Genomic DNA, 72089 nt, shown 5'->3' on the forward strand with positions numbered 1-72089 from the left:
CTCTACCTCTCACATAATTTTTGTTTGCTCTCCTTTTTACAACTTTAATAATCCAGTTATTAGTATACAACTTGGAAGAAAGGAAGGAAAGAATAGGGCCCCAAATCTTACCTTAAAGGACAGATTATTCCAGTTTTAAATTGGAATAATCCAAGGGGAAAAAAAGACTCGAGAAAATGAGTTACCAACAGATAGCGACAAGATACTACTACGAGGGGGCTGCAGTGTTGGTTCAGTGGTTAAGAGCTCTGGCTACCTTTCCAGATGACCTAGGTTCGGTTCCTAGTACCCACATGGTTGCTCATAACCATGTATATATGATTCCAGTTCTAGGAGATCCTATACCCTCTTCTAGCCTTTGGACAAGAGACACCCAGGTAGGCAAACACACTCATGCACATAAAAACCTTAATGATAATAAACAACAAAAGCCGACTGGTAGTGGCACATGCCTTTAATCACAGCACTTGGGAAGCAGAGGCAGGTGGATCTCTGAGTTCGAGGCCAACCTGGTCTACAGAGCGAGTTTCAGGTGGGATGGGGGAATAATTCCATGAGAAGTAATAAGAGTAGTTAATAATGTTTGAGTAGTTATTTTGCATGAAGTACTCTTACATTGCTTCGCATACATTCACATTTAATGAAGCTGCTATTATTTGTGGTCATATTCTGTAAGTGACCAGGTTAAGCAATCTGGCCAGGGTGACCCAGCTGCCAGATGGCTTGTTGATATGTGAACACAGGGAGTCTAGCTTGAGAGAGAGTCTTTGCTCCTAACCAGATAGCTCATCTGTGGATGGAAGAGTCACAGACACCTTGAAGGAGCAGCAGGCTTTGGAAGTCACCCTTGTTGGAATAGTTAGGAGCCGGGGGTTGGAAATGGGGGCCATTTCCGAGAGCGTTTTGTGTGTGTGTGTGTGTGTGCCAGGACTGCTTATTTCTTCTGTAGGACTTGCTGTGGCTGCATGGAAAGGGGGAAAAAAACTCGGTAAAATGGGTACCTTCCGCAGGCCCTGCTGTAGTGTGCCCCTAAGGGAACAGTCCAGGCACAGTAGAGGTAGTGGCAGAGATTGCGGGATGGGGGAGTGGAGGAGGGGGAGAGGCAGACAGACAAACAGGCAGACAACAGACAGGAAGCAAGAGAACTGTGATCGATGGGCACTTTCAAGGAGTGAACACATCGCATAGCTGATGTGGAAAGTCACCTGGTGGCACGTGATGATGTCACTGCCGGGTGGCTGAGGCAGGTTGGCTGCTGGGGCAAAAACTTACGGTATGTTGGAAGTGAGCTCCATCTAACAAAGACTAAATACCAGGAATAAGAGAAGAGTATTTTTCTTTGTCATACATAATTGGTTTCCTAGCCCACCCTCCCTCCTTCCCTTCCCCCTCTCCTCCTTCCCCTCCCCCTCCTCCACCTTTCTTACTCTCCCCCTTCCTGGTGCTCAGCGGCAAGATGTTCCTGCCTGGGATGATCTGAGGAAAAGGCAAGAGAGAACAGTGCATTCTGGGAAGGAAGGCGTTGCTGCTTTGGACGGGCTTCCAGCGGAAATCCCCACGCAGATGGTATCTTCCACATGTCTGCTGGAACACCAAGATAAATGTCTCGGGACAGAAGCGAAGGAGCGACTTCTAAAACACCGAAGATGCATGAAAGTAGAGAATCTTGTAGAGTCCAGCGAAGACTTTCATCTCTCCGATTCATTTCTCTAGGGAGTGTTAGCCGCCCCAGATTTAATATCACCCTTCAGTGCCTGCGATGCAGCAACTGGCAAAACTATTTTCACTGTTTGGAAAGGGTCCCCAGAGCGCCAGGAGGCCATCGCCTCAAGAGAAGACCCACAAGTGGCTGTCACAAGCTGCAGGATCACAAGGAAGGAGTGTGCACATGGGCCTGGAAACACGACATGCCGGGATCACAGGTGTGCTTTACAAGCATTTAGCTGATTCCTCGCGAGGGCAAAGTCTAATTGCGGCTCAGATATCAAAGTTGTGCTGCACGCAGGGCAATGGAGCCCTTAAAAAATTTATGTTGTGTTTACCAGGGCCCGCAGGTTCAGAGCCACGGTCACTGGCTGCCTAATTACTCTTGCGTGGTTCCCTTGCCTCACCCTTCCATTTGCTGCAGACAAGAATTATGATCATTCCAGGCTGTTTCTTGAACGTAACTGGAAATATTACACAGCGTGGCCTCCTCCCTTCTGGGGCTGGAATATGAGCTATTGTGTAAGCTTGTCTTACATCCTTCAAAGCCCATGGGGGTGGGGACTTTTTCCCGACAATTCCCACACCCTGTCCTCTTCTGAATACGCCATCCCTTCTTCCAAGTCTGAAGTCTCTTCTCCCACTCGGCTTGATAAAGAACGGAAATGCGGACCCAGTAGGGGCATCTGAGGAGGGAAGAACCTAAGTTCAAGGTTAGCCCTAGCTCTCTAGTAAGAATCCGTCATAAAAAAAATAATAAAAAAAAAAGTGGAAAGGCAAGAGAAAAGAAAACCTGGCCTTCTCCTGAGCAGTCCTCTTTTGCAGAATCTCTTACATTTTAAAAGATATATTCACATAGGCACAGACATGACTGGTCCCCAGACCATTGCTTTATACCAATACTGCGTGGTAGAAATGTATCTACACACTGACCAATAGTAAAACCCTGAGTTCTCACAAGGTAATTCTCTTGCAAAGCACAGTGTGGCCTAGAGTAGCAGGCCTGGCTAACGTTGCTGCTCCAGTAGCCAGGAACAAGTGTCCAGGTGTATAAGTCCTGTAGATCTGCCTCAGAGCAGCTCACTGGAGTCTCCACACAGTTTTCAAAGCTTTGCAGGACATCTCCCCGGCCGAACGCCAGGAAGCTGTCAGGCACATCCATTTACCCAGGCACAAGGCCTCGCCTCACACTCTGCTCCTTTATCTTTTCAAGAGGTTTGCATCCTGGAGGGCAAAAGGAGCAAGCCAGGCCCAGGCTCACCTTTAGCACCTGCCAAACGGTGACTTCAGCTCCTGAGGAACCACCACTCCAGCCAGGGAAGAGGTCAAGAGACACTTTGGCTTCCTCCAAAATAGTTTGCATTTTTCCTCTTTCTTTTGCGGGTGAACAGTGGCGGGAGACAAACCCTCCCTCCCGACTGTTACTTCACGTGCTGGCGCTCCAGAAAAGTCTGGATTAAGGAGTTTGGTCCTTACCACCTCTGTAGGTTTTTCTCTGCCACAACCAGCTCATTATAGAATTTAGCCATCTTGTCTTTGTATTTCAAATTGTCTTTTGTATTACAAAAATTTCATGTATTTGTAAATGTGCCTTATGCAAGCATCCTACAAGCACCAAGGCAACTCTATGGGGGAGGCATGGCCGCGGCCCAGGAGACTAAGCTGTCTTCAGGTATGACAGTGTAGTCAGCATCACAGGCATACACAACTTTCCCAGCCATAAATAAATAAATAAATAAATAAGCAAATAAATAAATAAGCAAATAAAATTATCGCAGAAATTGACGTAAGCATCTGCCGTGAAAAGAATCTTTTCACATGTCGCCACACAGAATTCATACCCTCCTTTACACTCTGTCTATCCAGTCCGTGGGGGTACATGTAATTGGTTAGCCTAATTTCCTCCCCTTGATCAGCGCCACCTACTCGCAGCTTCTCCCTCTTCTTTAGCGGCATCCACTCACCGACTCACTCCCTTCCGAGGCACTCCTCTCTGCTTTGTGTTTTGGACACAGAGGTGGATGTCTTCCTGTCTAGAGTGTCTTCCACGGTCTGAGTGCTGGGGGCCTCCACTGGGAACCTTCTCCCAGGTGTCTGGGGCCGTAGGGGAGAGAAAAGGGTGGAGGAGGGGGGCACAGGCCTTTATAGGGAAGTGGAGAAAACCCACTGCACAGCTAATTAGAAAGTGCCGTGAAGCAAGTCCGAACTTTATGGTTTTCCTAGACCTGATGATGGCTTCTAACCAGGCCTGCCTGCTCCCATGCAGGTGTGTGCAGCCTCTGGGCCCATATGGTTTGGGGCTGCACGGGGCCTCATTCTTTGTTAAGCCTGGGATCCTGTAACTGAATATCGTTTAATAACTTTTTGTAATAATGTAGCCAGGATCAGCTTCTAGGTCCAGCCAAGCTCTGTTTCCTCCAGGCTCCTGCCGTCCTCCCGGCGCACCTGTGGGGCCACAGCCCTCTGGTTGCCTCCCAGGGCAACAGCCACATCCTCGGCTGAAAAAGAGCCAGCCGTGGGTTCAATGAGGGAGGAGGCCAGGGCAGCACACTTTTTCTCCAGCAGTAATTTGATTCGCTTGGGATCTTCCAGGGGGCCAGGGGGTCTGGGGTCCTGTGACTTAAGGGAAAAATTAAAAAGGAGGCCAGAGTGCCAGAGTTTTTTGCTCAAAAATATTTTATGGTGATGCATAACACACAAGCAACCCTGACTGGTGCGAAATGATTTATAGGCACCCCTGAGAGGCCCAGGTCACTTGGGAGCCTGAGAATGGCTGGGCCAGCCTTGTTACCAAAGAAATTCTCTCCTCTCTCAGTTAACTGTGGTATACGCTAGGCTCTGCTCCCCTTCTGGTCCCCTCCCCCACAAGCCCTTTGTCATAGCTTTCCTAGGTGCCTCTCTCCTTGGTGGCAATGACTGGGAAAGAATGGGAGTTCCTTGTGACTGAGCTTCAGACTCAGCTGGGTGTCTGTTCTTACTCCTGCAGTGGGTGAGCCTGGGGCAAGCCTGTGGCAAGCCTGGGGCTCCAGAGAGCAGTTGCTCATTTGATTCTCATGGGTCTGTCTGAGCCTCAGAAGGTCCAACAGGCATTGCAAAGACCCCCATGCCTTTCTTCTCTGCATGAGACAGAAGTGTTCCGGTGAGCCTCAGAGTGCCCTTGGTTGGACAAATGACTCTCCTCAAGGTCAAAGCCATGGTCACCTGGTGGGCATTGGTGTCCTTCGCTCTGCAGTTTTCAGTGGGGAGGGGAGTGAGGAGAAGGACTTGCTTGGGCTGAGACAGAAGGAAAGCGTGAATCTGCATTTGGGTACTCACCTAGGACTCTAGGAATACACATCGTAGAGTCAAGAGAGAGGTAAACGCCTGTGTCTTGGCCCTGAAACCCTGAACAGGAAGCAAGGAGTCTGATGTACCAGCAAATGTTCTGGGAAGCCCTTCTTCATAAAAAGATCCTGGCCCTCAGCTGGACCCATGCAGGCGCTATGACCCCCGCACTCAAGGCCTGGAGGCAGCCGGAGAAGAGCAGAACAAGAAAAGGGGTTTAGACTTTCTTGTGTTCACTCCCGCTAGGTCTTAATTTCTAACACTGATTGTGCCCAGTCAGTACCTGCAGAATAGTGGCATTTATCTGCACACAAGGACCCAGGAACCATGCCAGATGTCACTGAATCTCCAGCCTATGCTAATTAATGGACACATATGTTCTCCTTTGAGGTGTAAGGCTGAGATGTCTGGAGGTCATTTGCTTCACCCAAGAACCCACTGCTGGAAAACGGAGGCGTGGCTTCAAACTCAGCTGAAGCCCTCTTGACTCTATAGTCCTGCATTTGCTTAGCATGCTCCATGATTTTGCTCCAGGATCCCAAGCCTGGAAAACAGCAGGGATCCTATTGGCACTTGGGAGTGTCCTCAGAGCTCCGGTGCCTGCTGCTTTCCCCATGGAAATATCTTTATCTTTCCAAATCTTGGGGAAGCCCAGACAGAGGGGGAAGGTGAAGCCAATCTGGGGTTCTCAGCACTTCTGCACTATACCCCATTAGATGCTATTTCCAAAAGATAAAGTCCAAAGGAGGTTTCAACTGAATTTTGCGCTGATACTTGGGACATTTACTCTCCCATTCTGCCTCCTCCCACTCCTTGACATAGGTGTAGGGGCAACTGAGCCATCAGTTGATTGTGAATAAGACAAGGGCATGATGGGACACAGGGCAGTAGAGACTGCCCCCTGCAGGACACAGGGCAGTGGAGACTGCCCCCTGCAGGCTCCATCCTCTCAGTTATTTACCTAACCCCAATTCTGGGCCTGAATTTTCTCCAACTGGCTTCTTAGATCCCTCTCACCGACACAGCCACCTTGTGGGCCTACAGTACAGACTTGAAGAACACATCTGTCCTCCTTGATTCTATGGGCATGAGAAGAGCTTCCAGGCAGATGTCACAACAGAACAAAGCCCACTTTGCCACTTCCAGCTGTGGGTCCGATGTGTTCACCTGCCTCTGTCTCCGGGGAGCCAGAGAGAGAGAGGGAGAGCAACAGCTTGGAGAAACTGCTAACAAAGCCAGACTGGATGCAAGCTGCCTGGACAGACACATTATCTGGGAGTAAAGGCTGAGCTTTCAGAAAGATTTACAGCAGGATGTGAGGGGGAGTGGATCAGAAAGTGTGTGTGGCGTGGGGAGTAGCCGAAGGCGAAGGCGCTGAGCCGCCCGCCCTGCCGCTGGAGAGTGAAAGGGAGCGAAGCCTTTTGTTTCCTTGGCAACACTGCTGAGGCAACACTGACCTGCTAGCAGCAGTTTGCCCCTTACTCACTGAAGACTCTTTCTTCATTCTATTTAGCTACTATGAGTGCCTAGTACGTGGTCCCAGAATCTATTAGCCTAAAAATGTTGCGAGAGTCATTGCCATAGCACCGCCCTTGCTTTCTACCCATTGACTGGGCACCGGAGTGAGGCAGAGGCTCTCTGGTCCTGCTGGGTTTGTTAGGTCAGCTGTGATTTGTCCTAGGAAAGGTGGGGCAAAGCAAGGGGTGAGGGCTGGGAGACTCTCTCCCACTCCGTCCCTGTTGGCAGTGCCCAGCTTCCTCCGTCCAGCCCTTAGGCAAGCTCTGGCAGACTGCACCTCTCCAGGTTTTTTTTTTTTGTTTTGATGTCAGTCTCTCAAGCCTTCAATTTCCCTCCAATTCCAACATTTTCCCAGAATTGAATTCGCTTTGCCATATAGTCCAGAAGAGAAAAACTTTTTTTTGGTTACTTATTTTGTATAACCAGCCACATATCAAGTTACCTCGTTTGTTCTAATCATTTGTCAGATGATTAGAACTCTCTTTCAGTGTGTGATTTAGTGGTATAGGAAGCTGTGATAATCCAAATTATTTCTGTCTTGAATGTAACTGTATATGCCAAAAATGTATGTGGGTTTTTCTGATCTTTGAATTCAAAGTATATCTGCGTGTTGATCTGTTTTTCCTAACAGTATGCACAGAGGATCCAAGTCTTTCTTGAAGGGCATGCTATTCTCTTCTGAAAAAGGAAGCATGTCTCACTGGGTTTGTCCCCTGTGCATTGTAGGCTGGCTCACCGTGCAGTTTCTCTAGCCTTTCTTGGTAGAGTGGACAGATATCTTGTCTTGCAATTTTCATCTATTAGCTTAGCATCTGGCATGTTGGGTTTTTTTTTTTTGCCTCTATTGCCTACAGTAAACCGTTATTTTGCTAACTTTTTCAAATCTGAAAGCAGTCCCTAAAAACCTCAGATTGTCTCGTCTCAGATTTCTGAAACCCACAGTTTAAAATTTTCTGTATTTTCTGTTGCTTGGAGTAGGAGTCAGATTTGATCTGAATCATTAAAACAGTTCTCCGGACTTCAAGTAAGATTGACCTCAGACCATAAGACACTTTCTGATCCAAACCTTTTTTTTTTTTTTTTTTTACTACTAGAGCTCTTGAGAACCCATACTGAAAACATCTCAGTCACAAAGGTCATTGTGAAGCATCCTGGATTTGTTCAAGTGTCCCGAAATTCCAGCTGGCAGGCAGCCTGTAGGATTGCTTCAGTGACCATGGAGTCTGAATCTATGACATTTTGTTTTCTGTGTCGTGGGTGTCAAGTGGCCTCTGACATGAATGAATGTTGTTTGTGTGGGACAACGGTGGCAATGATGACTGTCTACTGAACCCGACATGGCATTCCTGGGTCTGTTTGTGATGACTACATGGCCATTCACTGTCCTGTTTGCTCACAGTACCAAATCAAGAGCGACATCAACAGGAGAGCCAGGAATGTTTTCTATGGAGCCTTATGCTGAGAGCTCTGGCTGAAGCATCTAAGTTCAGCAAACACCTCTCCAGTCTAAGTATCCCTCTGTCTTTTACAATTAAAATAAGATAGATGTGTTGAATTACAAGATGCTGGCATTTTAAAAAATAAAAGTTTTGATTTATTTTAAATGCATGTTGTTCTTTGGCTTAACGTTTCCTCGTTCCCATATTATCAAATATTCTGCCTTATACACTATACATTTTTGCTTTGCTTTGTTTTTTGAGATAGGCTCTCTCTGTGGAACAGTCCTGGCTATCATAGCACGCACTCTGTAGACCAGGCTGGTCTCCGAACTCACAGAGATTTGTCTGCCTCTGCCTCCTGAGGATTAAATGTGTGCACTACCACTGCCCAGCTACATTATGCATTTTTACATTTAAAATATAACCAAATGAAATGCTGTGCTAACAAGAACAGCAAAACCAACCACCACCACCAAACCAGTTCCTTGTTCCGACAACTTGTACATTTATGTGCACACAACGAGCCGTTTAAAATGAAATAAACTGATCTCCTGTCCCACTAGGACAAACTCCGTGAATGTTGTTAATGTATCACGACAACGAAACACAGACTAACCAGAGCACAGCCCTGTTTATTTTTTGCTACTGTGACAGAATACCAGAGAAAATCACCTTAGGGGAAAGGAACAACATCGCTCCTGGTTTTAGAAGTTTTGGTTCAAGGCTATTTGGTTTCAGTCCTTTGGGACCTTTAGTGATGAAAATCATCATGGACGAAGTGCATAATAGAGGAAGGCTCCCGACCTCACACAGCAATCAAGAAGAATGAGAGAAAGAGAGAGAGGAGAGAGAGAGAGAGAGAGAGAGAGAGAGAGAGAGAGAGAGAGAGAGAGAGAAAGGGCACATGAACCATGTGGGACAAGATTACTCTTTAAATCTATATCCCAACTGGCCTTCCTCATCCATCCAAGCTGTACCTCCTCTGACCCATTCTTTTTGTCCATATTAATCCATCAGTGAAGTGAGAGTCCTTGTGATCCAACCATCTTCCAACGTCCTTCAGCACATGGGCCTTTCGGGTGCCTCGTCACATTTAAACTAGAACAAGAAGGTAGTCTAAGGCAGGATTACAGTGATACTTTCCTAATTTCACACAGAATTGGGAATTTCAAAAGAACTGAAAACAGAATGGCAGAACCCTAAAAGATTAAAATTCCTTTAAAAAAGTTACATTTTTGTTGAGTGGGATCACATCATTGATCGTCTTCCATCTGGCTTGACAACCGACTTTGTTTAAAATATTCGTGAACATGTAGCACATTGGCAAGTGGCTTGCACTGCCGTCAATTTGAGACATTGAGCTTGAAACATTCTTTGCTTGGTTCTGATTGGTACTTCTTTCTCGTGTTCCCCTTTAATGAGAACAGGGGAAGAGGATCTAGACCTTTTCAATCTTGGAGGAAGTATGTTAGGTGCAGCCCAGAAGTACGTGGAAGATGGGGAAGGCAGACTTTTGGATAGGCTCAGGGCTGAAGCTTGGTACTGCCACATCCTGGCTTATGATCTTGGCTATGTCACCTCCTTGGAGTGTGAGTCTCTTTATTGGAAAAATGAGTGTCATCACATGTCTTAGTCAGCGAGGGCTGCTGTAACAAAGCACCACAGATGGAGTGGCTTAAGCAATATAATTCCTTTCCTCACTTTCCTGGAGGCTGGGGGTCAAGGTGTTGGCGAAATTGGTTTCTTCTGAGGCCTCTCTCTCCTAGGCTAATAGACACTCCATGTTTCTGCACATGGACTCCCCTCTGCGTGTGTGGTCCCAATCTCCTTCTATAACACTGGTCATACCGGATTAGGGGCTGGTTTAGTTACCTTTCTGTTTCTTTAGTAAACTAACCATGACCAAAGGTAACTTAGAGATGAATGAGCTTATTCCACCTTAGAGTTCTAGGGAAGTACAGTTACGGCAGCAGAGATGTGAGACAGGCTTGGCCTTCAGGAAGCAGACCGTATTTCCTGGGCATACAGGAAGCAGAGAGAACAGGAAGTGGGACTGGGCTACAGAAATCTCAAAATCCACCCCTAGTGATGTATTTCCTCTAATAAGGCTTCACCTCTTAAGGGTTCCATAACATGGAACCATGTTACCAGATAGCATTGCCAACTAGGAAACAGGTACTCAACTCTGATGTTTCTCATTCAATCCATAACTGCGGCTACTTAGTGACCTATGTTTAAATATAAAAGTCCTTTCTTCAAATCCATTCATATTCTGAAGTATGGGGTGGGAAAAAGGATTTCAACAAGACAGTGGCAGGGACATGGTTCATCCCACCCTATAGTGTTTGAGATGTAGGAGTTGAAGTGTCCAGGACACAGTAAAGAGGCCAACAGTGCTGGCATTCTTCTTCCTGCTCTCAAGTTCAGATTCCTTTATCCCTGGCACTAGGCTGGAACGCATCTCTTTTTACCATCAATCTGATCCCCCGCTTTTTCCTTTCCAAGAAATGATTTATCAGAAATCACGGGAAGATGATCAACTGTGTTTCCCCTTTCACGAGTCTCAACTAGAATTCCAACAATTTCCCTCTCTTCTGGAACATGAATATGCTTACCAGAATCACAACAGCTGCCCTCAGACCAGGAAACAACTCTGAAGTTGGAACCCTCATATAAGGTGGAGGGGGAGAGAAGATTAGAAGGAACCCAGGACATAGACGGTGGCATGTAAGTACCTGTCCTCTCTGGATGATAGGCTTCAGGTCTTGCTATGTAAGAGGAAAATTGCTATTATTTATGTCATTGTCATTTTAGCCAACAGATAATTCCTAACTAATGGAGTACATGAGTGCAGCTGCCAAAATTAAGATGCATTTAGTAAACTCATTCAATGTGTTTAAAAATTAATGATTTCTTGTCCTTTGAAGCTTAAATCCAGTCTCTTACGGTTGACTGCACCGAATACAATATGGCATGGGTGTATAAGTCTGTGTTCCAAAGAGCAAGGATCACAACATGAAGAAGTAGGATGAGCGTGCAGGTGGCAGGCATCAGAACACAAGGCAGGAGAGGAGCATGCGTGTCCTGGCAGCCACTGCGAGGCTTTCCACACTATCCTAATTCAAGTTGTCAGTCATCACCTTATTTGAAAATTTGAAATCCTGGTATGGACGAAAGAAAAGACTGTAGGGGCGAGAACAATTGCAGCAATAGTTAGGGATGCAGTTTGGGAAGCCACCCAGTAAGGCAGGAGGAGCTGGAAGCTAAGACCAAGGTGGTGGCAGAGGTAGTGCAGAGAGAGGAAAGTCAAAGATAAGGTATGGTTTGAAGGTAGCAACTGCTATTTGCCGATTGGTTCTAGAGAAGTTTGAAGAACCAAGGAGAATGACCAATGATGTTGTTCAAATCACTGAGCAGGTGGTTGGTTGTAATGAAGGAAATGGGGAGAATAGAAGCGATTTAAGTGTGTTGGAGAGGAGATGGAGTCAAGATGTCTGTCTGTCTGTCTGTCTGTCTGTCTGACTGACTTTGTAGTACAGGTTAGTAGAGAGCTAACAATCAATCCCCCTGCTTAACCTCCTGAATGTTCGTGTTTCCGGCATGGGCTACCAAGAAGCGTTGGGGATGTCTGAAGCCCACAAATGTCACGAGGAACAGGCAGCTGGCTATATTCCTTGAGTCTGGCTTCAGGGAAGGTTCAAGACAGGGACATAATATCATGTTAAAGCCATCAGAAGACATGGGCTTGGATGAGATCCCAGGAGGAAATAACTCTATTGAACTGAACCAACCCCCCATACTTTCTACTTCCAAACGTGATGGGAAAAGAAGATTCAAGAGACCAGTGAAGAGCAGACATTGATGAAAGTGGGCAAACAGGAGTGAGGTGTACGGGAAACCAAAGAAGGAGCAGACTGGGGTGTTGAGGCATGCACAAAAGCAAGGGGCAAGGGCAGTACCACAGGGTAATCAAGGACGTGGCCGTGTGGAGATGGCCTTGCCTATTATAAGAGAGGAACAATCAGTGAATAGGAAGGGTTGGGACAAAGGAAACTTAGTGGAGGAAGCTAGAATCTCCTTGTCCAGAAGAGCAGAGGGCTAGAATAGTGTGGGCTCACAAAATAAAACAACAATAAAAAAGTGAAGTTGGGGGTAGGGGAGAAACTGGAGGGAGTATAGGGGGTGGGTTGGATCAAATACATTATATACATGTGTGAAATTATAAGGCAATTTTTAAAAGGTGCTAAGTGTTTTAGAAATGTAAACATATTCGTGCCTAGTAGATGAAGAGAGATTGAAGACACATACAATAGAAGAAAGGAATGAATGAAATTCTAAGGGACCCAGTAAGCGTGAGATCCCAAACACAGCTACCTGGGGGAGGACAAACATGGCTTACGTGATTTTGATGCTGAGGACTAAACCTGGGGGCTCTCATATGAGCTGTATCTCCTCCCCAGGTTTGCTTCTAAAACTCTATCCCAGATAATGCTACAAAGCTCAGATCTTTATGTCAACATATTTTGACAGTTTGACACTTCTAAGACATCTCAGGAAAAAATTGTAAAAGTTCAGGTCATGACATTTTTTTTATCCTCTTAACATTTTCTGCATAGCTAATTCTAGAAAGGTCATACAAATTAACATGATCTCACATTCTTTTGAATATTCAAAAATAGTTTCCTCACTGCCATTTTTCTTTTGTTAGTGATTTCCCATTGTTCTTTTCTATCATTTTAAAATAAAACACTGATTTTTTATGTGTGTACATGTTAATTTGAGTGTTTGTACAGAGGTTATTACATACGTGTGTGTGTGTGTGTGTGTGTCTGTGTGTGTGTGTGTGTGTTTGTGTGTGTAAACATGCAGAAGCCAAAAGTTGAATGTTTTCCTCAGTCACTGCTTCCCGACCCAATCAAGTTAAGCTGGCTCCCGATGAGCGAGTGTGGAGACCCGGCTGCCTCAGCCTCTCTAGCCCTTGCTGTCATGCATGCTGCCATAGCTGTCCTTTCTGTGAGCACCGGGGATGTGAGCACAGGTCCTCAGGCTTGGACACTTTCTTTACTGTTGGTATCTTCTCCCCAGTCCTCTTAATATGGCTGCATCTGCCATATTTGTAACATACCTAGCTGCATCCGCCATGTTTGTAACATACCTAGCCGCATCCGCTGCATTTGTAACATACCTGGCTGCATCCACCATATTCATAGCATACTTAGCTGTACCTACCATGTTTATAACATACCTGGCTTCATCTGCCATGTTTATAACATACCTGGCTTCATCTGCCATGTTTATAACATACCTGGCTTCATCTGCCATGTTTATAACATACCTGGCTTCATCTGCCATGTTTATAACATACCTGGCTTCATCTGCCATGTTTATAACATACCTGGCTTCATCTGCCATGTTTATAACATACCTGGCTTCATCTGCCATGTTTGTAACATACCTAGCTGCATCTGCCATGTTTGTAACATGCCTAGCTGCATCCGCCATATTTGTAACATACCTAGTTCCCAGCTGACTTTTATTTATATTTCTCACGGTGTTTTTCAAAAATTTCCCACTATGATTCACTCTGTTGATTTTATCCTAGAAAGTTATTTTTTTTTCCTCTCCAAAAACTAATAGCTGAAGGAACAATTTTGAAAGGCTGGAATGCTTCTCTGGATGGCCTTGGACCTCTGTCCCACAAGCAAAATGCTCAGCAGGGAGCAGCTTACCTAACCTCATTGCATTTCCAGAGAAAACGCAGCGTATTCTCTGTTGACTAAACAGTAAACAACAAAACTAAAAATAAATATGCATGAAAATAATTGGCCATAGCAACCTTCACAAATGCAGTTTCTGTGTTACCAGAAGCTAAGCGATCTCACATTATAAAGGCTCAAATACCACAGCAAGTTACCTGTTTTCTATGTAAATTTGCTACTCAGTTGTTTATCTATAAAATATCCTTTTGCTTGTTCTAGATAAAATGCTCATCTGTGGTCGTGAATTCTCTTTCCTCCCCCTCCTCCTTCTTTCTTTCTCCTCCCTCCCTCCCTCTCTTCCTCCCTCCCTCCCTTCCTCCCTCCCTGTAGAATGAAGAAGCAGGCTGTGTTCCTGCCTGGATCCTGCATGGCTAGCTTAGCCCGAGAAATAACAACACACGAATTGTATTCATTTAAACACTGCCTGGCCCGTTATCTCTACAGAGTTAGTTACTGGCTAACTCTCACATCTTAATTAACCCATTTCTAATAATCTGTATATCACCACGAGGTCTTGGCTTACCGGGAAAGATTCAGCATGTCTGACCTGGTGGCTGGCTGCATGCCATCTGCCTCATTGCCCTCCTCCCAGCATTCTGCTCTGTCTACTCTGCCTATCTAAGCTGCTGTCCTATCAAAAGTCAAGGCAGTTTCTTTATTAACCAATGAAAGTAACACATAGACAGTTAGCCCTCCTCCATCATTTCCCCTTTTTCTGCTTAAACAAAAAAGAAAGACTTTCATTTTAACATAGTAAAATTGCATATAACAAAACAGTTATCAAGAAAGAATTATAGTTAAAATATCTATATCTATTTTATCTTTTATCATAACTAAGGAAAACTATAACTATAACTAATCATTCTTCAACTCCATCAAAGACTCCAGAAGGATATAATATTACCTAAGTAAACAAGAAATAAGCAACTTTCAAACTCTAGAAATGACAGAGACATCTCGCTGCCTGTACAGTCACCCAAAGTTTTTTTGTACCGTTGGGGCATCCATCTTCAGCCTACAGGCCCATAGTATCCAGCAGACTTTTCCATGAAGCAGGAAATTTCAAAGGCAGTTCAGTCACTATCTGCTGTGCCCTGCAGAATGTCTCGCAGACTCTTTTATGAATCAGGAACCCTGAAAGACCATCTCACCTTTAGACAAGTTCAGTAGTCCTCTCTCTGTGGGTTCTTTGTATCCAGTCTATGCATCAGTCCAGGCAAGAGCAGTTTCTTGCCCAAATGGCTATCAAACTCCATAAGGAGCCTCTTCGATGCCCATCTTCCTCTTGAAGTAGATTGGTGCTGCCAGGAGCAAACATGTCACATTGCCATGAAAAGCCCTAAGTTATTAAAACATTAAATGCCATATTCTGAAGTCTTTGAAAGATATGAGGAATGTCTATCTAACTGAAATATATCTCTATATATCTAGAAAATCTAATTAACATGACTACAAGATTGACTATTATCGATAATTATCCATTAACAACCTATATTTCTTATTATACATTACATTTTTAAATGAACTACATAATCACAATACCTTAATCAAGATCAGAAATACATATACATATAACAAAATTGACCTTAAATTCCATACCAATGCAAATTATTCATATCTATATCATATCCCCCTTTAAATGTAAAAGAACATTTATAAACAATAGTTGGGAATATGGGCGCAGTTATTTCTCTCCAAACTTTTTTCTGCTGAATAGGGGTGCTGTTAATCAGGTCTTTTATGATAACCTGTGTGCTAGGTTCATCTCAGTTGGCAGTTGAATGAAGTAATTTCTTGAGGGTGTTCACAGCAACCTTTCAGGAGGACGTGGTCTATCATACCATATTGGGATAGAAACAATCCATAGGGTCTCATCATCTGTGAAAACAAAAGAAGACCCTCTCCAAAGCATCATATCCTTAGACCCAAATTTGAAAGTCATTATACCTTTATGATATCCATTCTGGTTTAGCTTGGCAGCCCATATAATGAAATGTCTCTCTGTACTTAGCTCCTTCATAGTCAAAAATTTTAAAGAAAACATAATGTACAGAATTCAGACTCTCTGTGAATTTTCCATTTTTACGTGGTTTATTTTTATTTATTTTTTTAATCTATAAGTATCTGTACTCTGTCTCTTTAAAGACTTTATCCTTTTTTTTAAGGCATTAACTTTATTTTTTATATTCTTTTTCTTTTCTCTCCCAAGCCTATGTATAGTCATCTAACATTGTGACCCGTTTATAGGTCTTGTATGTCTGAATCTGTCCTATTGTGAATCTGTAATATTTTTAGTATCCAGGAGCATTTCTTAATATGCTAAGCAGTTCTTAAAAACTTAAGTTGCACCATGTAGAGGTAATACAGTACCGCCTATTTCCAGTCTAAACCTTAACTGCGCTTTTACTATGATAATTACGATCGTTCCTGCCTGAGGTCAGCACAGTTTAGCCTGGCAGAGCAGAGCCAGAGCTGCTCCAGCCTCAGAGCCGAGCACAGTTCCAGGCACACAGCAGGTCCACATTGGAGCCGCGCTCAATCGTTTAATCCCGAGACTGAGTGTGCAACACAGAAACTCTTTTCATCCAAGTAACAGCCAAATCTGATGCGTAGAGCAATGCACAGCTTGCAAACATCTTTCTGTATGGCGGCAGAAATCCTCCATGCTCTCCTGTCTGCCTAAGCCTGTTCCCACAGTCTGTCCAGGTGGGGAGAGCAGGCATGGTCTCAGAGTATTTTCCTCCTGATCCCGAGCCGGAGTGGGAACACAAACATCTGGGCCCAGAAATGCTCCACAGCTGGAGTTTGCACTGGCGGCAGGACCCAGGAAGCCGCGGTTTAAAATGGCACAGCTTTTTTTCTGCCGCTAATGCTGAAACAGGAAATCTCTCTACAGCGCGCCCTAGCAAACAGCAAAATCTGTGTTAAACTCTCTTTCCCTTATTTTTAAGCTCTCTCAGGTTTTTAAGTGGATTTAGTTACCATGTTGGGCACCATTCTACAGAAGGAGCGGCGGGCCGCCCGCCTCCCAGCTAGCTTTACCCCTGAAATAATTACACGGAAACTGTATTCTTCTAAACATTGTTTGGCCCATTATCTGTAGCCTCTTATTAGCTAACTCTTATATATTGATCTAATCCATTTTTAATAGTCTGTGTAGCACCACGAGGTAGTGGCTTACCAGGAGGATTCTAACCTGCATCTGTCTCGGAGAGGAGAGTCATGGCGACTGCCTCATTGCCTTCTTCCTCCCAGCATTCTGTTCTGTCTACTCCACCTATCCAAGCTGCTGTCCTATCAAAAGCCAAGGCAGTTTCTTTATTAACCAATGAAAGTAACACATAGACAGTTAACCCTCCTCCATCACCTCCTTCCCTCCCTCCCTCCCTTCCTTCCTTCCATTATTCTTCCAGTGTCTAGTGTTCTAGTTATAATGGAGACTGTGCTTGTATTGTGTGTCTCTAGGGGTTCTAAAGTCTCACTCACCATCATTCTTTCTGTCTTCCTTACTTCCTTAGCTTTTCCTCCTTTTTCTATCTGGTGCCATTTTTGGACCTGGGCATAATGACCTCTATCTTGGACTCATTCCTAGAGGATCTACTCTTGAATTCTTTGTTTTCCCCAGGGTTTTAATATTCCACAGACCATAATGTGATCATGTAGATTAAGCTTCCACATGTTTCAAGAAACCAAGACTACAGAATTCGCTGCCTCAAACACCTTGAGCCTATTTCCAGAGCCTGCCTGTGGTTCTGGCTTCTTCTGTGTCCTTTACAGAACTAAACAGTAGAAGGGGGGGCTGCTTACAAGGGTTGTAGCTTATCCATGGGGTGGCTTATCCATGCGTGATTGGAGCCCCTCATGGTGGGGAACAAGTTAGCGAGAAGCAAGGAGTAGTCCGTGGACTGGTAGACTGGAATAAGTGGCCTCTCCTCTTGCCTCTCAGCACTATGGAACTCTTAAGAATTCTGAATTTGCCAACCTTGGCTTTCCAATTTGCTAAACAAATTTGCTCGTCAAGGTACGAGGATGCTATGCAATTTACTTTGGAGCCTTCCCCTTGAGATCCATTTGATTGTAAACTTCACCGTCTAAGTGTCCCCATTTGACCTTTTGTTCCGAGCACCCCAAACGGTGGGGTGAATGTGTCCAGGCCCACTCTTCCCTCTCTCGGTCTTTTCTACTTCTCAACCCCCCTCCCCCTTTTTAAAGCTCACCTTATTTGGTCCTTTGAAGCACATGGAGACCTGGTGAGGTCTGGCCCAACCTTCAGTGCTGGGAATCCTCCTGTTTCCCTCTCTATTCCTGTCTTTCCCAGACAGTTCTCATTTGTCAGTTTGGGAATCCCATACCTAATGATGACTTTTTGGAGGATACATATTAGAAACTTCCATAATGTACTGATAAAATTAATAAATGAATAGATGAGAACAATCTGTATATCACTCAAACAGGTCCAAGTATTCTTTTTTCTTGAATATTAACTCTGTCTATCTTGCAGGCTACCTCCACTTTCCCTTTCCTTCCCCTCCCATCCCCTTCCTACCCCTCTTTTCCCCCTCCTTTTTTCTCCTCCTCCTGTTCTTTTCTCTCTCTCTCTCTCTCTCCCCCTCTCTCTTTCTCTTTTTCTTTCTTTCTTTCTTTCTTTCTTTCTTTCTTTCTTTCCTTCCTTCCTTCCTTCCTTCTTTCTTTCTTTCTTTCTTTCTTTCTTTCTTTCTTTTTTTTGAGACAGGGTCTCACTAGCTCTTATTACGTAGCCCTGACTGTCCTGAAACTCACTATATAGACCAGGCTGGCCTTGAACTCACAGAGATCTGCCTGCCTCTGCCTCCCAACAGCTGGGATTAAAGGTGTATGTCACTATGCCTGGAGGTAGATGGCAGGTAACAAACAGAGAGAGGCATTCCTGGTTAACGTACCTTGAATTCTCCTAAGATCTGTCATTGAAATGGCCTTCTTCATCCCTAGTACCAGTAGTTCTCAAATTTTTGCGTGCACCTGATTTCAAAACAAGGAGGATTTTAGAAGCCTTTGCTTCCTCCACCCTCAGAGTTTCTGAATCAGTAGACAGGAATGGGGTGAGGTCCAAGAATTCATACTTGCAACCATTTCCCAGGTAATGCTGCGGCAACTGGTCCGGGCCATACCCTGAGAACCACGGCTACTGGATTTTCCCGTGTAGGTCTCCGTTGTTAACACCAAAGCTCTTTCAACTTGTGGTCCTCAAGCAGACACTGCCTGGTTCCAGAGCCCTGCTTAGAGACAAGAAAAGTGCCTAGGGCCGCAGTGCCTGCTTCCTTGGCCAGGCAGTCTGCTTAGTTCCCAAAGGCTGGGGCATTCTCCCACAGAGGCAACTTGAGCCTCAGCTTGGCAGAATATGAAACAGCCTTGGCCTGTGCTCTGCTCTGCAAGTTCCTCTTTAATTGCAGAATCTGGGTGGCCTTCACACAGTTGTTTGCATTGCAAGGGAAAAGAGATAAGTTCAGTAACCTTGGAAGACCAGTCTCTTTTTCCCCCAGTCTCCTAAGAAGGGGTGACCAGAGGAAGAAACAGTGTGTGGGGGAAACCAGACAGGGGCTCCAGAGGGTAATCCACAGAGGCCCAACCAGGAGGGTGACTTTTCTAAAGAATGGATGTCTTCTCAGCTGCCTAAAAATCATTTCCTGCTGCCTGAGGGTTCATTAGCTGGAATTCTCTAGATGACAAGGGTCTAAATCTCCTTAACTGGACTCTAGGCCATGATTCTTCCTCCCAGGATATAATCACTCAGAAAGACAATCTTGGCTCTAGCTATTGGATTACAACAGGCAGTCAAAAAAAAAGGGGGGGTGGGGGAGGGCTCTTAAACTGAACCTCTTGAGTATTTGTATCTGATAGGGACAAGGAATTCTCTGTCAACAACTTACCACACCAACATCAGGGCACTGACACAAACATGGTGAGCTCAGACAACAGCTGGGTGCCCAAGAGCCTGTCTTTCTTTGTCTCATTTTCTCTTGGGCAAAACTACAAGCCAGTCGTTGCTTTCTGTTTGCAGCCACACCTTTTCCAAATGACCCGGGCTGTGGGTTGCTGTGAGTCCATCCTGGATCTGTCATTCTGGGAGAGCCCGAGACAGTCTCAGTTTCATAACAGTAATGGCAATAATAGGCGCTAGTTGAGAAGTGCAAGCTCTCCAGCGGGACCCGTGCCAAGCATTTCTCACCCATGACCTCATATCATGGGGAAGGATCCTCACAACAGTCCTAGGCAATGGGGTTTATTACCCCAAGTCTACAGATGGTGGAACTGAGGCTCAGGGGTTGGAGAACTTGTCCAAAATCCCATAGCCAGCAAGATGTAGAACCTTGATGAAAACTCAGCTTGTGTCAACAATCTTGCTCCTATGGTTTGGTACTTAGCAGATGTTTGTTATTTTAAGTCAACCACTGTGTCTATGCATGCATACAGAAGAATTTCAAAGGCAGGTTCTAACCGCATACATTATGTAAAAACATAAAACTTACTTAACCAAACACTCCATCTGCAGGTAAGCCAGTTAACTCACTTGTTAGAATATAGTCAATATTCAGTCAATACTCAACACTTGCATTACAGGAGATGGCATTAGAGGAAAGGGAGACAATGGATAACCAATACAGTCGTGATTCTCGTGAGACTTCCCTGTCTGGTGCATGGAAGGTCTGTATAAAACACGCATGGCAACCTGTCTGAGACTTACAGTAGTGTGGAGTCCAAAGCTCTTTTTCTAGGAGTGCTTGGGGCCTCGCTATTTCTTCAGACAATCTCCCATACATGCTAGTTTACACAGCTCACTTCTTGATGTAAGGGCCCATGTTCCTGGCATCAGCTTGCTGGCCTCACATTGGGAGTGTGTGTGCCTGAGTGTGACCAGGCAGGGGGAGGTGAGAAAGATGGGATGCGAAGGCTCGGAAATGAAAAACGTGCCTGCCAAAAACACTTCCCTCCTGCAATGGCCAAAAGGAGTGTGTGAGGTGCGGGTGGGACGGGACCCTATACTCAAAGGTGAGCATTGGGAGGGGTGAGCTAACTCCAGCGCCAAGTTCGAGAGATCAGGATCAGTGTTAGGAATATTCTAATACTCTAATACCCCAGAGCTTTATTCCTTGCCATTTTTTTTTTAATCTTTCTTAAGTGTGTAGCTTTATCAGGCAACAGCTTTGGGTGTAGTGATTCTGCAAGCTTACCTCTATCTTCCCTCTGCTAAAACTCTCTAGGGATAAGTCCATTTTAAACAGAGGTTCTGGAAGATATGTGCTGTAATAATAATAAAAAACATTATTTATTATTTCTGCTGTAGAATATCTATATTTGAAACCCAGATCTGTCTCTTACTAGCTCAATGAGATTTTCATTCGCGATAGTGGGCTGAGGTTCCATAGGGACCCCACTCTAACCTTTTTGATATCAAAACACTCTAAGGGCTTAGTAGCTCAGTGGAACTTGCCCAATGGGCACCTAGGCTATGTGACTAGGAGACCCTGGGCTCAACCTCAGCACTGTAAGTTAGTGCCAGCAGTAACTGCTTTTCAAAAACAGTTCTGAAACCCTTATTCATTCGAGGAAATAAGGGTAACCATCAAGGAGCATAAAAGAGTTAAAGAAGGAACCATTATGGGAAAGGAGAACAGAAGTTACCTGGACCGTGGTGACACCTAGAGCAGACAACACGTGGCTTGAAAGATAGTGTGCAAATCTGTTCTTGTGACTCAGGAGTAACCAGAACTAGTTTCTTATGGGGAACAAAAACCCAAAAAAACAAAACAAACAAGCAAACAAAAAAAAAACCCAAAACAAACAAGCAAACAGGAAAACAAAACCGCCCAAAACACGAGAACCAAAAAGGTTCTTGCATACTTGGATAAGAAAATATCCAGTCCCACCCCTAGGACCAGTTTGGAGCTCCCTACTCTGGATCACAGTAGAAAGGAATTAACTGAATGTCAAATACTACATTAGTGTCATATCATGGGCCAGGAGGTCTGAATTCTTGGTATTGAGTAAAATGTAGAAATCTTGTAGCATAGTAAGCAAGAGGCAAACAAAATCATATCTTGTTGGCAAGTTCAATCAGTCCCTGTGGTCACTGCTAATAATCTCATTAAGATCACCAACCCTGAGAGAGCATCGCCGTGCAGTCTTGAACCTACAGCTTCAAGGTGTGTAAGATATTCCAGAGGCCTTGAGGTCTGCTGGGATGCACAGCTCCTGCTTGTTCTCATGCCCAGCTCTGGAGGGCTCAGATCTCCATTCTCTTTCCTCCTCTACTTCCCAATCCTCTTTTCCGGGATTTACATGTTCAACGCTGAGTTTCCAGAGAATGTTGCTGTTTGGAGGGAAGCCCGGCTTTCTCAGGTGGGAGTCGTCTGAGGCACAGTACCACAGACAAACAAACCTGTTGAGGTTGTGCAGCCCGATAGCATCTATTCCATAATCTTGCTGGTTTGTTTCAAACAATTCTTTTGTTTTGTTTTTTTTTTCCTGCTCTTTAACTCTGTAATCCTCCTCCTTTACAAGAGCTGCACCTCGCTGCCAAAGTCCCACACCTCTTTATCCTCTTTCTTATTGGATGCTTCTATGCACATACCTCCCTTGTATTTCCTCCTAATTAAAAAGAAAAGAAAAAAAAACTCCTCTAATTTCAAGATCAAGGGATTTCCTAGTAAAGTGTAGTTTTTATAAGGACAACTCTTCACATGTAAGGTTATTAAAAAACAACAACAAACCTCCAGACTGAGACAATTCCTTTTCTTTCCCATCTTAAATGCAATCCTGTCCCTTGGTAGCTAGTTCCTTTTTAGAACTGTTTGCTGATAGAATTGTTCCAATGTGTCTCCAGGAGGATTTTCTTATTAATAGCCTGCGATGGTTGGTTTAAATGCCATAGGAATTTGGTACCTATGAAAGCAATTTAAGTTGTGTGCACGTGTTTGCGTACCCACTTGCTTGGGTCAGTTTTTAATCAGGCTTCCTCTTGCAGTAAAGGAATGAGGCCAGGCTTCAGGGACTCTTGTAGGATTTCTTGCTCCAGATATATATGAAATAACTGACGACCCCCCTAAGGTAATGAGAAAAGACAGCACACGCTTCAAAGGCAGTAGCGTGCCCCACCTTCTTGTTTGGGGAAGAGAGAACTTTGATCTTCTCCACAGCCTTACTCACTGTTTACTTCTCCGGAGTTTCTGTGTCTGTCTCTTTCTCCCTGCCATCAGCAGAACTTAGACCAACTAGACACTCCCCAAGGTAGAAGGTGACTGTGGCCTCTACAGGCCTGGGACCAGGGTGAGTTCAAAACAAAATACCAGTGTGGCCAGAGATGTTTTAGCGAGGGAGCTCTCAAGAATGCTCACATGAGTTTATTGTGAGGATGCGAAAGGATCCCACAGAAACAACCGTAAGAAAGGCAGCAACGCCTCATGGGAAGAATGCACTTCCGGGTAGTATCCACATGGGTTCACTTTACCTCTACCTGCAGGTTTTTTTCACGTGCTTGCAGGTAGTTTTCAACACCTTCACCTCTGCACAGCTAGACCCTTCCCTAAGTCTGCATGACTCTGTTTCCTTTCCTCTGAGCTACCAACCCAATGACTGAGTCCCAGTCTCTTGCTCCATGGAGGGTGAATCTGATTGATTTTGCCTGGATAAACTATTTACCCTTCATCTAATATTGTGCTTTGAGTTGGAGAACAAGGAGAAGTTTCTAGAAAGTCTTTGTAAAGAGGTTTTGGTAGGGAGACATTTTTGAGTATATGAAGAAAGACACAGAGTCAACATATATAATCCAGACCAGTGTGAATATGAATCAAATTTGCTACCATTCCAACCCACCCAGGACACCTTCATCAAGTCAATTGCTCCAGACCACTTTTTAGGTATTTGCACTGAATGCTGAAAAGACCAAGGAGGACCAAGTCCTTGGGAGGGCTTGATAAAAACCATCCTTAAGGAATCGCCACACCCAGGGCCTTGATCACCAAAGAAAGCAGTTTACGCTTACACCTGACTCACAGGTCCTCCAGTGATAAACGATCTGAGTGACAATTTCTCATTCGGTTTAGCTTTAAGAAAGTCATTTGTGTTTCTGAGCACACCAACGTCCTACAGCGAGTTTCTTGAGATCTAGTGACTGCTGGCTGACCGAGTCCTGGTGACTCACAAATCGAACTGCAGATCTTTGGACTTCCTCAGTGGAAGAAGAGCAGGAGGGCAGTGTCTATGGTATTTCCAAATACTTTCCTGGACTCCGTCTTGCTTTGTGACGTCTTCCAAGTGCCTGACTCACTGCGTGTATCATGCTAATTTGTCCACTAAGTAACTAAATGCAGAGTGTGAGGTAATAACAGTATCGGTGGAAACAGCAGTAACAACAGCAATCATAACCGGTGCAGCGGCCCGGATCAGAATTCCCCAACACTTTTTTTGTCTATTACACTACTTAGTCCTCACTGCAAAACTATGAATGAAGGTACCGCCTCTATCACACAAAGACTTAGATGACTTACGGATCTTTATTGCTTTCATCCCGATGAGTCTTCACAATGCCCAAGAGATAATCAAGTCGAGACAATTTTGGGTCCTCTACATGTGAAATACCTTGCTTTTATTTGTGCTGTGGCATCTTTTCAGGGTGCCTCAGCGCTTGTCTCAGACTCTCATTATTTCTAAATTGGCAGTTTTCTAACCCTACCCTAAGTAAAATGCAGACTTTCAAGCCGGAACTTGTGCTACATTCCCTGCCAACTAATTCAAAGTATAATGTTTATTATAGTTTATTATAAAGTATGCATAAGGTTTATTCTGTTCAACTACAAGCAAGATCAGTAAACCATTAAACCAGAAGAGGAATCTGTAGCTAGTTAGACCTGAAGTCCAATGTGTGAGTCCCAACAGGTTACATAGAAATAGTAACAGAAAGGCCATTTTCCCCTTTCCACAAATGTAAAACAGACAGACCTGTAAGTCCAGCATTCCAGAATGTTGAAGTCATTCTTTCACTGATTTAAATAAGGAGGAAAAGAAATTTCACACTACTAATAAAAATATTATTTATGACTGCCCAGTCATAAAGGCTGTGTTGTTGATCACGGAGTTCTAGTAAACATTTTCTATCCTATTGGTATTTGCAGTTGGTGGTCTGTTTTAGTGTGTGTTCCCAGTGTGAGGCTGTGTTAGAAAAGGGAGAGCTTTTGTTGAAGCTTGCGCTCGCCTCTCTAGCTTGAAGAGTCTATTCTTCATATTAAATCTCTCCCAGGTGGCTCAGACAGTGTGATCTACTGGCCATAAGAGTGACCTGGGTACTTAAAGAGTTTTGAGATTCTAGTGGTGTCACTAGAGAATTGAGACAGAAACTCAACTTCTTGTCTTTTGTCTTCTGTGGTTTAAAAATACGACTTGCTTCCTCAAGAATGGATTTGGCCTCTGCTCCCCTCTTTACACAAGCTTCTTGGTCGTCTCATTATGCTCATTGCTGGGGACCATATCTTCCTCGATCTCATCACTAGAAAGGCAATGGGGGGCTTGAGGTTGGGTGGAACTAGATGCAGATCTAGGGACTGTCACTTACCAGTTTGTCGTCTTAGTCAAGGTCACTTCAACCTCTTCCAGTTCCTCCTCTCCCCAAATAGAGACAACAGTTACCTTCCAACCAGGCACGGTAGCACACACCTGCAAACTCAGCACTACAGGGGCTGAGGCAGAAGACTCGGAAGTCTGAGGTCAAATTGGGCTGCAAAGTGAGTTCAAGGCCACTCTAGGATGTATTGTGCAATGCCGGGTCAGAAAAAAAACCCCAGAAACATAGCAAACCAACTGTCTTTTAGTGAAGTGATGACTGAATGAAATGGTGACAAAATAGTGTAAAATGAGCAATTCAATTAATTAAAATAGGTAAGCAAAGCTTTACTCTGTTGTGCTAAGATATCATAAAATAAAAGTCATTTGTTACTATTTTCTGATTGAAGCAAAAATTCCTTTTGTTTCACGGAAATCTATTTAATGAATCATCTCAAGAAATATTACTTCATGCATGATGCAAGTACAGTAAATGGGATGACCCCCTCCCCATTTTCCTCCTGTGTTTTTCAGCTCATTTTTATATAATATTTTATATTATATATAGTACCAATACTTCTCAAGTTGTTCCACAAAGTAGAAACAGAAGGAACATTGCCAAACTCTTTTTATGAGGCTACCTGATAACCAAACCACATAAAGACATTAGTAAGAAAGAGAACTACAGACCAATTTCATTCATGAATATTGATAAAAAAATACTAAATAAAATACTGGCAAATTGAATTCAAGAACACATCAGAACCATTATCCACCATGATCAAGTCAGCTTCATTCCAGAGATGTAGGGATGGTTCAACATACGAAAATCTGTCAGCATAATCCACCATATAAACAAACTGAAAAATAAAAACCACATGATCATCTCATTAGATGCTGAAAAAACTTTCGACAAAATACAACATCCCTTCATGATTAAGGTCTTGGAGAGAGCAGGAATACAAGAACATACCTAAACATAATAAAGACAATATACAGCAAGCCAACAACCAACAGCAAACTAAATGGAGAGAAACTCACAGCAATCTTACTGAAATCAGAAACAAGACAAGGTTGTCCACCTTTTCCATAGCTGTTCAATATAGTTCTTAAGGTCCTAGATAGAGCAATAAGACACCAAAAGGAGATCGGGGGTTACAGATTGGAAAAGAAGAAGTCAAACTCTCACTGTTTGCTGATGATATGATAGTTTACATAAGCGACCCCAAAAATTCTACCAAAGAACTTTTACAACTCATAAACACTTTCAGTAATGTAACAGGATAGAAGATTAACTAAAAAAGAAAAAGAAAAATCAGTAGCTCTCCTGTACACAGATCATAAATGGATTGAGAAAGAAATCAGAGAAACATCACCCTTCACAATAGCCACAAATAACATAAAATATCTCGGAGTAACTCTAACCAAACAAGTGGAAGACTTATATGACAAGAATTTTAAATCTTTGAAGAAAGAAATTAAAGAAAACACCAGAAAGTGGAAAGATTTCCCATGCTCTTGGGTAGATAGAATTAACATAGTAAAAATGGCAATCTTACCAAAAGTAATCTACAGATTCAATACAATATCCATCACAATCCCTGCAAAATTCTTCACAAACCTCGAAAGAACGATACTCAAGGAAAAGCAAAAAACCCAGGATAGCCAAAACAATCCTGTATAATAAAAGAATTTCTGGAGGTATCACAATCCCTGATTTCAAACTCTACTACAGAGCTACAGTACTGAAAACAGCCTGGTATTGGCATAAAAACAGACAGGAGGACCAATGGAACCGAATTGAAGACTAGGATATTAATCCACACACTATCAAACACCTGATTTTTAACAAAGAAGCAAAAGATATCAAATGTAAAAAAGAAAGTATACTTAACAAATGTTGCTGGCATAATTGGATATCAACATGAACATGTAGAAGAATGAAAATAGATCCATATCTATCACCATGCATAAAACTCAAGTCCAAATGGATCAGATATGACACCATAAAGCCAGCCACACTGAACCTCATAGAAGAGAAAGTGGGAAGTACACTTGAATGCATTGGCACAGGAGACCACTTCCTAAATATAACCCCTAGAAAACATCATATTGAGTGAGGTAACCCAGACCCAGAAAGACAATTATCATATGTAGTCACTCATAAGTAGTTTTTAAACATAAAGCACAGAAAACCAGCCTACAAATCGCAATCTCAGAGAACCTAGACAACAATGAGGACTCTAAGAGAGACATACATGGATCTAATCTATATGGGAAGTAGAAAAAGACAAAATTTTCTAGGTAAATTGGAAGCATGGGGACCTTGGGTGGGGGCTGAAGGGGAGGGGAGAGGCAGGGAGGGGAGCAGAGAAAAATGTAGACCTCAATAAAAATCAATTAAAAAAAGATTTGAAGAATACCTATATAACTGAAACAAACAAACAAACAATAAGAAATAGCTTGAGTTGGTGTCTTTCTTAATGCTATAATAACATTGAGAAGATTTTGATTTTTCTTGATTAATTAGTTATAAAAGCAAACACAAATATTAAATGTCTTGGAGAATGTGGAGGTTTGAATGCAACTGACCCCCATATGCTCATAGGGAGTGGCATGATCAGGAGGTATGACTTGTTGGAGTGAGTATGGCCTTGTTGGAGAAAGTGTGTCACTGCGGGGGTGGGCTTAAAGTTTCCTATGCTCAGCATACTGCCCATGTCTCAGTTGACTTCCTGTTGCCTGCAAGATGTAGGACTGCTAGCTACTTCTCCAGCACTGTTTGCCTGCAGGCCACCATGTCCAGCCTTGATGATAATGGACTGAACCTCTGAAACTGTAAGCAAGCCACCCCATTAAATGTTTCCTTAATAGGAGTTGCCATGGTCGTGGTATCTTTTCACAACAGTAGAAACCCTAAGACAGAGACATAGGAAAAATTCAGGGAGACTCCTTGGGTTGAGAAAGGGCACATTAGTTCCCACCCTCACTTTCAAAGGTAAGTGCTCTTACGTTGGCCTGTTGGCAGGACCCTTGGGCCTCCTGCACTGGAAGACTGCTAGTGCTGAGAGCTGGATCTTACAAAATGGTGGGACCACAGTCAGAAAGGAGATGTTCTTCTTTTCACTGTAGTAGCTGCAAGAGTTTATCAGCAGAAGGCTTCCTTCTGGTCATTCCTAAGATGTCTTTAGGATAAATATGATCTTTGGGTGTATTCAATGTCACTTTCTTAATTAATACTGAATGCTCTCAAGTTGCTCTGAAGGAAGGCGACTCTATAAAAACAGAACAGGGTCTGTTTTAGGAGAACCACAGGGATGCCCTATGCTGCATCTCTGGAGTTGCTATTCCTTACTGTAGAAAACGTCAACACTTTGAATGACTCCTTGGGGCTAGAAAGACCTAGAAGACATCTATTTGCTATTCACCACTGTCTTATCAAACCAAACACAGGACATCTTGGTTTCAGGTCAGAGCAGCCCAACAGTACCTTTGTTTAAGCCCCACCACTCTCTCCCCCTCCCTCTCTCTTCCCTTCCCCTCTCTCCTTCTTTCCTTTCCTCTCCCCTCCCTTCCCCCCTCTCTCTTTCCTCCCTCTCTCTCCCACCTTCTCTCTCCCTCTCTGTCTCCCCTCCATTTCTTTCTCTCACTCTCTCCCTTCCTTCCTCCCTACCCCTCATCAAGACATCTGTTTTAAAGGGAAAAATAAGTTCTCCCATAACTAGAAACTTTTTTTTTTTAGGTCATTCAGGTCATGGGGCCTGTTTTGGCTGAGACTAGAGACAGGAGACCAGATGATCTTTGTGGAAAGCAGGCTGTCCTGCTCCTCCTGCCTTTTAAAGTCATTAGCAACAGGCTAATCGATTTGGGCTGTCCCACCGGTGACTCAGTTAGGTTTCACTGTTTACCCTGCTTTTCAGCTCTAGCGCGATCATGTTTGCATAATCTGAAAACCTTCTAAAAGGCTTTGAGACATGTTTCTACACACACACACACACACACACACACACACACACACACACACACACACGAGAGAGAGAGAGAGAGAGAGAGAGAGAGAGAGAGAGAGAGAAAGAGAGAGAGAGGGGGGGGGGGGAGGGGGAGAGGGAGAGATTAAGAAAGGGGTAACCCACGGGTGTTGGAGGTGGATTATTCTGCGTTCTGCAGGCAGACACAGATTTTCCTACTCATGCCAGGCCCTGGGAAAGGGTCCACAGCCTTTAATGTGATGATATCGGCCTTCAGTTCTTAGGCCTCAGGAGTTTCAGACTCCCAGGTTGGCAGACACTGACTGGGAAGAAGTAATGGTGAAAAGCTGAAGGCCAGGTGGGGCAAGCAGGCCTCCTGCTGGACAAGAGCCACAGGAAGAAAGGAGCACTGAGGGTAGGAGCCCCCAGGGCCTGCCTTTGGCATTGCCATTGATTTCTGGACATTTCGAACCAGAAACTTCCTGTCCAGGCCTCAGTGTCTTCATTTCTGTACGTGGGGTTGGTTTAGATCAGCGGCTAGCGAACTCTGATTTGTGGGTCACCCACTGCCTGTAAGTGATTTTATACGTGATCTGATGTTGGGAGTCTGCCATGTGGTCTGTTGAGGCATTGGCTATGGCTATTCTGTAAACTAGGAAGGCGAAAATGATACAGAACCGCCATGCCCCACGGGGCTTAAAGTACTTACTGTCTGGTCCTATACAGAAAAAGTTTGTTCAACCCTGTTCTGAGAGACTTCAGCTGTTCAGGCCTGAATCTCCGCCATCTCTGTGTTGTGAACTGATCTTCAAGCATGATGGTGAAGTGCTTTCTGGAATTGCAGCAACGCGGGGGTTTCTTACTTGCACCCCGAGGGCCACAGAGATGCAACTGACGATGAGAAGAACAGGAAGAACCAACTCCTCTGGGGAAAGGACTCTAAGAGGGTAGCAAGTGATAAAATGAGGACTGGGAGATGTTCAAAGTGACATTAGTGCTCAGCACACACTAGGCTAGGTCAGCAGACTCCCGCCTTCAGAATTCTTCAGAAGCAGAGCCGGTGTCCCAGACGTAATGAAACCGAGTTTGCATAATGGAGAAGCTGCCAGTCAGCAGCGTTAATGGAATGAGGATGGACCGGTTTGGTGGCCGAGGGCATTCCTCCCTCTCCAGGAGACACTGTTGTGCGTGATTCCTACCGTGTACTGACTGCAGAGATGTTCTGAGCAGTCTGAAGATTCGGGGAGAAGGCAGAAAGGCGCGCGTGGGTGAGTGGAGAGACTGAGCCAGAGAGACTGAGCCGCAGCGAGTCTGTACCATGGTCCACGCTTTCCGCCAACAGACACTGTGGGCACAAAGGGGCACAGGGCCTCAGCCTCCTCTGGTAGCTTAGGGTTGCTACTCTAGGGCACAGGTTCCGCATAATAAGAAAAAACTACCCTAAAGAGACACAGAGTAACATTTACAAAAATTGTCTGAGAAATACTTAGGTTAATCATGTCTCCCATCCGCATCTAAATCCTAGCAGCCCCCACAAAGCACTGGTGAGCACATTTCTGCTGAGAGCGCCCTCTGGTCTCTACCTTCTTAGCCTGGCACAGGAACTCCTTCAGGACTGACACTTCCTTTCCCACCTGAGCACCGTTCAATCCTTCCCGGGTGTGCAGAACGGATCCCATCTCTGTAAACCCACCTACCACATCTATCCGGCCTTGTCATGTGATAGCCAACTAGAACCGACTCCAGGCTGAGTTGGCCCCACATCCTGTACCCTTCCAGTCCCACTCCTTTGGAAAGGATTTGCTATTGCTCCGACACTTTTCTATCGGAATGTTTGCCCCGTGGAAATAATAGTTCACAGCAATAAAACCGCAAAGGTCTCATCCCCAAGCCTGCTTCTATGACCAAGTGTGGAACGAACAGGGGCAGTTGATAGCAGAATTCTCTCCTTTTCTTCCGGAACTCACTTAGTTTTTTGGGTGCCTCCCCCGACCCCGGGAAGGTAGGTTTGAGCTCTTCTTTTGAGCAATCACAATGCCAAATATTCCCCACTACACCCCGTGCACGTGGTTACTTCTTGCTTGCTTTCCCAGTTAATTTTTGTTCTGTCCCAAGCAACTGTCACAAGGATTTCGCTGCCAATACTGTAGCCCCGAGGTGAGCATAGATGTGATAAAACTCCAAATGCCAAGCAGCAGGGAGTGAGAGGGAGAGCAGAGGAAAATAGAAGCAAAGGAGTCTACAGAGTCTGTTGTCATCGTGGGGCAGGAAGGTCTCGGGCATTTGGGGGCAGCACAGAATAGCTAGGGTGTGCACACACCCCGTGTGCTCGTGGGGTCCTTAGCACACCTGCCTGCTGCTGGGTGTGCTAAGGTGGGTGTGAGAGGCAGATTGGTCCTTCATAAGGGAAGCACCGATCTGGCAGTTGGAAAATGGTTGGGCAATTCTAAAGTGGGAGGGCCGTGGGTTGCAGGAGGGGCACTGACAACTTCCATCTCTGTGTTTGGTCAGAGAAAGAGTTAAAAGGAACAATTACTAGAATGGTCGGGGCCAGAGGAAGGCAGGGCAGTCAGCTAAGCATCTCCCCACTCCAGGAGCATCGCTTCTGTGTCTCTGTGGGTTGCTTTGGGCTCCTTCACTCTCAGCGTCAGAGGCCCTGCACTCTCAACTGGATGACCAAGAACTCAAAGGCAAGCAGATGTTCTGTGAGAATAAGTTGTGTTGCCTTTTGACGGCCTGTCAGCTGAAAGTGATGATGTCATGCATGTCCAGCTTCAAGAAAAAAAAGAATCACAAGCGACTTCTCCACAGCTAGAGTGTGAAAGTTACCTCTTAGGAGCAAGTGAGACAACAGACACCTTGGCTTTCTCTAGAAAGTGCTGCCTGCCATTTGATGTTTCAGGGACCTTTGGGTCCTCTCTCTCTCTCTCTGACTCTGATGTAGCTGAGGCTGGCCTCCATGGTCTACCAATCCTTCTACCTGAGCCTTCTGCAGGAGAGCATCGCCACACCTAGATAAGATGGTCTATTTTAAAGCTTCCCTTCAATATAAACATACATGACATCTCTGGATGCCTTTGAGTATCCCCAGAGCTCCCGAGCGCTCAGGGACTTTGCTATAATGCTAGCGGCAATCTCGTTTCTCTGCCAAAGTTTTCAGTATTCCTAGCACTCAGGCTCATCTCTGAGCTGCCTTAGAGAATGCACCAGCTTGCTTTCCACCTATGACGTATGTCACCTGATAAGCGACCTCAATCATAGTGCAGCAAATGTCACCAGCAGTAGAGACTGCAAGGGAAAAAAAATTCTGAGAAGTCTGCTAACAGGTAGGTTTAAAATTTCAGCAAAATACTTCAGTCAAAAGTACAATGAGCCAAACGGAAACCTTTATGGTGTTATAAAATATAAATATTGGCATTGCTAATACATGGAGAGTTTTACAATTAGATTATAAGGAACAAAGAGTCCAATAGAAAAATCACGTGTGCCTCATAGTAGAAACACAAATTATTAGAATAAATAAAGGATATTTCCTTTGATACTTTTATTAATTTTAGTCTTTTGAGACAGGGTTTGTCTGTGTAGATTTGGAGCCTGTCTTGGAACTCACTCTGTAGACCATGCCGGCCTCAAATTCACGGAGATCCACCTACCTCTGCCTCTCGAGTGCTGGTGTGCACCACAACCACCCAGCTGATAATATTTTAATAAAAGTAATAATACACCATTTTACATTTGCATATCAAAAACAATGAACCGCCATCTTGCTTTTCCTCATCCAGCTGGTGAGCGCTAAAATGATAAGGCTGGGGTGTGGTTCAGTGGCGCAACGAGTACAGAGCAGGTGCAAGTCTGGAGATTTGGTCCCCAAAGCAGAAAGAAAAAACAAAACATTATAGTTTCCTCAATGTTCGGTGTGTGAGCCTGAGGTCTCTCATTGCAGAAAGGGTAGAAAAGAAAGCACTTTCCTGCAGGGCAGCCCAGCCAGAGGCAGGAGAACATCTGGAGAGAGAAGCTCTAGCAAACCAGCAAGAAAGTGAGGCAGGGACAGGAGTAGCCTCTTTGGACTTATAAGGGTACCTGCATACACGTAGCAGATACTAAACACACACACACACACACACACACACACACACACACAAACATCCCACACTCATATACACATATACACACACGCATGTGCGAGTGCACACATGCACAAAAAATGAAACAAATATTTTTTAAAAAGACAAAATACATAGACAGAAATACTATTCCTATTAGACAAATTTGGCAGAGCAGTGGTGGGGGACAACAGAATACTGTGACTTACTGACACCCATAATCACTACAAATTGAATGAGGGTCATAATATATCATTTTAAAGGTGTCTTTATATTTATTTTATTTTATGTGTGCAAGTGTCTTGCCTGAATGCTTGTATGTGTACCAAGAGCCTTCCTGATGCTTGAGGAGGTCAGAATAGGGTGTCAGGTCCCCTGAATTGCTTGGACTACCGTGTGGGTGCAGGGAGCTGAACTCAGACCCTCTGCAAGAGCAACACATGTTTTTAACTGCTGACTCATCTCTACAGGCCCCACAATAAACTCTTTTCTTTTTATTTATTTATTTATTTAAATTTCATTTTACCTTCCAACCACAGTTCTTCCCCTTACCTCTCCTTCCACCCCCTCTCCCCTCCCCCCAGAACCCCCATAAAAGATTCTTAAGTGAAAAGGTACCATAGGTCAGTTTCAAATTAGTAAATATACTTTAATTCTATGCATGTGTCTGAAAAAATATGTCTAGGTTTATGAATATATGTATAAATGTTTATACAAGAAACAGATGAAATGATACATATCTAAGTATTATCAGAAGTTGCCTCCAAAAACTGTGATTATGAGTGTTTGATAACTCTCTTAAATAACTTCACTCTTAGGTTTCTTTAAAATGAATGTGTCCATACTATTACAAAATGTATGAACATAGACAGTCATTTAGAAATGCATGTAAAATTATATAATAATGCATGTAAGCCACTCAAGAAATTCACATGTAATCCTGGCACCTGGGAGAGTTGAGGCAGGAGGGTCAAAATTTCTAGGTCAGCCTAGCTCCATGCCCCCATTGAAAAATAAATAGCATATTTCTTACTTGTGCAAATTCTGTCAATACAGTAAAGACAAATAATAGATACTAATATATAATGTAGATTATTATGTTTTACATAGTACTTACAATATAAATACAAATAAGAAGCAAAATATCCTCCCCCCACACCCAGTAAGTTATTTTCTGAAGGGCAAGGAAATCTAGCTACCTTTTACCTTTCATAAACACAACCCAGTCATGACTGAATATGCACAAGTGAGCTTAGTATCTGACCCATTGAATAATTGTCTATGGCAGTGGTTCTCAACCTTCCTAATGCTGTGACCCTTTAACGACGTTCCTCAGGTTGTGGTGACTCTCAACCCTGAAATCTTCTCATTGCTACTTCATATCTGTAATTTTGCTACTTTTATGAATTATAATGTAAATATCTGAGAAGTAACCCCTTGTGGGGTCTTGACCCACAGGTTGAGAACCATTGGTCTGTGACCTCCATTTATAGATAAAGACTGATTAGAAAACTCCATGGTCACAGAAGGGACAGGGTGTACCTGTTGTGAACACCCAGATCAGAAGCATGGAGAAGTAGATAGAGCTGGTCAACCAGAAGCAAACAATCCTTCCCACCCCCACCCCAGGCCCTTTCTGGACTGAGTGGGAGGATCACCCGTGACATAAGGCTTGGGGAACTGGAACACAGGCCCAACTTGGTGTACAAAGGCTGTCTGAAGGTCTGAAGGCCAGACCAAGGGGCATGGATAAAATGGGAACTGAAGGAGGAAAAAATCATTCTCCTAAGGCGGATGGCCGTGAGACTCAATCAAATGGCATTTAGACTCCACCTGAGCGGTTTTTATGAAGCTCTGAGAAAGTCAGTGCTCTTTTCGTTGAAGCAGTGCTGCAAGCTGGTCTGTCTTCTCTCTCACCCATCCCGTTGCCTCTGTGTGTTTAGAATCCAGGAGGAGCGGAGCTGGCCAGGGTTTCTCTATTGCTATGAAGAGCATCTGAGGCTGGCAGATAGTGTCTGTCCACACAGGTCATACCTACTGTGGAAACCCGGCTTTGTTCTGCCTGGTGACTCCAAACAGGGGGACTTGCATCTCACGGAAGAGCATGAACACCCTGCCCCCGTAGCTGTCCCTTGGTCCCTGAGTGGACGCCCAGGGCACACTCAATACTAGGCTTTGGCCTCCTCGAATATGAAACAAGCATAGAAGAACACTCTTATATCACATTAGGGAGAAAAAAAAAAATTCCAGATGTTTCCAGCTTATTATACGTTACCAGATTTCAAAGAACAAGAACATAGAGTTTGCAGGAGTTTTGAAAACACTCTAGGTCTGGAGAAGAAAATGCAGATCGGTTCATTGTGTTCCGCTAAAGAAAGAGAAAAGGAGGCTTTCACTCATAGCATTGGGTACGTAAAGTTCCTGCTGTAGCTGATGTCCCTAGTCCTAGCTGTCAAGTCAGAAGTATTTTCGGGAGATAGACTAACTGCATTTTAAGGTAGCTGCATGGAAACTGTAATACGGCCATGTGAGAACCCTGGGTCTCCGAGACTTGTCCCCAGCCCCACCCCGCCACCCTGTGTCTGCTCAGATCCGCTGTGTTTTTAACTTCATGTCGCTTCTCCCCTCCAACTTACTATTACCCACTAAAGTGGCGTGTGATGAGCAACGTGGACTTTGAAGCAGAGGCTTCCACCAGTCCCCTGACTTCCGTGCCTACTTTTTCATCTCTAGGATGGGATGACGCTTTAACACCTATCTCAGAACTGTGGGAGGGTGAAATAAGACCGTGTGTATGATGCTCTCATACTTTGCCAGGCAGCAAGGAAATGGATTTTAAGTGTTGAGCTGTGGAATCTGTTTCCCATAGCAGACGACTCTGGGCGTCCGTTCCTCTGTGGTTTGTAATGCTGTGGGCGTTCATCTTTGCTTCTTGACATCTTTCTGACTCTCTGTGAAATATTCACTCAGAGTGAGGCCCATCTGTACCCACAGCCTGCACAAACACACGTCCACGCACACACGCACGCACGCACGCACGCACACACACACACTGTCTCTCTTTGCCTTTAGTTTTTCCGTGATGTTTTGTCGTGTACAGAGAAGTGTGTGTGTGTGTGTGCCAGTGCATGTGTGTGTGCAGGTTTGTGTGTGAATCAGGAAGCCAGAGGTCAACCTCGGGTGTTGTTCACTAGGAAATTATCTGTCTTGATTTTTGAAACAGGATCTCTTATGAGGATCTGAGACTTGCTGAGTCTGGCTGGCCAGCACTAAGTTTCCAAGCTAAGCCACCATGCCTGGCTTTTATGTGGGTGCTGGGGACCAGTTTGAATCCTCATGCTTGCATGGTTACCCCTTCACTAACTGAGCTATTTTTCCAATCCTTTGTGTGCAATTTTTGTGCACAAAAACATTGTGGAACATGTTTTTATGGTTCTTATAAGGAACCAGATTCCTTATAAGACATGGCATGAGGTAGAATATTTTGTTTAAGCATCTGAGGGCAGGGTTTCTAATCCAGAGGCGGGGGTGGGGGCATCCTTAAGAACACAAAGCATCCTGCAGCAGTGTCGAAGCAACTGTAAGATCCCGTTCTCCTTTGCTTTCCTCTTTGTCCTCACTTCAGCTCTTTAAGTTTATACTGAGCTGTGCTTTGGACCCCAACAAGATAAAACTGGTATCACCAGGCAAACAGTGAGTCACTGTATGTATGTTATATGCCCCAGTTCTTCACCTCAGTAGACTGCGGGGCTTGACCAGTCCCTGGCAAATACCTTGGTCACATGATGTTTGCCAGTCTCTTGAATAAAAAGGGACCCAGGGCAGTTCCCAGAACTGCCTCCCCAGGCTTAAACTTTCCATCCTGTGTAAGGAGACTGGGTCTCACTGCTTGCTCCAAATTAAAATAGCCAAGTGCTTAAATATTCATGCTTTGCTTATTTCTGGATATTTAATTTATTATGTATCACTTTTCTGGGGTTTTATATAAACTTGCCTGAGGACTTTTTTTTTCCAGTTTGAATCCTGGCAGAATGTTCCCTTCTCTTTGGCAGTGTGTTGACGAGCTAAAGAAAAGTCTGCTTAGCTAGGAAGATGGTTTTCTTTTCACAGATTTCTCTTGCACCTTAATAAAAATGATAGTGCAGTCATTATCACCAGCATTAATTAGTCTTTAATGATCATTAGTACAGTGTCCAATGTGAGGTGCCGCTAAAACATCTGCTTCCTGTATTCCCAAGGCTGGAAGCTGTTCTAGGCTGCTGGATCGATTTAGGATAGCAATGGTGAGGTACAGACAGATTTCCTCCTTTCTGTCCATTTGTCCACTGAGAAAGATACTCCTACCTTCCCTCACCTCTTATATTCACCAGCTCTGCCCTGTGAAGCCATGGTCAGGTAGCCTAGAGAGGTGATTGTTTCATAGGGCAGAGGCTATTAGCCATATTTCCTTCTACACCTGCTCTCTTACATAATTAAGTACACTTGAATCCTGGCTGGGCAGGGGCAGGGGGAAGGGCAGGGCCTGGGTATGGGGCTGGGGCAGAGGTTGGGTCTGGGGCTGGACTGGGGCAGGGGCTGGCACAGGGTCTGGGCCTGGGGCTGGGGCTGGAGCTGGGGCAGGGGCAGGAGCAGGGTCTGGGACTGAGACTGCAGCTGGTGCAGGCTTAAAACTTCAGGGTGTACACAGAACATTTTCTTCTCACATTTAATATAAAGGAACGATTGATTAGAAGTCAAAAGGGTCTTTCTTAACAGGAGAGCATCTAACGCATTATCCTCTTTAACACAAGTCACAAGCCCGTTGTCCTCAAAGAATATGAACACGGATCACTTGATTATCAAGTGCTAATTAAAAATGACACTCGCTGTCCCCATCCCCACCCCCATCCATCATACACCCGCACTCCCTCCTGCCACCACCCACACAGCATCTGCTGGAGCCTAAAGATGAGTTCCAGTATTAGCCCGGGAAAAGTCACAAAGCAAAGTTAGAAATCTAAATTAGCTGCCACGGGAGGAATCATATGTCATCTCTTTGCTCAAAAACATTATATAAGCAACTCAGAAGAAAGAAGAAAGGGGAAAAGGAAGAAGGCAGAGAGAATAGGGTGACAGCAAAGAAGGAAATGGAAGATGAGGAGGGGTGAGAGGGGAGGAAGATGAAGCACGGAGGGAGGGAACAGTCCAAACTAGGTAAAAAGTTGGAAATAGGCAAACCAGAAAGTTACAAGTTATTGTTGGGCACACAGTAAAGGCTTTAATAGCAGGCATCTGTTCTTAAAGTGGGATCAGGTTCTTATTTTATAAGGTGGTTTCTTTTCAAATTAATTCACAAACTTAATGCATTTATTCCTTAATAAAACTTTTAGAGAATTAAAATGAGTTATTCTAAGTCTTCTATTATCTGGAGGACTAATTAGTTTATGTTTCTGTATTTACAATGGGATAATCAGGATTGCCAAATATGAAGTGAAAGAGACATGCGATGGTAATTCACATGATGCTATTAATAATAAGAATAGACTGACAGAGATTAAAAAACCTCAAAGTCAATGTCATATATAAACGTCTTAGGAAAGGACAGAAATGACATTCCAGACAGGCGAGGAAATTATGGGTTGGTTATGTACAGTGTGAGGAACATCCCTTGGTGGATTGTTATATCTAAGTCCCGCGGCTGCTATAGCGAATTCCCTCCTACTTGGTGACTTAGAAAAACATAGATTTATTGTCTTCTAGACCAAAAGTTCCCACTTCAGTAAGTCATTTTTCACTTAGTCAAGAGTTGGCTGGGCAGAGGTCCTTCTTGAGGGTGTAGGTGACTCTCTCTCTTTTCTCCCCATTTCTGGTTGCTGTTCGTGTCCCTTGGCTTGTGGTGGCATCGTTCCAGTCTTTGGTTCTGTCTTCACACGCCTGCTCCTCTGTGTGTGGCAAACTTTCACGAGTCTCAATTGCAAGCACAATGCAATTGGGTTCTTGCAGCACCCAAAGTAATCCCCCCCATGTCAAGGGCTTTAACTTAGTCACAACTGTCAAGATCTTTCTATGCATATGGTAATATACACAGGTTCCAGGGATTAAGACCTGATATCTTTGAACTAACATCATTCACCCTACTGCAGCCAGTACTCAATTAGATTTTTATCTCATTCATACATCAAATAAACCCACAATATGCTAACTATGTAAACAGAAGATGTGAAAGAAAATAGCTATGTGATCTCAGAGACTGTCTTTTGAAGTATAAAAAAAAGGGAGAAGATTGATGGTTTTCCTGTGTAGAAATTAAAAGCCTAGTTAGGTCTAAAATTACCATAAACAAAATTACAAAGAAATTCCATGTTGGGAAAAGTATTTGTAAGAGACAAGAAGCTTTTATATTTAATGTTTGAGCAACTTTCGCAAATCAGAAAGAGAAAAATAATCTAATGGAAAAATAGCCCCAGGACAGGTACAGCATTTTCATGAAAGTAGAAAATTTAAAAGTCAATGGGCATAAAAATGTATTCTTATTGTAATTAAATGCAAATTAAATATTAATGACATATTAGCTATAAGCCAAAAAATTGACAAAAATTGTAACAGCTGATAATGACCACAAAATAAAAGACTGATTTTATGCTCTAACTGACATGTTAATGGTATAAGCTTTCTCCAGAATGTTTTTGCAGTACATATGAAAGGTCTTTATATTCTCTTGGAACGAGAATCGTAATTTTGAAGTATGTCAATAATTGAACAACTGCACAAACAGAATGAGACACGAGTTCTCTTTCTTGTTTCATTAAAATGTGGAAAAATTACAAACCTAATACCCACAGAGAAGACTGGTTAAGTAATTTTGATATGACTACAGGCTGGGATCCTAGGCAAGTTTTATATAATAAATTCTGTTTAATGAGATGAAAACTGTTTATAATATGTAGTTGCATTTGAAAAAGTTAGTAAAGAGAACTGCACATCTCAGCCTATGAGTACATGTGTTATGTGTTACACATGTGTGTTTGGTTGTGTGTGTGTGTCTGAAATGATGAGGGAAAATGTTGATGGTCATCAGTGGATCATAGGATCATGGGTAATCCTTCCCCCCTTTAAACAAGGCGGTTCCTCAGAGAACTAAAAATAGAATTACAACATGGTCCTACTGCCCTGATCCTGCTCCTGTTGGAAGGCGTGATGCTCAGAGGAGTCTTAATTTCAGAGAGGCGTTTGTACCCTACCTTTGCTGGGGCACTCTTCACAGTGGTTGATAGAGAGAATCGCCTAGATGCCCATCAACCAGAGAAAGGATGAAGTAGACGTGGTATACACACCCAATGACCTATTCTCCAGCCCTAAAGAACAAATGCCATTTGTGGGGAAATGGATGAAGTTAGAGATCTTCATTCAGAGTGAAGTAAGTCTGACCAAAAAGACAAAGGCCCTATGCTGCCCTTCACGGGCAGAATTTAGCTTGTAAAAGGAAATACAAGTAGATATGAAAATATCGGAAGGGACCCTCTTGTTTTCTACAGGTAATAACTTTATTTGGGGACCCAGTCAAGAAAGTTTGCTGCACCAAATTTGAGGACCTGAGTTTGATCCCTAGCACCCTCATTTAAAAGGTCCTGGGCATGGAGGCACTCACTAGCAATCACAGCTCCTGGGAAGCTGAGACAGGAGGATGCCTGAGACTTACTGGCCAGTCAGTATAACCAAATTGGAGAGCTCCAGGTTTAGTGAGTGTGGTGGTTTGAATGAAAATGATTCCTACAGACTCATAGGGAGTGGCATTATTAGAGTTGTGGCTTTGTTGGTTCAGAAGCCAAAGCCAGGCCCAGTCGCTTATTGTCCCTTCCCGCTGCCTGCTGATCTGGATGTAGAACTCTCAGCTACCTCTCCAGCACCATGTCTGCCCGCACGCCACCGTATTTCCCACCATGGCAATAAAGGACCAAACTTCTGAACTGTAAGCCAGCCCCAATTCAATGTTTTCCTTCATAAGAGTTGCTATGGTCATGATATCTCCTCACAGCAATAGAAACCCTAGCAAAGACAATGGGAGACACTGTCTCAAAATATTACAAAATATTAGGCCATGTGTTGGGCATGTTGGTCCATTTTAATCCCACTACTCAGGAGGTAGAGGAATCTTAGTGAATTCAAGGCCAGCCTGTTCTATGTAGTGCATTCCAGGACAGCCAGAACGACACAGTGAGACACTGTCTTAAAATCACTCACACACACACACACACAAATTAGGTGAAGAATGACTGGAGAAGAAGGCACCTCATGTTAACTTCTGCCACAAGCAAGTGCACACACATTTGCCGACACACACTGGAACACCTGCACATGCATACACGTTTTCTCTTCATTTCTATGCATATGCATCTCTCCTATAATTTGGAAAGAAGAAAACAAGTGTTTATACCTTAAAATTATCTCCAGATTGACGTCAAACCTTCTTACTCTGGCACACTCAGGCCCCACAGGCTGATTGCTAATACCTTCCCATTTTTACCTCCCTTGACTGCCTGTCACCTGCCTGAGGTTGCTATAGCAACACCGAATTCTTTGGCCTTCTGTGAACTGACTCCTGGGTTGTGTAAGTCTATGTGTATATTCATGCTGTTCCTTCTGGCCCAAGTCCCAGGAGAGCCCCATCAGTCAATCAAACCCTGCCCTCTAGGGCAGGCAGAGAGCTTGTAGGCTCTCCCACCCTGACCCAACAAGCCCAGCAGAATAAGTCACTCCATTGCCAAGCTCAGTATAGTCACATAACCACATCATGGCTGCTTTTCCATCCTGCTGGTACTGTAGGCCTCCATCTCCTCCCCTGTACTATGAGCTCATTCATGAAGGTGGGTCAGAATCCCAAGGATGGATACTCTAGCGCCTAACCCACACATGAGGTAGGAGGGAGACTGGTCTATGTAAAGCCTAAAAAGGAAATGGCTACCTGGATCTTCCTCCAGAAAGGAAGACAATGAATGAGGCATCCAAGATAAGGATCAAGCATGACCTGCTCTGATGAGTCAAATGTGTAATTTATAATTGCATGCTTTTATTTCCACCCATTGATTTGTGCTGATTGAAATGAAATCAATTTGAAATCAAACTTTGGTTGGAGTTGCCTGCTTGGGGATTTTTCCAGTGTGGGGAGAGCTGTTTTGGTGGTGTTGGATGTTGGACAAATAATTGGTGTGTTACATGGTGCAATCTTGTTTCCGGATATGCTGGTTGTATTTCAAAACAGTCTCACTTAAAAAAAAAAATTCCCCTCCTGGAGTTGCCTGCAATAATTTGTTTTGAGTTTTTGAAAACAATTAGCAACAGCTGAGAAGCAGGTGTTGTTTCTACACGTAGCATTTCCTAAAATGCAGAAAATCAACTAGAATAGAGTCAGGACCTGGGATCACGTGTCAAATGCTCAAACCCTCTGTATTTGTCTTTTGTCTCTTAATAAGGAGGGAAAAAGGAAGGGGCGTCTGTGAATTTGGTTGACAGCAGTTCTTTGTGTCTGACATGAGGCAGGGAAGTGGGATGCCTTCTAGGGGCTGGCGGTGCTGATGGCAAAACAGAGGACTTAATCCGAGTACAAGGTCACTTTGCCATCTGCTTCTGGATGTTGCTAGAGCAGGTCTAAGAAGGGAACCGCCAAAGAAAACTCACAATAGCGTCAGATCTGTTCTTGCCTGTAATCCCAGAACACGGAAGGTAGAGCCAGGGCCAGGGCGATCAGGAGTTTGAGAGCCTCCTTGGCTACAGAGAGAATTCAAGAGCTAAACACCCTGATGCAAGCATCCTGTTATAGCTTTAGGGCAAAATGTTGAATGAGCAGGGTCTTCTGGCTCCCAGGAGGCAGGGTTCCACTTGGAATAGTGAGGTTGTTAGACTCCAGCAGCTGGGGATGGCTGTAGACTTTAGGATCGTCCCACATCCATACTCCTAAAGAAAGCATAAGTAGGGGCTGGAGAGATTAAGGGTGAAGAACTCCTGCTGTTCTCGCAGAGGAGCTGGTCCTTGGGATCAGAGCTCTCATGGTGGCTCGAAATCATCTCTAACATCAGGTCGAAGGCAGCCCGTCAGTGCTTTCTTCTGGCCTTCACGGGCACCAGGAACCATGTACTGCATTCACATACATGCAGACAAAACTCGCATAGACATAAAATGAAAACAAATAGATTTTTAAAAAAATAGCAGAAAGAAAGCCAAACTCACCTGCTGGCACACATGGAGCAGAAGGCAGGCATGTGTGTGCAGTAAGTGCCTAGTTTCCTACAGGAAACAAGAGTGTAGAAGAGAGATGAGTGGGCGGCCAGGATGGTCCTGGGCTAACAGTGAACCTTGAGTAATTCATTAGTTTGAAGGTCAGGGTGTTGCTTGATAAGATATAGGACCTGGACTAAATTGTTGTATATTGTGCACAGGTGCACAGGGATGATCTTCTTCCTCTTCTTCTTCTTCTTCTTCTTCTTCTTCTTCTTCTTCTTCTTCTTCTTCTTCTTCTTCTTCTTCTTCTTCTTCCTTTTGCTCCTCCTCCTCCTTCTCCTTCCTCCTCCTTTCTCTTTCTCCTCCTCCTTTCTCCTCCTCTTCTTCTTCTTCTTTCTCCTCCTCCTTCTTCCTCCTCCTCCTCTTCTTCTTCTTTCTCCTCCTCTTCCTCCTCCTCTTCTTCTTTCTCCTCCTCCTTCTTCTTCCTCCTCCTCCTTTTTCCTCCTCTCCTCCTTCCTCCTCCTTCTCCTCCTCTCCTCCTTCCTCCTCCTCCTTCTTCTTCCTCCTCCTCCTCCCATTGAATCCTGTCTTATCCATTCAAGGATATGCAAAGAGTACCTTCATGCTGATGCAGAGCAGGGGGACTCAAGCTCTATCTGTTGGCCTTTCCTCACATCCTTAGCCTTCAACCCCTTCCATACACAGGCATCAGTCCCTAAAATCCTGGCCCCTGTCCCTGCCTCAGCTGGCACAGGTTCTGTCTTCTTCCTTCCCTCTTTATCACTCTGATCTGGTCTTGTTTGTTTCCCCCTCCCTTCACTGTATCCAACAGAAACTTCCTGGCTTCTCATTCAATCTCAACTTTGTTTCATTTTGTCCATCATAACACCATTAACTCAGTACTAGTCCTAGGCAGAATAGAGTCATGTTTTCTGCTGTTGTTCTCCTTTTTATATGTCTGTCCATCTATTGAGATTGTTGCTATGTAGTTCAGTCTTGCCTCGAACTCCTGGTCCCCCTTCCTCACCTTCCAAAGTGTGGAGATTGCAGGCAGGCTCCACCATGCCCTGCCTGATGTCTTCTGTTGATAGTGAGGACTGAAGAGACACTTAGGAGAATGCCCTCAGGACTTCACTTCTCACTAGGGGAGTTTCCTTTCCTAAGTCCTATCCCTGCCTTTTACTTGAACTAAAACCATTTCAAACGTATGGTACACCATAAGACCAACTAAAATCCTGGGTGATTTCTATGATGATTTCTTCTTCACTGGCAAGCACTGAAGAGAGGGAACATATTCTCTCTCTCTCTCACTCTCTCTCTCTGTGTGTGCCTGTGCTTTTGTATATTCACCTGTATGTATACCTTATGCATGTGCATGTTCCTCTGTGTGTACATGTGTGACAAGCCCATGTTGACATAACTTATTGTTGCCTACAGAACCAGCAGGAACTATAACTAGGTCTACCTACTCCTGGAACAGTGCACCTGTTGTGAACTCTCTATGTGTGTGCCTCTGTGTGTGTGTATATATGTGTGCGGCACACGTGCGTGCGTGCGTGCATGTGTGTGTGTGTGTGTGTGTGTGTGTGAAAAAGTGTTGGGGGGTTTCTTTTCCTTTTCCTAAATCAAGTTATTGGAACCACTCTATGCTTTGCCCCCACCATAACCTTTCTTTGCCGTGGCAGAGAGTCATATATAGAAAGTCAGCTAGGTTCTTCTGAGGCTAATGGTACCTTTCCAGGTGAGCTGCCCAACAAAATTTATCAGTCTTTCAGTGGGGTCTGGAGTTTCCATAAGATGGGAGGTGCTCCTGAGGCAAAGCAGGATCCTCACTGGGGTCTTGAGAGTATTGTCTGAGTATTGGTGGAGCTCAGAGACTGGAACTGGGGACTTTCAACTGGTCATCACACTTATCTGTGTCCCTGACTAAGGCTGGTTCTCAGCCACAGCCAACACAGGGTTAAATTCTTTTTGGTTCCACAAGAAAGAACAATATGATCTCTGTTGGGACTCCAGAATGACTCTGTGTTTTCCTAATCAGCATGCTCAGATTTCTTGTCTTTGATATGTATAGATCCATTTCCTCATGTGCTATTGACTCCTCTAGTGCCAGAGTGCCTGCTGCCAACACCCATTCCCTACACCACACACACACACACACACACACACACACACAGAGAGAGAGAGAGAGAGAGAGAGAGAGAGAGAGAGAGAGAGAGAGAGAGAGAGATCTCAGGGCCAGCTCTTGACTATTCCAGCACTCCAAAGACTGTGCCCTCTGTTCAGTGTTTGCCAACAAACCTGTCTCCTTGGCAGCCATAAACCAACCACAAATTTTATTTTTTTTGTCTTGATTAGTCTACATGGACAAGCCACTGATAGAGATGAGACAGAGAAAATTCTAGGGTACACCAGGATGTGTGTGTGTGAGGGGTATTGTGCATTGCTTTCGTATATGTGCCTGTGTGCATGTTCTATGTGTATACGTGTGTCTCTATGTGTATGTGTACATGTGTGGTAAGCCCATGTTGACATAACTCATGGATGCCTACAGACCAGCAGGCACCGTGAACCAGTTTCATCTACCCTGAGGATGGTACGTCTCCTGTACGATGAATTCCAGTAGTTCACTTTTTCTCTCTCTTCTAAAACTCAGACTTTGTTTTGGATAGACGAGACATGACAAGGATGTCAGATTTGGTTAGATGACTGTATAAAAATATAACGCTCCTGGGAGGGGCCGAGAACTTCCATAATGAAGTGGCTAATGGGGTAGACCTACAGGTGACTTCTCATCCCACTGATTTGTGTGGCTTTGGACAGGCTGTCTGATACCTCCGTGTCTCGGTCTCTTCATTAGCCTGGTGGGCTGAAAATGCTAGCCCCTGCCTTATGAGGCTGTTGTGAGGGCTGGAATTAACTCATGTGTGTACTGCCCACAGTAAACTCTACACAGGCATTTGTTCTTTGCTACGGTTAGACACAAAGAGAACAGGCTGCTGTTCTCCGTAGCTACTGCTCTGATCCAAGCCATGACTGTCTCTCACTTGGGCCACTACACAACTTCTAACTTATCCCCTCACTTCTGCCCTTGATGTTCTGCTTTGCCTTCTCATCTCAGGGACAGAAAAGCCTGTAGATGAGACATTAAAATGTTACCATCTCTCGGCTTCCTCCTTTGTCTCTCATTCTGCCTTGCTTTACCAGCTTTCTTTCCCTTGCTATTCCTCTGATAGGGAGCCTCTATAGAGTTCCAGAGCATTCTCTCTTCAACCTCACTAATATTTTATATTTATTGAACATAAGAGACCCTTTGAAGGCAGCAAAAAGGAGTATCACTCTGATCGTTTCCCAAGGACTGAACTCAAATGCTATGCAATGCTTCTAATTTCTAGAGTACCTCCATTCTAGGGATCCCATCTTGCAACAACTGGTGCTTGTTCTACTGGGTGGAGCCTATATCCCATTTCATGTTCTAAAAGTACTCAAACTGTCATGGGATGGGAAGCTGGAGCCAGGTTCTCCAGGTTTGTCGCCTTCCCAGCACCCTACATGTCATCAAGTTCTGATCTGTTAGCTGCGTAATGCAAAGACAGGACCGTGGGCCCACGGAGGGTCTTCTCGGGTCTACATGTGTGAAGCCATTGCTTTATGTACACAGGCTACAGAGCCACGGAGCACTTGGTCTGGGTTCACAACAGGAAGAAGTTGGACGTGATCCCTGCCCCCACAATTCTAGAAAGGCCTTTCAACCTTAAGCATAAGAGGCTCCTAAAAGATTTTGTAATATAGATAATGCTATAGCTACACAGTAGACCTAACTGCATACTAGATGTGGTTGTAGTTTGGGTACACATTAGATATACACATATCTATTCAAAGTCCCCTGTCGTAAGTCGTCACTCTTGAGGATTTGATCCTGTCTCATCCTATAGAATCTGTACAGTTCGCACTAGAAGACGACCCCTCAGAGGAGGGCTATCTAGTGGACCCTATAGGAGCAGAGGCAAGATGAAAGAGAGGAGGGCAGACATATTTTATAAGAAGTAAAACTGAGTCTAGTTCCAGTCACCATGTTCTGGACCAGCAGCCATGGAGGAGTGCTGCTTACCGACTTGTTCCTCATGGCTTGCTTACCCTGCCTTCTTATAGCACCCAGGACCATGAGTCCAGGGCTGGCACTACTCACAGTGAGCTGGGCCTTTCCTTGTCAGCCATCGGTCCAGAAACTGCTCCACAGGCTTGCCCAGGCCATTCTGGTGGGGTCATCTTCAGGACTGAGGCGCCGTCTTGCAAAACGACTCTAGCTTGTGTCAAGGTGACATAAAACCAGCCAGTACAATGGTAATTGTGGATTCTGGAGACTGGATGCATAAGTTAGAAACTCCTTCCAGATCTGGCTGTGTTTAAGACTGAACATCCTCCATTGTTTCCAACACCCATGCTTCATGCGCCAACAGTCTTGTTAGTCTGCTGTGACTTTAAGTCCTTGTCTAGTTTAGGCACCATTTTTCTTGTCAATGGTGGCATTCCAAAATGTCCCCTCTCCAAAATGACTTATAGATTTCTAAATATTAGCTAGATTTCATGCATACATTCATATTCTCCAGCATAGATCTAAATCTCTTATGAAACAGTATACATGGGAGTAGGCATCCTGCTGCAAGATGGATAAAGGAAATATAAAATGTGTTTTTATGCTTGGAAATGGGGCAAGGAGTGAGACAGTTAGCCTGAGACACCAGTCAGTCAGGTACAAACATGATACACGGAAGCCGGTGCTGGGAGGGCCTCAGTTCCCATGTTCACCTTACCCAGGCACATGCTTCCGCCTCGGCAGCCTTTGTAACCTGAATAAGGAAGAGGGAGGGACAGGGTTTCCAAACCAGCCTTTGAGTTCACCGCCTGAGAGAAGGTCCAGACTCACCTGATCTCAGGGGCTAACAACTCTTTTCAAATAACAAACAAGTTGGACGTTTACACTCTGCATGTAAATTTTCATCACAATAGCTGCCCTGCTTTTAGGGCCCTATGAACAATTTGATAGTTGAGATAAAGAAGGAACTCTTTGAAAGAGGATACCACTGAAATACCATCTCTGTCAAATGGGCACGTTTTCCCCTCCTCACGTATAATCCCTCTGGGTGAGTGTCACATCACAGCGAAATAGGATAGCGACTCCAAATGATCATTTCTGCACCTTTGGATAATGAAGAGCTCTTGGGCAGCCAGGCTTGCCCAGCAGCTGGGCAGCGTGCCATGGGCTTGGCTGTGAGTGGAGGAGAAGAGGGCGTGTGTGTGTGAATTGTGGTGTGGGAGAGCCACCCTGAGCCAGCAGGCTGCCTCTGGGGGAATGTACACTTTTGAGAGGCTGAGTAGGCAGGAGTTAGAGACAAACTAGCTAATTTCTAAATTGGAAAGAAAAATAGTCCACTCTACTCTCTGGAACAAAGTGTCTGGAATTTGAATCAATTTTCTTCTCCTTTTCCTCCACTTCCCTTAAGATGGAATGGGAGGGCAAGAAGATGGATTGTTTCTACCTTGAACAATTCTGGTTCTGTGACCACTGGGAAACTCCTCCCAAGAGCCCCTTTCATCAGCCTGCAGCGAGACCTTAGCCCTCCGCTCTTGCTCCCTTAGACCTGGATGATAAAGCAGCCTCCTGCATCCCGGTTGTGCATGAATAGGGAGCAGAATGAAAACAGGCCAGCCTTTCAGATTAAGTAAAGGACAGCCTGAAAGAAGGGTTTGGAAAGAGAATTGATAAAGGATCTATCATTTGAAAAATCATTTTGACTTGTGTTTTGTGTAGCTTAGGTTACTAAAACAAATGACTGATTAGGCTCAACAAGGACTTCTTCCTGGCTTGAAGATAACTAGCTGCCTTTTTATGGTGTCCTCACACGCAGGAAGGACAGAGAAGAGGGAGGGAGAGAAGAGGGAGAAAGCATAATATGTTACTTCCTTACTTTCTCTACTTATAAGGAAACCAATCCCATTGTGGGGGCTCCATATCACACATCCTGTCAGGGTGACGGTGTCATCTAGGGTTGCAGGAATTGAAACTTTTCCTGTGGCAATTTGAAGAAAAAAAAGTCAAGAAAAGCAAGATTTCAGCTCTCAGCTAAGTTTTAACTTAGCTGAGAAAGTTAAAACATGCATGCATACACACATGCACATACGTACACATGCACACACACATGCATGCGACAAAGAACACAGTTAGTTAGACTCTTCAGATTGGGAGGGGACCAAAGATGATGTCCACATCTACTTGGTGAATTCAGGTTTTATGTTTGGGAGTGGGATGAGTTTCCTTCCTTCCTCTGAACTGGCTGGTTTGGACTATCACAGGGGATTAGGTAATCCAGACAAAGGCAGGGAAAGTGATCGGCTCCTGCCCCAGGAGCCCTTCAGTGGAAGGCTGAAAAGTCCCACCACATAGTTCCTTCTGTGTGGGGACATAGGAGGGCACCAAGCCATTGGCTTACAGGGTGAAACAAAACCGGAAATGGGTTGTCTTAGATGTTTTATCTACCTAGAGCTCCCTTTCCCTATTTGCATAGCAGGACTGTCCCTACTTATGACCCTATCTTTTTCCAATCACCCCTGAAGGTCACACATCCAAACCATCACATTGAGAATTAGGGCGTTAATTGTGTGTGTGTGTGTGTGTGTATGTGTGTGTGTATAGGAGGGTGTCTGTCAGTTCAGAACAGTTACTGTAATGACCTGTCCTGTTCCTTTAAGAGACAAGCCCCACCCACTCCCTCCTCTGTCTGCCGAGGCAGGAAGATCTTCCATTCTGCTTGCAGCCTGAGTCTCTTCATTCTCTTCCTTTTCCATCTCCCTCTTGAAGAGGCAGCTTCTGTCTCTTCCCAATTCTTTCCTTTTCCCCCTCTGTTCAGATCCTACCGTCAGTCCACCGATGTCCTGCTGGCTCCACTATTATGAGAGCTTTCTAACCACTATCAGAGCACAGGCAAATGGAAGGAGTTTCCTCAAACTGTCCCTGCCACCGCTACTGCTGCCAATAAGATTGGTCAGAGCCATGAGGTGGTTGTTTTCAATTCTAGCCTTTTGCGTCCTGCTGCAGCTTGCAGCATAGCAGCTCAGCAACAGGGCGGATCACACCTCTAGGTCTCTCTTATTATTAACCTTAAAATCCCTGCAGCTCAAAAATTGTTGGTTTTCCATACAACATGTGACCGCTGCCGTTTTGACTGAGGTCAGGTGACTTTGCCGCCATCTTAACTGAGGTCAGGTGACTTCACTGCCATCTTAACCGAGTAAGATTTCTACATACAAATTATGGGGGAAATAGATATATAGGGGCAATGGTCTCCCAATGGCCAAAAGTATTGGAGGAGGCTGAGACCAACAGGCACAGGGACCAGGAGGACACAGAAAGACAGCAACATACAGTGCAGAAGTGGGCTGAAGGGGGTGTACGTTCCTGAATGTCAGTTCACCAAAGAGAGAAAACATCTGGTAATGCCATCCTTTCTGGAAGATTCTCTTCAGGGGACTGAAGGCAGAGCTCCTTCCGATACCAAGGAAGGAAGGTAGATAGATACTCCTGCCCCGTTCCTGCCTCCCAACCCTGAGAACTTTTCACCAGGTTCAGAACCTGTTCTCAGCCACAGAGACCACGGCTTAGGGTTTGCTTTCTTGCTCTTTGAGCGCAAAGCCCACTTCCATCTTTTGAGGTCTCTCTCCTGTTCAGCCAGAGTTCCTTACCTCACGTCCAAAACCACATTCCTTCCATACCTTAAAAGGGCTCTGCCTTTACATTCCCAAGTTTCCATTTCCTTTTGTACCACTGGTGGTGAGCATGATAATTATGCTTAATCTCTTTAAAGCGGCCTGAGTTCAGTTTTGCTCTAGCCCCAGGGACTCCATGACCCACTGCTAACTCCTGCGCACACTCCCTGCCCTACACCCTCACCTCTAGGTTTTGGCTGATTGCCTTACAAGGCTATAGGCTTCTCCAAGAGAGGAAGCAGAACTTATTCACATTTCAACACCAGCACCAAATACAGTTCTTAGCAGCAGGAAGGCTACCGAAATTGTAGCTTTTAAAACATGGTGATTTCTGTTTTGTTTTACATTTAATAAAATGTTACTTCGGTTAAGAAATGACTTGTTTTGCTACATTTTTACATAATAATACTGTAATTAGAAAAATACTAGATGGATGTGAAACATCAAAATTTGGCAAAAAATAATTTTATTTAAATTTTAATAAGGCAGAAAACCAAGACTCCTATGATTTAAAATGTTGCTATTCATAATCTATTGATCTAATCTAAAAAGTAGATCAAAAATGCTCCTTCACAGAAGAAAGTGTCACATGATATAAATGGGCTAATTATAAGATAATTATGTGGAGGTGGAAAATATTAATTTATAGTGCTTTTGAGACAGTCTACATTTGGAAATCTTAAGTTGGAGAATAGTATCTTACTTTCTGTCTGCTATATTTAAAAGCCTGAGGTTGAGCTCTTTGTGACTGTATGAGGTGTGATGTATAAACCCCTTTCCCTTTGTCCCCTCGGCTACACTGTGTCAGGCCTTGGCAATGTGAAGCTCAGCTTAGCCCCTAGCCCAGTGGAGTACTGCAGCCACAGCTCAGTGTGGAAGCCCCTGGATGTTAAGGACCTAATGGCTTTATGGCTGTGCTTGTGGTGGGGCCAGGGCCAGGGGCTGAGAGGGAGCGCTCTCTCTCTCTCTCTCTCTCTCTCTCTCTCTCTCTCTCTGTGTGTGTGTGTGTGTGTGTAGCAGTATGATGTTTGGATCAGAGAACACCCTCTTGAGTTGTTTGTCTTAAGAGCTAAGGTTTGGGCCTTTCCTTGGTCCTGCATCTTTACCTGGCCAGCTTCCTTCCCTGTTTCACTTCCCCATTCTTTTTGTCAATTTTCCAAGGCAGATCCCAGGATGAGACATTTTCACATAAAACTGCATCCCTAGATCACTTCAGAGGAGCCCAGCTGTAGGCAGGACTCTTGCTATGTGGCTTAAGATAAGTTACAGAACCATGTGGTGGTGGACACCTTTAATCCCAGCACTTGGGAGGCAGAGGCAGGCGGATCTCTGTGAGCCTGAGGCCAGCCTGGTCTACAAGGGCTACGTCCAGGACAAGCACCAAAGCTACACAGAGAAACCCTGTCTTGAAAAATAAAACTTTAAAAAAAGGCAATTTACAAATTCCTGTTTGTTAAAAAATACCAAACTCTGTGTGTGTGTGTTTGCACATACATGTGAGCACGCCCATGTGTTAGTGAAAGACCCCCAGTGTGGGGAGACTCTCACTCAAGTCTCAGGATAACACAACCCCCCCAGTAACTCACGAGAGACCGTCCTTGCTGCAATCGACGGGAACCAGTGCACTGGGGCCGAGACTTATAACCCACGCAGGAGAAGAGTTCGACCCCGAGTCACTGGGAGAAGGGGTTTTTAAGGGAAGAAACCACAGCCCAGCAATCCGAAGGGGGTAGGGAGGTCCAGTGCTGAACACAAGGGGGCAACTCCCTGTTCCTCAAGGTTATTCTCAAGATTATAATCAGCTAGTTCCTGAAACACAGTATCCCAAAAATACCAATGATAATTACAAGGGGGAAACTCCCTGTTTCTCAAGATTATTCTCAAGATTACAATATAACTTTATCTTCAGCTAATTCCTGAAACACTGAACCGGCTAATCCTAGATTTCTGATTCTTCCCTTCCTGCTTAGATTTTTGGCTATTTTTTCCTGCTAGGGGGATCTGGATTTATCCAGGTCTTTCATTAGGATTCAGGCATTATGCTGGCCCTGTTACCTGGCAGGATACACCCAGGCAGTGCCCTAGCCAGCCCAGGATCCCATGGCTGCTATGTCACGATGCATGTACACAGGTGAAAAATGTCCCTTTAAGAGACAAGCTCTGCCCACTCCTGCTCTTTCTTTCCTGTTGCTCTTCTAAAAAGGCAGGCCAGTCCCTTCCTCTTCCTCCTGGTCTCTGTATCACTCTCTCTCCTTCCCCCACTCCCTTTAACTCAATAAAACTCCCACATAATCTCTGCCTGCATGGCATGTCTGTCCCTCACCTGTGTGACCTCTCACCTGCCACGTAACCCCTTGGCCTCTGTTTTACAACATTTGCTACCTCATGCCTGCTGGTGGTTTGAGGACTGCCAGAACCCAGGGACTTTCAACCTGTTCACTTTTTCCAACTAAGGGTCACTGGAATTCTACACCCAACACCAACAGAATCAGCAGTAACAGAAGGCCCCTTCCCTCCCCCAGCTCTCACCATGTTTCTGAGACTGAGAATTCATCTAGGTCATGGGTTCTTGCATTCTGGCTGAAATGAATTAAATAAAAAATGCTGCAGGATCCCCAGTGACTGCAGCTGCAGAAATGTTGCAGGTCCCTGAGTGGCAGCAGGCAGCGGGTCCCAAGAGCAGTCAGTCCCAGGCAGGTATGGTGTAGTTCCCCAAGTGGCTGCAGCAGGCCATGAGGAGAGACAGACAAATGGACATACCATGAGATCATACCGCAGGTCTCTGAAGGTAGCTGGTCCTGAGCAGGGAACCACGGGGCAGCAAGGGAAAGACAGAGACATGGATAGGCACACCATGTAGAGTGAGGTTGGACATTTATTCAGTGGGTTATAGAGGGGGAAGGGAGAAGGGGAGAAGAGCAGAGAGGCAGAGAAAGAGAGAGAGAAAGAGAGAGAGAGAGAGAGAGAGAGAGGAAAGAGAGAGAGATGGAAGAGATGGAAGCTGCCTCTTCAAGAGGGAGATGGAAAAGGGAGAAACTCAAGCTGCAAGCAGGAACGAAGATCTGCCTGCCTCAGTGGATGGGGGAGGAAGTGGCCGTGGCTTGTCTCTTAAAGAGATAGAACAGACCATTACATTACAAACACCGGACAGGAACAAACAGACCAACTATGCCTGGATGTGACCAGCACACAGTTTTCTTAGGTTCCCCCTCAAAGACAATGCCCATAAATAAGCAGGAAGCAGTCTTGAGAATCTGCTGCCTCAATTACCTTAACCTGTGGTACCTAACCTCCCACCTTTTTGTTATAAAAAAGAGATGGGAACGTAATGATCTGTTCTTTTTCTTTAAGAGACAAGCCATGCCCACTCCCTCCCCGATTCCCTGAGGCAGATCTTCCTTCCTACTTGCAGCCTGAGTCTCTTCCTTTTCTGTCTCCCTTTTGAAGAGGCAGCTTCTGTCTCTTCCCTCTCTCTCTCTCTCTCCCTCTCCTTCTCTCCTCTCTTCTCCCCCTTCCCTTCCGTACCTTCATAACCCACTAAATAAATATCCAACCTCACTCTGCATGATGTGCTTATTCGTCTGTCTTTTGCCCGCTGCCTGGGACCAGCCACCTTCAGAGACCTGTGGCATGGTCTTGCGCGCAGTCCCTGCCTGGGACTGGCTGCTTTTGGGATCCGCTGCGCCTGCATGCCACCACATGGCCTGCTGCCTGCCGTCACTTGGGAACCTGCAGTGTTTCTGCCACTGCAGCTACTTGGGGATCCTGCAGCATTTTATTTTTACCATTACACTGGCTTTGTTTAAAAGAGCTTGAAGGACAAGCCCTGGCCCCTGCCATTGTGCTTGATGGACCTCAAAGGCAATCTGTGCCAATCAATGCAGCTTTCCCTTAGTCTCTGGGATGTTGGAGACCACAGGCTTAGGATCTTCCCTACCTCATTCATGGAAACTGCACCCCCACCCCAGATACCAAACCACATGGCTGCTTGTCAGCATTTAAGTTTTGCCAGTGATCTGGTAGTTGGGAGAGTGACCTCTACTTTTTCCTCTGTTCTCCTTGCTTGTCTGTCTGCCTCTTGTTCCTGCCTGCCTCACCAGTGGCTTCCCGCTGCCTCCCACTGTAGCTAAGTCTGTCTGTGGCAGGTGTAATGGTTTAGATAAAAGCGCCTCAGTTCAGTGGGCCACGAGGGGCTGCCAGGTCCCACGGGGCTGCCAGGTCCTACGAGGAGCCATGGCAGATGAGAGACAATGACGAATAGGTACGCCATGCAGAGAGAGGGTTTGGGTATAGTTTATTCAGTGGTTTATGGAAGGAAAGGGAAAGGGGAAAGAGGGAGAGAGAAAAAGAGAGGGGGGAGGGAGAGAGAAAAAGAGAGGGGGGAGGGAGGGAGAGAAGGAGAGAGGGAGGGAGGCAAGGAGGGAGGTGTTGGGTCTTATGAGGCCCAGTGTAACTTTCTGAAATTAACTTGAGTTTGGTGATCTGTCTCCGACCATAACTTCTGCATATGAGTGACTCAGCACAATCTGACCTAAACCTGCCTCTGCCCAGCCACTGCTAACATGGCAGAACATTATTGGCCCTTATTCTTTACTCCACCTCACCCCATCCCAAGACCTGTATCTCAGCCCTATATAAGTTCCTGTCTGATGCAATAAAATGAGATCCTGCTTCTTCCTGGTGTGTGTGTGTGTGTGTGTGTGTGTGTGTGTGTGTGTGTGTAGGGGGGGGAAGTAGGGGGCAGTGCCACAGCCACTTCTTCAGAAGAGAGACAGGGCAGAGAGAGCACAGGCTGAAAGCAGAAGGAAGATCCGCTTGCATGGCAGAAGGGGGGAGTGGGCGGGGCTTGTCTCTTAAAGGAACAGGACAGACCATTACAGCAGGATCCTCCCTCTTCTGTTTCACTCTTCTGTTCGAAATGTCCTGTTGCTGCTGTGCCATCTAACCCCAGGGTCACAGGTGTGTTGTGCCCCCCCCACAGGCTGGCAGTGTATGCTCAGAATGTTTTCAGTCTGCTTCATATATGAAAGAATGTGGTGTATACTCTGCATGTGGCCACATGGGTGTGATTCTGACTGTTTTAGATGTATGTTTCATGCATCCTGCATGTCTGTCTCATTAATTGGATCTGTTTAAAAATTTACACGACTGCTCTTAAAAACAGGGTTTCTCAGTGCCTGGCAACATCTTGGTTAAGGACAGGATAGATGGCCTAACCTCTATCTTTGCTAAGAGCGACCATGTGACTGCTGCCATCTTAACTAAGGGCAAAAAGGGCAGGTCAGGTAGCCTAGTCACCATTTTTACTAAGGGTGTGCTTTGCCTCATCTTATCTTTCACTTATGTCTCTGTCTCTAAATTCCTCTTACTGATTGTATTGCATGTCTTGTGCTTGCACAGTGACGTGTTTTTAGGAGGGCCCACCAGAGCAGGCATTTCACACAGGGATCCTACTGCCTGTAACTAACAAATCTGTTTTGCCGTTTATTCAATACAGGCAGCTGGGTCTGCAACGTGGGAATCGGAAATGGAAAGACAAGCTTTGTCTCACTCAGCGCACACTGGTTTTTCCTCTCTTATTGTACTCAACTCCTGTTAAGTATGTGTGTGCATATATACATGTGACTTTTGAGTTAACTTTATGTGTGGATGTTAGTTAGCTTTAACTCTGTATGTGTATATGTCTGTATACAATGTAAACTCAATGTGTGTATGCTTATACGTAATTGTTGTCTTAAAAATGTTTGAAATATTTAGTCCCAATGAGCTCTCTTCATTGTGCCTCCTTCTAGACTAAGAAAACAAGTATCAAACACTTTAACGTGGTATGTACTTTTAAATGATGTTAAAATATATGGTTATATCTCTTACAACATACTGTATAGGTGATTCAACTCTGCTTTAAAAATATTCTATATAATGATAAAGATTTAAGATTATAAAGATCTTTTTCAGATTAACAAAATCTAAATACTTATGTCTTTGTCAAGTGTTCAGCACCTAGCTTTTAGAGAATTTAAGTAAGAAACAGTGTACGTTTGATACCCATAGATGGCTATCTTGATTTCTTTCCTTAGCTCATTAAAAGGTTTTAATTTGACACTAACAGAGTTTCAATTCAAAATTATCACTTTTAAGAATAAACCTGACAGGAATGCAATGTAAAGTCATATTCTTGTGGAAGTTGCCAACCTATTGTAGATTGTTGAGGAACACAAGTTAAGAGTCTTCTTATAAATGTTCAAGCTCTTTAGCTGTGGTCATGCTGAGTGCTGATGCAATTAATTATAAGGATAAAGACTTAGATAGACACCTGTGTGCTTAAGACAAGTAACAAAAGACAAAATTTGTCTACTCTCATATACCCAATAGGTAGCCCTCAAATGCTCAGAGATATGGAGACTATGGTATCTAAAATGCTTAATTATTAAAAGAGTTCCATAATAGAGAGACAGATTAGCTTCTGGCGGTACCCATAATTCTTCAAAAAAAAAATATGGATGGGAACAGAAGAAACTCCACCCGCAACTTTCTCCGTAAGTAACAGCACTAGCCATCAAGCAAAACTACCTTTCACCTCAACTGCTGCAAAGACCTCTGCAGACCGTGCAAAACAGGACACGGAGAAATTGACTGCCTCAAGTTGCCTAGGGCAAAGTAGACTGGTCTGCCTACAGACTCCTAATCCACAGGATCTTCTGGGGGCCTTGCAGGCCCACCTCTGCCAGCCAAAAGATGGGTTTTGCCCTAAGACCCGCCCTCAACGACCATGGAGGAGCCTGGAAGGCTGTCTAGTTGGTCGATCAAGTAAGTTTCTGTCAGTCTTTTAAACAATAACGTAGGTAAAGTTTATCCTTCTCAAAAATGCTGATGCAGTTTAACATCTGGTAGGGTTGCCAGTTTAAAAGGGACAAACTCTTCAAATAGATTTCAGTATAGCTTCTTACCATTCCTTTGTTTGAATAAAAGTGTTTTTTTTTTTTTGATACAAAGCTCAAGTTGTGAGGATCTAAGAATGTCTCAGTGGATAAGAAAGTGACTTAAGATGTGCAAGTGCAAGTTATCGGATTTCTCTCTCTCATTATGCTACTGTTAATAATCTAATATTCATCAATAAAATTCTAAAAAACTATCAATCCAGCTCTGACAGAGTACTAAACACCATACTCTACCACCATCATCATAGCCACAAGTTTAAGATTTTAAAATCCCTTTGGTGGTTTCCTAACTACAGACCTTAAAGCTACTTTATCATTGTACAAAAAAAAAATCTGTCATAGTTATTTCTGACATAAATGAACTGCTGTTCATACAATGTAAATTTCAGTACAGATTATAAACAGTAAAAATGCTAATGTGTCTAAAATTTATGTTTTTACAAACTTAAAGAATTCTTGTAAGTTCCAGGTAGTCGACTTGGAGGATTTACCTCAGAGGTCAGATATATCCCTCCCTCAATTACTAGGCCCTAAGCAGCCCAAGCCTTCCCCATTTACCTGGTCTTGACACACCTGCTTCTTCAATTGCTAGGACCTACCTAAAGAATAAAAGTTGTCCCCCCCTCCCCTGAACTTAACCTTGTCCTCTGCTCTGCTAGCACCTTGCCAGGTCCAAGAGACCACCAGACAGTTCTACAGGGCCTGTACATCAGTGAAATCACCAGCTACCCCAGGACTTGGCCAGCATCCCAGGTTTCTCAGGTCCCTCAAAGATGGCCAACACCCCAGATCAGCAGGAAACAGTCTTGAGAACCTGGTGCCACATCCTTGTCCCACCTGCTATATCCTTTAATTCCCCCACCTTTTCATAATAAGGAAAAGGTGGGAATGTTAGGGTTCAGGCATTACGCTAACCCCTGTCACCTGGCAGGATGAACCCAGACAGAATCCTGGCTAGCCCAGGGTCTTATGGCTGCTATGCCACAGCTCATGTACACAGATGCAAAAGGTCCCTTTAAGAGACAAGCTCTGCCTACTTTTCTTCTCTCTCTTTCCCGCTGCTCTTCTGAAAAGGCAGGCTGATCCTTGCCTCTTCTTCCTCTTCCTCTCTGTATTTCTGTTTATCTCTTTCCCTCCCCCATTTCCTTTATCGCAATAAAATTCCCATATAATCTCTGTCTGCAGAGTGTGCCTGTCCCTAGCCTGCTGTGGGCTCTCACCCACTGCATCGCCCTTGGCTCACCAAAGTCTCTCCCATTCCATTTTGCAACACCATGAGCACACTAGTGTGCACATATACAAGCTTGCACGTGTGCATCAACATTGACTTCCTCAACCACTCTCCACCTTATTGCATTTTACTACATTTATCTATTTGCTTATTTAATTTAATTGTGTGTTTGTGTGTATACGTGCATGTGCACACAACTGTGAGCATGGAAGTGCTATGTGGAAGTCAGTACAATTTGTGAATGGAGCCTTCCTGCTACCATGTGAGTACTGGAGATTGAACTCAGAATGTCAAGTTTAGCAGGAAGTATCTTTTTTTGCTGAGTCATCCTATCAATCTTCTCCATCTTGTTTTTCAAGACAGATTTTCTTATTCAACCTGGAGCTCACAGATGCAGCTAGCGAATGAGCTCTAGGGATCTTCCTGCCTTTGCCATCCACGTGCTGTGTTTAACCATCATGTATAGGCAGAGACTACTTGTTTGTTCCCGGCCGCCCAGACCCAAAATAATCATAGAAACTGTATTAATTAAAACATTTCTTGGTCAATAGCTGAAGTGTATTTCCATTTAGCTCTTACATCTTAAATTAACCCATTTCTATTATTTTATATTTACCATGAGGCTCGTGGTTTACCAGTACCAACACACAGGCATCTTTCTCCTCCAGTGGCTACATGGCGTCTCCCTGACTCTGCCTACATTTCTGTTTGGTTTTCTCGCTGGCTTTACTCTGTTAAGCCATTGGCCAAAAGCAGCTTCGTTATTAACCAATGGCAATAAAACATATTCACAGCAAACAGAGGGGAATCCCACATCACGGTTGCACAACCACACCCAAATCTTTGGTATCAGTGTTTGGGATTGAATTTAGTTTCTGACGCTTGGACAGCAGTCAGTCTCCCCAGGCAAGGAATATTAGTTCTACATCTGTACAAGTGAGATGGAGATGGAGATTATATATGTGAACCACAGGCGGTTGTAGATGTGAGCTGTTATTGGATGTCTCCCAGGGTTGGAGCCTCACTCAGGCCTGCAAGGGTTGTCTCCATGTCTGGAGTGTGGCGGTGTCGAAGCCTGTTAGAACTGGATGGAGAAGTCAGACTCCTGCTTTGCTGTCCTAGTACTGAGCTGAGGGTTTTTTCAACCTAAATGAATCCATGTGATTCGATTGTGAGCTTTTTAACACTCTAAGCACAAAATTGGACTATAAGAACATGAATAAAGAAGTGGGTGCCAGGAGAGAATTTGAAGTTGGACTCAATTGCCCTGCACAGTGACTCCTGACTGTGAAAATCTTCAGGGGATTTTTAACCCTGACCAAAGGGCTCCTGCCTCATCCAGATCTTTTACTCTGCACTGGAGCCTGTGAGTTGGCGAAAGGCTGTTGGGACTGAGATTCCCATGGGGGTTAAGGGAGCAGGGGTTGGAAGTTCGGTAGAGATGGAGTCATGTCAGGGACCAGCCTCGACAAAAATACCACTCGCTAAGGTAGGGGCATGGGGATTTAGGCATATTAGTAAAGAATGTGAAGACAGAAAATAGTAAGACAGAAAAGCATAGAATAGTGTCGGGAGGGAGTTCCAGTGAATACTGAAAATCTCCCGTGTTTAATTTCTGATTACTTAAAATAGCCCTGACCCCAAAAGATAGGAGTAAGACAAAAAACTGTGCTAATATGGTACAAGGAACCGAACAGACTGGTTGAAGGTCATGGGCTGTGTCCACAGTTAAATATTCTGTTTCTATAACAAACAAGGCACAGTCACACCCTAGACCAAAACATTCTGTAGGCAGACCACTCCCTGGGTGGAATCCAATGTTATCTCCTTAAAGGACCTGGAACCTTAGTTGAATTCTTAGACTTTTGTTTGAGGTAGAAACATAACCTGCTCCTCTATTCCTGAAATACCAGGACTGGATATTAGCCACACCTGTTGACAATAACCTTGAGAGAGCAGAAGGCTCTGAACTGAATCTAGGTGGGATCTTTGAGGTAGAAACACAATAACCTTGAAGGAATAGAGGTGTGCCACATCTGGTAGTGAGATCCAAGTGACCCATTTCCTCTCTGAAGCTGGAGTCTCGGGGGCTTAATGCCTTAAGATGCCCTCTCATGTGCCTGTCTCTAGCCATTTTTATTCACTCTGTCTATTTTATTCACTTCATCCTTTCTAGATGTAGCCGTCAGAGTGTGATTCCCTTAGGCCAGCTGCCCTTAGCATCTATCCCCAGGGGGCTTTCGACATCTGCTTTGGGCTGCTGCCTCAGTTCCTAAGGAGTCTCCTTCTGCTGCCCACTGTAGATACAGGTGATCTAAGTCACCATTTGAGAGGAGTCAGAGCAGGCCCAGTGGAACCATGAACACTGGGCAGACTTGAGGTGCTCCAGAAAGAAGCCGGGCTAGGCAGGTGATAGAAAGGACTAGAAGCCAGTAAGCCTGAGGGTAGAGAAAGTCAACTACAGAATAGTTGCCTTGCTTCTAGCAAAATCCAGGAGGATGTACTGAATATTTTGTGCCTTAAATCTCACGGGTTAAGGAAGGCACCCTTGCTGGCCTTGGGAGGAAAACAAACAAAAACAAACAAACAAAACCAACGACAAAGAGGATGCCACTATGCGGAAGTATTCTGTTACAAGCAGGTAGCTTCCTTCCTGGAAGAGAGCCCCTCCTCTTTGATAGCAGAAGTTGAATCTGAGGTGTAGACTCTTTAGAGTCAGGCACAGTGGCATGCAGTCTCTAGTCTCAGCACCTGTGAGACTGACATGGGAGTCTTGGGAGTTCTAGACCAGCCTGATCAATAAAGACCCTTCTCAGTGAAGAAAGTATAAAGGAACTGGAGGGATAACAGTGACCCAGTGCTTGCCTGGAATCCAGTGGTTCACTGCCCAGTGTGTGACGCAGTGACAGGATACCCCATAGCAGCAACTTAATGAGGATCTGGCTCACGGTTTAAGGAAACACAGTCTGTCATGGCAGGGGCTTTATGACACGGCTTATTGTATCTCAGAAGATCAAGAAGCAGAAAGGTTGGGTCAGTCTGAGTTGAAGGGTACCCCTCAAGGTCATCTTCCAGTGACCCACTTCTTCCAGTGAGGCCTCTTCTAAAGAGTCCACTGACTCCCACTGCCACTAGCTGAGAACCAACAACTCAAACCCATGAGCCTGTGCGGGACACTCAACATCCAAACCACAGTACCCAGTCCTGCCATTAGAAAAGGAAATAAGCTAACTAGGTGTGGTGTGGATGCCTCTACAGAGAGGAAGAGAGCAGAGGGGGGGCCTCCAGGAAGAAATGTCTAGGTCCCAACAGGAGCTAGAACAGAGTGGAGCCATGAGCCCCTCCTACCTGAAGTTCTGAGGGGGCTGCAACCTCTATAAAGTGAGCTCTCAAACCGTCTCCTACCCAAAGCAGGCTTCTGCTTCCTTAAGACAGGGCATATCAGATAATCCATCACGAAGAAGGGAAAGTACAGAGGAACACCAGGCAGGGAAACTTTTTGTTGAGAGCAATTGCTCACGGGCCTCCAACTGCCCAGCCCTTGACCCCTGATCCCCCTCCCCCATCATCCCCAGAGAGACCCCACACAACTCCTTTCCAGCTTCTTTTAGTCTCGGATCTCGATGGCTGAAGTGTATCCGGGAGACACGGCACCTTGCCAGGGTCAGATTCAGGGCAGAGAAAATGTCAATGAAAGCACAATGGGAACGGGGGCAGATTTTCCATTTCCTCCGAGGACATGACTAAAGGGCACGGTGTTGCCAGAGGACTGACGAACCCGCGCTAATTAGCCGGGGGAGGAAATCTTACGTTTCTAAACCTGCTGCTGTGTGGAAGCCACAGCACTCCGGCTGCCACTGTGTGTACACAGCACGCCCTGCACCTGTCAGCTCTCCTTGTTTGCCCAAAACATTAACTGGCCCTCTCTTTGTCCCCGCTAATCACCACTAATCCTCTGTATTGCACACGTAAAACCCCTCCCTGCTCCATTTCCCTCGGCACCTATTTGTTATGATTAAATCATGTTTTTCATGGAAACACGGCACGTGAGGAGACAGGGATTTGCTTCTTGCTTGCTAGTCTCCCGTGTATGCACCACCCTGACAATTCTCTGCTCTGAGAATTCTACTTCTCGCTCACGGGAAGATGCCTGGTCAGTTAGCTCTCTGTCTGGGCAGACCCTTCTTGGCTATTAACTGAGCATAATAGACACCCCCATGTTGTCCTCAGACTGGTTTCTTTTATAAGGGGTGTGTGGCCTCCAAACAATAGTGTCTGGAAAGGGGCCACATTGTTCGTTTTCTGCCCGGGGCCAGAGGGAGCAGGAAGTTGGCCCAGTGAAGTCAGTGTGGGTTCTATTAGATAACACGGTACAGAAGCAGCACATGGGTGGATTCTTCTTTGGCGAGTCCAGGAGAATGCCCACGCTCTACCCACCATGACTGCACTGTGGGTCTCAGAATGAGAAGCGCATTTCTCTGTTCCAGCCTCGGCTCCGCTAACACTTATCTAAAGCTTCTGGTGGAAGGCCAAGGCTATTTTATGCATGTGTTGGGATACTGTTTATGGGAAATCTTTGGAGATGAGCCTGTCCAGACTCTGAGGTGTCAGTATGAGCTCAGTTCCTCAGCCTTCTGTAAGTCTCTTCATGCTGACCGCTGACTCCGCAAGACTTCCCCTCGACCTCTCTGGGGGATCAATTGGCCCATCTCTGTTCTGATGATGTCACTGAAAGATGGCTTTGAGGAGTGACGCAGGGCTTCCTGTGGCTTTTCCATGACCACTGTGTGATGGTCTTATGTTGGGTTTGGAGAAACAAGACAAGTGAAAATGAAAAGAAGTTCTCCCAGGCTGGGTGATATAGCTGCAGTAGCTGCTTCCTGGGAACTCATAGCTGTGTGTGAATTCAGCTCAGACAATGGTCCCAACAGGAAGTTGGGCTCGGGAGCCCTGACAGCATCTAAAGAGAATTTCTACTAATGTCCCTATGACTGATTCCTAGAAGCAGTGTCTAAAAATGTGGTGCCACTTACTGCCCACCTGGGTTTCCTTTTCTTATTACAACACATTTATATTGATGGAGACTTGGTAAGCCGCACTATAGTGCCCCGTGGTACTTATAACTTCCTTTGGCATCCATTCACTGATAGTCCTTCCTGGCCCACTGCTTCCGATCAGCAATAGACTGGGCTGCCCTTCCTTTGGTGTGCTATCCCCTGCTTCCTCCTGACCTTTGTCTACTCGGCTGCTCTTCCTCGGGACTTTCTCTGTCTTAGAACTCTAGTTCCTGCTTCCTCTCGTTCCTTACTTATTTCCCATCTGACTTATCTCTACTGTCAACTCTCAAACCCTTCCCTATCTCAGGCAGAAGTGTTTGCCTGCCCCGTTCAGTCTGTCTAGTGAAAATTAGCTGCGAGTTGTCATTCTGCATCTTGTACTGCTGTAGCTCACAGGCTGCCAGTGCATTTGAGACTTTTTCAGGTACTTGAAGCTGACTTAAGGACCATTGGTCAAAATCTAGGGGTCGTTTCCGCCTGATTTTGGCCTAAATTCCTCCTCAGTAGAATGTTAGAGACATGTCAAGCTTTCTAAGCCTTGGCCTGAGCAACACACTGATTTTACCCTTCACTGGCTGACTTGAAATTTAATCAGCAGGCCTTTAGCAAGTGCCCATTTCACCGGAAATAGATGCAGCCGAACTGTACCCTTTCAGCATAGATGGGTACATGGGACTGGCTAAGCCAGGATAATAGTCTAGGGTTTGAATAAGTGTGAACAGAGCAGAGAATGTGAACCTCAGGGAACCAGAGAGGACAGGTAGGTAAATCACATCCGTGGCTCACACGGCTCATTTATCTACCACTGTCTGTCAAATCGTGCCTGAAGTCCATGACAAAAGCAGTGGCCACTCTGTCCCACAGATCCTACGGGACAGAAGTGTGGGTAGGGCACAGCGGGCATGGCTTACATTTGCTCAGCAATGGTTGGGACCACATGTGGGATGGACAACTGGACATAGGAATCACCGAGGGACTTCACTTGGATAGCTCGTTCCTGGGCTTGGCTGACATCAGAGTTCCATTAAGGGACCTCTGCACTGTGTCTCTGAGTAAATCAGAATTCCTGTGAGAAGGGTGGAGGTTGTGTGGCCCTGTGTGGCCTGACCTTGGAAGGCACATAACATCAGTTCAACACGGCCTTGGTCAAGGCAGACACAACATCAACCCAGAGCCTCAGGAAGGAGATGTAAGCCTTGCTTCTCAGTGGAAGGACTGATGAGGAATTTGTGTCTTCACCTTTAGAAGGTCAAATCGAGGATAAAGTTTCTTTACTTAAGAATTAACCGTGTTTGGCATTCTAGAAACAAAACAAAACAAAACAAAACAACAACAACAAATAGCCATCCCAAATTATTTCCTAAGTGGTCACCTAACAGCTCCCTGCAGCAGCTCCAGGAAGCTGTTTTGCTCCATGAAGGTGCCCACTCTCCTTGCCCTAGACAATGGTTGCTAATAGTGGGCTGTGGTTTCAAGGCCAGTTCTGCTCCCTCCTCCCATCTCAGGATCTCCAGAGAGAGAGAGAGAGAGAGAGAGAGAGAGAGAGAGAGAGAGAGCAAACAGGCCCCATCCCTTACTTCTCTTGACAAAGGCAGATCTACGTTTGTGTGGATTCATCAGATTTTGTGAGGGTCTGAGGGGACCAAGAGAATATAGCAGCAGGCAAAGAAAGGAATTGCAAACCGCAGCAGGGCACGACTGCCAAAATTACAAATGAAACCTCCCCGGGGGTAGAGCTTTTGTGTCTGAGTCTGCCCCAATTTTTTACAGAATCCCCCTTTGTAATCTGTGTGCTGATCTTCAGTTTGGGGGAAATTCCAGCGCTATCTGTGGAACTGTATTTGTCCCCAGGTCTTCAAGATCTCTCTCTCTCTCTCTCTCTCTCTCTCTCTCTCTCTCTTTCTTTCTTTCTTCCTTTTTGTGGTTCTGGAGAATTAAATCCACGACCTTGTACATGTTAAGCAAGTACACTAGCCCTGAGTCATGCCTTAATACTACATTTTTTAAAAAAATTGTGCTACTTAGCACACAGTGATCCCCAAGGAACTTGGGCATTTCGAGTTCCTTGGGTCGTCCCAGAAGGCCCTCTGGTGCTCTAAAGTCTTGCAGAATTGTCAGAAGTCATCTCCCCAGTCTACAAGGAGTTCTTTCCATTAGTGTGGCTTACAGAGACATTGTATTCGTACTGTGCAACTGGTATTGGTTCAAACGTGGGCGAACGAACCTTTAAGTGCATAAATTAATTATTAAGAGCACTAGAGGTCCAGACACAGGAGACAGAGACAAGGCTTTCTAGCTGTCTCTGATACACAAGCTGCTCAGAGAGTCCTTTTCCTTTCTCTCTTCGCTGTCCCTTCTAAGTGCTCTCGGAAGCCTGCTGGGGTAAGAGTTGGTCTGACATGGCTGAGCTTGGCACAGCACACAAGACTTGGCTGCAATTTTAATATTGTTCTTAAAGACAATTAAACTTTTAGAAAATGGGTAATCTCACTTGGCTTCTCCTAAATGTGGGGACAGGGGCCAAGGCTGTGGCTCAGCGCTAAGAATGCTTCCTTCAAAAGCTTGAGGATCTAACCTTGACTCCCCAGCACCGTACAGAACTGGGCCTGGGCGGGTATGGTGATGCCTGCCTTTAATTCTAGTACTAGGGAGGCAGAGGCAGGAGGATGTCTGTGACTTCAGGACCAGACCGATCTGCACAGTGAATTCCAGAACAACCAAGGCTACATAGAGAGACTATCTCAAAAACAAAACAAAATACAACAAAACTACAACAACAAATAAGCAAAAATGTTGGGCATGGCTGTGCATGAGTGGACCAGCACTGGGAGTGGAGACAGGCAGATGGTGGGCCAAAATGGCTACCTGCCAGTGTCGTGAGGACTGCTGTCTGTAGGCAATACGGCAGGCCAAACTAGAGGGAGACTCAATGTCCTCCTATGTCCTCTGCAGGCTTATGCACATGTGTATATATTCACATGCATTACCATAAATCACACACAGACACACACACACACACACACACACACACAAGAATTGGGAACAAAGCGGTCAGAAGTTGGGGTACTCTTTGGTTTAAACCTGACAGAGTTAATAATTAGCAGCTTCAAACCTCCAGTGGTCCAAGGTCTGCAGCAGGACTCAGCCGACAGCAGCTCTTTCCTGGCAGCCTGACAGCCTGACCTGCAGAGCCAGCTCGGCACTAGCTGGGACGATAATTCATGAGCAGATTCAAAAGTCACGTTCCTCCAGCAGCACTGATGCTGCATGTCACCAAGATGAGAGCCCAGGCCCACCAGGGATGCTGCGGATGGTAGGTAGATGCCAGATTCTGCTTTGCGGTCCAGGCACAGCAGACCCAGCCTTCTAAAGCAAAGCTCATTTTTATCTCTGTAGTTTTATTTCTTTCTGTGTGTCTGCCTGATGGCTGTCACCGAGCCAAGCAGATTGGTGTCATCATTCTTCATTACTGCCCCTTCCATTTTGGCCCCTCCCTATTTTTAATCTACTCCAGGCAGTTCTGATCCTTACCTGTTTCCTTCAGACAGGGGCAACCTCATTCTTCTAGAGATCACTCTGGGATTTTATCTCCTCTGCAACGCTCCAAACATCTCTCTTCTCATTCACCCAGGCAATGCGTCCTTTGGATTACAGTGTATTCGCATCCCATCCGCGAGCAAAAACTTAGTGAGATGCCCATGATGCTCTAGGAAGCAGTTCTGGGTTGCAAGTTTGTCAAGGCCCACACTGACTGTGCAGTGAACCTTTCTTTCCCTCCTCCAAGATCACATGATACAATGAAGGTAAATCCCCCAGGACTGACTAACTTATTTTCATTTTGTGCACAAAATATAAATGATGTTACATCTTTCGAGTTAGCACTTTTGCTTGAAATGAAGTAACCTTCATCTCCTGTAATTGACTTAGACATCACACGAATTAGAACTGTGAAAATGATTATATTAATAGACTTTTGGTATGACGGCAGTCTCACTCATTTTTATCCTTTGTTTACACACAGGGCCCCTCCTCTACCCCCTTCTTCGGGAGGTCTCCTATGGAGTCCGATGCTAATGCTCTGCTCGGTCTCCAGGTTCTGGAAGTGTTTGCTCTTCTCTGGAGTCTGCTTTCCCCTCCCCTGGCAGACTCCTGATTCCCCCAGACAGCAGACTGTGTCTTGAACTCTTCTACGTTTAAATTCTTTCCCTCAGGCTCCTTCTTAGCGAGTCCCCAAATGTCCTGTACAATCTAAGACTGATTCTGACTGTAATTTAGCCTGCCAAAGGGACCGACTGCTGCGGCTCACCGTTGAGACCCCAGAGCTACAGAGTTTAATGGCTTAATGGAGATGACTGAGCTGATAGTTAAATGAATGTGTGCATAGATAATAACATGTACGTGAGAGGTCAGATCTCCTTAAAAACGCATTTAATACGCTGCGCACATATAGTATAGCAACTATTACTTGGTTTCTCTTATATATAAATACACATAACTTATTTAAGTGTTAATTTATAACTATGACACTAAATCTTCATCTTAATGCTAGACAATTTGTAGTGTCCTAGAAGTAGTAACGAAATCTCTCATTGGTCTTTAACAGTCCAGATTTCTCTCCACCTGGGCATACATCTCTACCATCCAGGAAGAAGGTGGCATCGTGTCCCCAATAAAGCCCTTCCTTTGCCATCCAGAGCGACATGACCTCTGTCCTTCCTGAAATTGTCAGCATTCTGATTGGGCTGTGTTATGGCAAACACTTGTCTGACTCCTCCCACTTGCCCGCAAGTGTCAAATGCCCATTCCTAACAGCATTTTCTCTAGCTCACCTTTACTTCAAGGAAAGGAACAATCCATACATGCTCTGTGTTTCCCTCAGAGTGTTGTCTTGCCAGAAAGGCGGGCGGGGGTTTGACGCTGCTCCTGAGACGCACACTTAAGGTCTTCTCTGTCATTGTTAGCTTTCTTGATCGAAAGACCAGGTGTTGGTTATGGACAGAATGGTTGGGAAACACAGGCGTCTTGCAGTCCAGAGAGGCGCTGAGGCTCTTAGAATGGGGAAGCAGGTAAAAGAGCAGGTAAAAGTCGTTCATGGCTTCATGAGCGACTGCCCGGTTCTGCCTGTCAGATCCCCTTCTATGGGATTTTCATGTTCTCTGTAAGGCCACACTAGTGAAGCCAGCATTATACCCGAGAACATTCCTATCTGATACAGCCAGCTTGGTAGGTTGGCTCTTATTTCTCTAAATCTGAATATACCTTAAATTTGCATCTAATCTTAATCGAACATGAGTCTAACCTTAATCTAAACCTAACTGTAACATAATAGGATCCTAATACTCATTAGAGGCAGCTACTTGCAAGGAGGCCCACACTCAGGATGAGGTAACAGCCTTTCCTTGTGTAGATATTGATTTACCGATGAGACCACAGTGACCTGTAATGATGCAACCCAGTTATTATAAATCTAAGTGTGATTTGACGCTTCCATTTTACTCTATTGAAAACCAACCAACCAACCCCCAAACCTCATGCTCTACTTTTTTGATTTTATCACAAGCAAAGTTTTTGTGAGTGTGAGTTATTTTTAAGAAAAAAAAATACCCTTTTTTCTCAACTTCTAGTCCGAGACCCAAATACCATCCCCAACTGAATGTCAAAACTATTTTGGAATTAACTAACTTACAGCATAGCACACCATCAAACAATGCTTTGCTCCCTGACTTCTTTGCTGCAATTCTATATCTATAACAAATGAGATGAAAAGAACAATAAGCCTTTGGCTCATTGGCCAATTTTAGATGAAAAAAAATTTGAGACGATAGTTATTGGATGCTAAATGAAAATGCAGAGGCCCTTCCAAATTCACATTATGCAAAGTCCCCCAAATGGTTAGCTCTTTTTATCTCAAAGAATTAGGGGAGCCTGAGGCTTTGACTAAAACCACAAAGTGAGTCCTCCCACCTCTGTGTCTCCTTCCTTCTCTTGGCCTTTTCCCGTGGAGCCCGGAGTTAATGGGTTGCACATGCGGTTAAGCAAGCCTCCATTTCCCCAAGGAGACGGCTCTGCCAAGAGGCCCTCACTCGCAGCGGCGTGTCTCACCAGTTCCTGGCTTTGGTTTCATGGGATCTGAAGCGCTCTCACATGAAGCCAGGAAGATCTGCAGTGTGGCGGTGTGGAAAATGTGAAGCATCAGGCGCACCGCGTAGCTTGCAAATCTGGACTCTGTAAACGAAATTTGGCTTGCTTGCTGTCTGGCTGATAAGGATGGATGAGGGATGAAGATTTTGTGGTCTCCCCAGCAGAATCTGAGCTTGGGTCTTAAAGGGACATGCCAAAAAGGCAATTAAACTCGACAGCTTTTGTTTCTCGCCTGTTGGTAGCCAGTGCTCAAGATGGGCGGCTGGAGGAGCGGTTCTCAACCTCTCTAATTCTACAACCCTTTAATACAGCTCCTCATGCTGCGGTGACCCTCAGCCACAGAAATTATTTCGTTGCTACTTTATTAACTGTAATTTGCTACTGTTATGAATTGTTATGTAAATATCTGATATGCGGAATATGTGATACGTGACCCTGTGAACGGGTCTCCTAAGGGGTCGGGACCCACAGGCTGAGAACCACTGTGCCAGGCCATTCAGTTCCAGGAAGGTTGGAGATGCCGAGTGGCAGTTGCAGGCTCCAAGCAGGCCAGGCGAGACCTTGGGGGAAGCACTGATACCCCTTTCTACCTGTGGCTGAGAAATGAGTCTGCGGGTGTTGACTGCCTGTTGAGAGACAGAGCGCGTGTACCACTTGAAAAATGGCCTCCTCTGTCTTGAGCAGGCAGGCCTACTGATTTTAGGCACATACAGCTGGGTTGTTTGAGAAAAAAAAAATACATTTTGACCTTTCAAGATGGGTAGGCTTGTACAGTATTCATTAGTTTGGGGTGCGCCTGTTCTGCTTCCGCAGAGGCCAGATGCCATGTCTGTCAAGTCTGTTCAGAGTTTCCCAGTCTCTGATTGGTTACTCTTTACAAACCCGCGAGGGAATTGAGCAGGAAGAGTAAGCTGGAAGTTCCTGTTTATGTTAGGTCGCCTGTGTACGTGGGTTTCCTTTTGTCTGACATTCCTTTACATATTATGGTTGGCTACTTTTCCCAAATCCATGTTTTTGTCGCTTGCTTATATTTGGTGGTACTATGGAGATCATTAATTTAAACTTTGACCCATAAAAATAAATGCCACTTACGCTACCACCTAACTCATCTGACTAAGACTTTATATGCAGCGAATGCCAGGAGCCTTGGCTTCATTTGTCTCATTAAAACAATGGTGGTCATGACCACGAAATTTGACTCAAAAAGGAGCTATAGCTAGTCATATTAAAAATACCAGAATGGGTGACTAACTTCATTAGTGGTGGTGCTTTTAAATTTTTTAAAAAAATGCATCTACCCTAATTCTCAATGTATTACTATTACAAATGGACCGGTACTTTTAGCCAACAGGAATGAATGAGGATTTTCTTGATGTGA

At 44.8% G+C, this 72089-nt stretch overlaps 1 long non-coding RNA gene across 1 annotated transcript; it reads right to left on the minus strand.

Annotated features, from left to right (window-relative positions):
- Window positions 1–14385: 14385 nt before the first annotated feature.
- LOC125405138 (uncharacterized) lies at window positions 14386–19082 on the minus strand. The gene is made up of 4 exons (XR_007233481.3): window positions 18844–19082; window positions 18664–18742; window positions 17962–18106; window positions 14386–17038 (listed from the first exon to the last, which is right to left on the minus strand). It is a non-coding gene; the product is annotated as an uncharacterized LOC125405138 (long non-coding RNA).
- Window positions 19083–72089: the final 53007 nt, after the last annotated feature.

This window comes from Myodes glareolus, chromosome 15 (genome assembly GCF_982192425.1).
Source record: "Myodes glareolus chromosome 15, mMyoGla1.1, whole genome shotgun sequence".
Lineage (NCBI taxonomy): Eukaryota > Metazoa > Chordata > Mammalia > Rodentia > Cricetidae > Myodes > Myodes glareolus.